This window comes from Schistocerca americana, chromosome 5, assembly GCF_021461395.2.
Source record: "Schistocerca americana isolate TAMUIC-IGC-003095 chromosome 5, iqSchAmer2.1, whole genome shotgun sequence".
Lineage (NCBI taxonomy): Eukaryota > Metazoa > Arthropoda > Insecta > Orthoptera > Acrididae > Schistocerca > Schistocerca americana.
Window position 1 is genome coordinate 458769567 of NC_060123.1, and position 72089 is coordinate 458841655.

Here is a 72089-nt window from a genome sequence, read left to right on the forward strand (position 1 = left end):
CTCACCTGAAACTCAGGTAAAAGATTTCGAGTCAGAACTATCCATAGCACTCACGGGGTGGGTAAAGGAGGTGAGCGATAGGTAGAGCTTGACATCCCTGCTTGCACTCTGCCGTGGGACCAGTCATAAGTTGCCATGCGTTCCAGCACCACCTTGCGACAGTAGCTCTGGTAGCAGAGCTGCCGCACACATGTACATGTCAGGTGTGGGCGGCTCCATTGAATCCCTTGCGTTGCGTCTGGTGTCTCTACCCGCATAGCTGCCATGGCATCCCAATATGGTAGGGCCCTAAGTTGACCGAAGAAAAACAAGGTATGTTGCAGCGGTCGTAGTAGCCTCGCTCAGCAAGACACAGCAGCTTGGCAACCTTGTTTGGTAACTGTGACTTCGAGTTGTTATGTCAGATGATGCAGCACTGATGCCTTAGCACTGAATGTATTACCGGCAGTGTTAATCACCGATGGGCATAGCCCATGGCACGCAGTGGCATCATGGAAATAAGGTGTGCCACAACCTAACCTAGCACCATGGGGCAGGATGCAGGTAGCACCTGAGTTTGGTCTGTGAACCAAAGAACCACAGAAGGCGCCCTGGACGTTATTGATGTCAGACGCCAGTAGGGCACAACCACCAGTTCAGCTCCCAGAGTAGGATAACAAGGAGAGTTCTGACACACTGTGTGTCACGAATGACATCATCGACGAATCATGGATTTTCTTCACCCCAATCTGACAAAGGTCAACTGCTCTATGTATAAAATGGTGGGAATTCAAATTTTGGAGAGAAATTCCAAATTTTGGCGGGAAATTCAAAAATAGCCCAATTGTGCTAATGTGGAGGTGGGGTTGTTATAAACTGGTGGGAAATTCAACATAGTGCATTGTCATTGTGGTTGACTTGGAATACTAGGACAGGGAAACTGAGACTTAGAATACTGGCACAGTCTTGCTGTGACATCACAATACAAGATGGTAATGCAAGATGGCCAACCTGGAATACTGATGAAATAAATCCAAGACTGAATACTGGGACAGACTGTATGATGCCAGAATCCAAATTCCACAATGTTAGCACTATGACATCTGATTAAGGATGTTTGTGCAGATCCAGCCCTGTGATATGTTTCATGCATTGGGCAAATGATCTTTGTCAGATACGATCAAGATGAGGAAAACCCAAGACTCATCAATGACAGCATCAGTGACACACAGTGCGCCAGACCTCCACTCATTATCCTACTCCTGGCATCATTAGGGCTAGACATGGCCCTTATACCAGCAGGCAGAGGAGGCAAAGACTAGTTGCAGTTATGACTGAATGATCCACATCAGACCAACGGCTGCAGTGGAATACTCCTTAGTGTAGGTGATGGTCAACGGCAGGTACTGCATGGCTGGACCAGCCTTTACTTATGGTAGACGCAGGCATCAAGGGAACAAGCTAACCCAGCATTCCAATGTGGCAGACTGCTTGCACCATTTCATATCAGTAGTAGTGTGGCACTGCCAGCAAGATTTGAAGGCTCTCCTTGTTAGAGGTTTGAGGCCGGCTAGAGAAAGATGCTGGCACACCCATACTAATTTCGTCCACAGAGAGTACTTGAAGTAGCATCTAAATTGACATCATTACAATATAAACTCAAAGGCAGAAATACACGAGGAGAATTGTCCCATTTAAAGATTTTTCATGTATGACACTCTTATGTTGCTGTAAGATGCTGAATGTGGGATCACAATTGGTGCAAGACAGACAGGACATTGCACAAGAGTTCGCATTTCCAGAGTCAACAGAGTCTAGAATGAATCTTCCAATATCTATAAATCCCCACACAGGATGAGCAGAAATGTTTGACAGACAGTCATCATGTCTCTCCTACAGAGCGATACTGGACGATCGCCGTAGATTTGAATGTGGAGCGTCAGGAATACACAGGACCAAATGCACCATTTAGGTTCCAGTAGCTGACAACCAGTGGCTCACTTAACTTTTGGCCACTTGGTGTAGAATCCACAGAACAAATGGAGACACAAAAAGCACAGAATCCACTCCTGTACCACCAGTGAGTGTGTCAACAATAGATTAGTTCTCGACAGCAGCAGAGGACATTACTCTCCTCCATCTAACATTTACGTCGAAAATTTCTTCCTGAGAGTACTTGACATTGTAAGGGACTGATGACACTGTTGTTTGGTCCGTTTCTCTCCAAACCAACCAAATTGACATTGTCGTCCTGTTCCACTAACGATCTGTGTGAATATCACCATTTGAAATGCATTGTAGAATGTTCTGGTGTTCCAGCCCATGACATCCGGTGTGAATCGACCTTTACTCACACTAGTTTGTCCATTGTACATTCTCTGGCCAATGGCATGTGGCTTTACAAGATTCATGGATTGCTAAAAGCTGCTTGGTACCACCTTTTGTATCCATCAAACAACATTAACACATTGCCATCTGGATTTCCACGTTTGGTTGCCAGGTGCAGGTTCCCATCGACTAGTGTCCACCCAGCTGCTGTTTTTGTATAGGGATGGACGTTTCCTGTGTCCAAGAGTAAAGAGTGCAAAAAACAGCTTAGCCCCTATCTGCACAGACAGCTCAGTATGAGGGGGGACAACAGTAGTGGTGTGGGCTCCGCTGCAGGCGATCACTGTGCTGCAGGGGAGGTGCCGTTCGACAGCTGAAGCCTGTGCACAAATGTATATGTCCCACTAGCGAGTCTGCAGGCAATGGTATTAATGTGTTATGTAAGTAACACCAACAATTCGACGAATATGAAAGTTCAAAGTAAATAGTTTTTCACTAGAAAAAAAGGAGTCAACTGAATCATAAGAAGACTGACGACACCTTTCCAAAAGAACATCACATATAACAAAACAGGGGGGGGGGGAGGCGGGGGGGGGGGGGGGGGGGGAATGCAGTGTAGCTGACAATGTCATGTGTCACAACACTGACGGTGTAAATTAAGGAACTTATGTCACTTATGTGTCAGTTGCCCGTTGATCTCATCGGCAATACAGCCTAAAAATAAAATTTTCTTCCTTTTCCTCTGCGTCCTTCTGAAGTAGTGAAGTACTTGTAGCAACGTTTTATTCTTTCTATTGTGCGACTGTAATAGGTATTGGTTCCTGCAAGCACAGTTTTTAATGAGGCTTTTGCTTCCTCGTTTGTCCCTTCTGACAAAAATTGAATGGCATTGTATGTAATCAACCACACATGCCAGGTTATGAAGAACTTCCGCGGCACCTATGGTGCGTGAAGGCTCTGATGCCATGCTATGCAGCAAAGAAATAGCAACGAGAACGCTCAAGGTGCACAGGTCGGTAGGCGATAGCCAACGGAGGCGGTCGCGCCTTCGGGTCAACGGGTAGGACTTGCCCAGAGCTCATGATGAAAAAGCCGGCCGGAGTGGCCGAGCGGTTAAAGGCGCTACAGTCTGGAACCGCACGACCGCTACGGTCGCAGGTTCGAATCCTGCCTCGGGCATGGATGTGTGTGATGTCCTTAGGTTAGTTAGGTTTAAGTAGTTCTAAGTTCTAGGGGAGTTATGACCACAGCAGTTGAGTCCCATAGTGCTCCGAGCCATTTGAACCATTTCATGATGAGAAAACGTTTCTGTGTCAGTGAGACACTAATCGAATTTCGTGCGAACTGTAAGAACTTAAAAGTCCCCTGTTGAGTCGCCTACCAAAAAGAAATAACGGCAAGTGCTGGGAAAGACCTCTTCTTCACTTAGTTTTTTGTCTTCTGCCGTTGTCGGATGTCGTTGTGAAACTGAATCACATACTGTCCCTATACCTGTGACTGGAATCAAATCACACATAAATAGTTCGCATTCCGGTTACGGAAAGTATCGAACAGCTACAGACGACAAAATGCATTCTAGTGAGCATAAGGTGTCTCTTGTTAGTGGCGTATAGAGACACTTGTTTTCGAAATATGTGTTAGTATTTCTGTATTGCATTATGAGTGTAGTGGTGCGATTACATAAGATAACACCAACAGCTCCTTAGTTACACCTTATATTTTAGCACATATACCGACCATTCTACATCTACGGCTACATCTACATGGTTACTCTGCAATTCACTACTTCTTACCATTCCACTCTCGAATGGCGCGTGGGAAACAGGAACACCTAAATCTTTCCGTTCGAGCTCTGATTTCTCTTATTTTATTGTGATGATCATTTCTCCGTACGTAGGTTAGAGTAAGCAAAATATTTTCGCATTCGGAAGAGAAAGCTGGTGATTGAAATTCCGTAAATAGATCTCGCCGCAAAAAAAACTGCCTTTGTTTCAGTGACTGCCACCCAAACTAGCGTATCATATCAGTGACACTCTCACCCCTAATGCGCGATAACACGAAACGAGCTGCCCTTCTTTGCACTTTTTCGATGTCCTCCCTCAATCCTAGCTGGTAAGGATCCCATACCGAGCAGTAGATATTATTGTTCCAAGGTAGATTATCATAACCTCATGACGCGCTAGAGTATGCTAAATGCACGATTACTGTCCAAACTTTCACTCTCTATCTGTATATTTAATGACTGCAAATAATGCATTTGTTTCCCTTCTACCCGCATTATGCTTCAAGTGAGCCTCATAAGACAATTAAGTATCACCATCCACAATATTACGGTATAAATGATGTGTCCACACTCTTCGACAGCCTGGCAACTACAATTTTCGCAGACTGACTCAAATTCCTCACACCTTAAACGCGGCCATAACGTACCTGTTGTGGTGCTTCGAAGAGGTTTTCCCACAGTTAATGGAATACGTGGTAGGGATTATGTGGAGCGAGCGCAGCAGCTAGATGCGACATCGACCCTGTGACCGGTCAGTAGCTCGCCACTGCCTTAACTTACTCTGTTGTCATTGCGTATTTTGCTGTATACAAGGTTGTTCACGTGAGTGTGGGTTTTTATCGTTGATTGACAGTTAATGGAAGAGTTTCGCCACAGCCATCACATCACATCACGAGAACCAAAACTCTCCAACCCAGCTCCATTAGAAGCCATAAGTTCTTACAACAGCAACAGTCAACCTACCGTTACCATGACTGAAAGTATCTTTATTACTAATACCAAAATTAAATACACAGCCTACAAAAACAAAGGATAAGAAAAGACAGAGGTAGAGGCAAATCCTTTCCATTTAGTTTCCTCGAAACCGACACCAGCGCCACTTGTAACTCCAATATTCACAATACTCTTGAAAACCGGCAGTGCCCCTCGACGTATGTAACGTCCTCTCCCGTAGCATGGCATCTCAGTGGCTCCGTTCAATGCAGTTGCCTGTGAAGCAGCCCGATCCAGACTGGCAGTGCGACCGGAATTGGTCGCGCTTATACAGGGTGTTACAAAAAGGTACGGCCAAACTTTCAGGAAACATTCCTCACACACAAATAAAGAAAAGATGTTATGCGGACATGTGTCCGGAAACGCTTAATTTCCATGTTAGAGCTCATTTTAGTTTCGTCAGTATGTACTGTACTTCCTCGATTCACCGCCAGTTGGCCAAATTGAAGAAAGGTAATGTTGACTTCGGTGCTTGTGTTGATATGCGACTCATTGCTCTACAGTATTAGCATCAAGCACATCAGTACGTAGCATCAACAGGTTAGTGTTCATCACGAACGTGGTTTTGCAGTCAGTGCAATGTTTACAAATGCGGAGTTGGCAGATGCCCATTTGATGTATGGATTAGCACGGGGCAATAGCCGTGGCGCGGTACGTTTGTATCGAGACAGATTTCCAGAACGAGGGTGTCCCGACAGGAAGACGTTTGAAGCAATTGATCGGCGTCTTAGGGAGCACGGAACATTCCAGCTTATGACTCGCGACTGGGGAAGACCTATAACGACGAGGACACCTGCAATGGACGAGGCAATTCTTCGTGCAGTTGACGATAACCCTAATGTCAGCGTCAGAGAAGTTGCTGCTGTACAAGGTAACGTCGACCACGTCACTGTATGGAGAGTGCCACGGGAGAACCAGTTGTTTCCGTACCATGTACAGCGTGTGCAGGCACTATCAGCATCTGATTGGCCTCCACGGGTACACTTCTGCGAATGGTTCATCCAACAATGTGGCTCAGTCATCATTTCAGGGCAAATGTTGTCTTTACGGGTGAGGCTTCATTCCAACGTGATCAAATTGTAAATTTTCACAATCAACATGTGTGGGCTGACGAGAATCCCGACGCAATTGTGCAATCACGTCATCAACACAGATTTTCTGTGAACGTTTGGCCAGGCATTGTTGGTGATGTCTTGATTGGGACCCATGTTCTTCCGCCTACGCTCAATGGAGCACGTTATCATGATTTCATATGGGATACTCTACCTGTGCTGCTAGAACATGTGCCTTTACAAGTACGACACAACATGTGGTTCATGCACGATGGAGCTCCTGCACATTTCAGTCGAAGTGTTCGTACGCTTCTCAACAACAGATTCGGTGACCAATGGATTGGTAGAGGCGGACCAATTCCATGGCCTCCACGCTCTCCTGACCTCAACCCTCTTGACTTTCATTTATGGGGGCTTTTAAAAGCTCTTGTCTACGCAACCCCAGTACCAAATGTAGAGACTCTTCGTGCTCGTATTGTGGACGGCTGTGATACAATACGCCATTCTCCAGGGCTGCATCAGCGCATCAGGGATTCCATGCGACGGAGGGTGGATGCATGTATCCTCGCTAACGGAGGACATTTTGAACATTTCCTGTAACAAAGTGTTTGAAGTCACGCTGGTACATTCTGTTGCTGTGTGTTTCCATTCCATGATTAATGTGATTTGAAGAGAAGTAATAAAATGAGCTCTAACATGGAAAGTAAGCGTTTCCGGACACATGTCCACGTAACATATTTTCTTTCTTTGTGTTTGAGGAATGTTTCCTGAAAGTTTGGCCATACCTGTTTGTAACACCCTGTATAAACATTGAGGCTCTACAAAATCACACGAGCAGCTGCACTGAATGTCGTTGTTAGCAGTGATAAGAACTTCTGGTTTCATAAATTTGCCTGACATCCACATTTTGGTGAGGTTGCGATCATTACCTATTGGGCTTAGGTTTTTTTTCATTGCTGGCGATAATATGTTTGACTAGATGTGGCAGGCACATTTACCAAAAAAAATGGTTCAAATGGCTCTGAGCACTATGGGACTTAACTGCTGAGGTCATTAGTCCCCTAGAACTTAGAACTAGTTAAACCTAACTAACCTAAGGACATCACAAACACCCATGCCCGAGGCAGGATTCGAACCTGCGACCGTAGCAGTCTTGCGGTTCCAGACTGCAGCGCCTTTAACCGCACGGCTACTTCGGCCGGCTCACATTTACCAAACTGGAACTTATTATCGCTTCTGATAATGACATCCACTGCAGCTGCTCATGTGATTTTGTAGAACCTCAATGGCTTTAAATAAAATCCTGCTCATATACAAAGTCGTAGACCATCCTATGAAATTGTCTTGTGATTTAGGAGGCTTCCTTTTCAGGGTAGAATCAATATGTTGAATAGATGATGTCTATGATATCGCGCCACCGCATGTAAGGTGTGGAGTCAGTGGGTGGGGATTTCGCTCATAGTTGCTGATCTGTGTCACCTGCCACATCTCTAGTTTTACTAGAGGTGGCAGACAGATATTTCGTTTTTTAGGGTCTGGAACGGGTTTAATACCTGATGCATGTCTACCGATACGTCCCTATAGTGCGTTTAAAATTAGTTCTGACTTTTGACGTTTGTCTGACCAGAGAGGAACGTGACGCCGTTGCCCAGATAACACCAATGGCGAGCCGGTGTTCCCTACCACGCCGACAGCGGTTTGGCTGGTAAAGCGCCCCTGTTGCCACAACATGAATAAACAGTGCCACGTGGCGTAGCGTATTAGATGCGTCAACGTTCGCCAGCTCTCGTTGTAAATTCTTATTTTGTCGCATTTAAGTGGTCTGTAGTCGTCAGGTATTGTGAAGATATGTTTAGTGTTTGCTTTGCATTAGTACGGAATAAGAGATCTGCAATAAAACTGTCGTCCAGGATCACCGTTCACCAGCTGGGAAGATAACGTTGTGCTGCAAAACATTCCTCAGAATTCGACAATAGCAATGGATAAAACGCCACACCTGTCTGTTGTAATGCATAAATCTCCAACAATGTAGTGGAGGAAATCGGATGTTTTGCTCAGGGTACAAAGAAACGTTGCATGAGATAAAAGTTGAACCTAGTATGTATAAGGCGAAGTTAATGGAACTTTTAGTGCTGTATAAGACAAAACTTCACGCTACCAGGTCGACGAACTGGCTAACCATAAAGGGCATAGTTTAATCACGCTTCCCCCGTATCGTGTTCATTTAAATCCGACAGAGTATATGGGCGCAGGTGAAAAGTAATGTGCGAAAAGCAACAAGAAGTCTACGCTCACTAATGAGGGCAAAACAAGCAGCCGAAAATGGATATGTAACTTCTCTTGTTGCCATGTTGAAATCTGCTGACGAATTAAAGTATAAGATGTGCGAGAATAAGGGTTTATTGTAGAACAGTTTTTTTTTTAAATCGTTTGACAAAGATCGCTGATCAGCCGGCTTGCACGACTAGCTGTCCAAGCAGTGAAGCGAGCCTGCCAGGCTCCGCGCCGAGTAGGCCTGGCATCATTCTGTGGCCACCTGCTGACGTGCCCAGCAATCGCTGGCAACTACGCTTCCCTCCACTCGCTCCGTACTGAACTGGCAAAAGTCGCAACACACTTTAAACACTTTGCAAAAACGGACATAATGTCTGATTGGGATAACAGCAATCAGTCATTTTATAATGTTACTTATAATCAGTCTTGATTGCAAAATTTTTTTATTCGTATGACCGGTTTCGGTTCATTCAGAACCATCTTCAGATCTGTAACAATAATGATACTAATTTACTATTTTCCGGAAGCAAATCTTTTTCATCCTATTTAATCAACATCAAATGTACCAGAACGTACCTAATATATCAGTTACAGGAGTAACCCGTCCAAATCCAGCAAATTTCACATGCTGCGTCACATAAAATTGGTTGGCAGAGTGCACGTCATTTATATTAATTATAACACTATTACCGAGAGGTGGCGTCTGGTACATTTGTTACATTCCATTTGCACATACTATATTCAGTAGATTTTTTATTAAAATATACTTAATTAAAATACGTAGATGTCAAGGTTAAAATCTGTACTTGTCAAAATTAAAACACAGTAAAATTATCATTTTTATACGATCTAAAAAACATAGGGCGATTTATATATCTATGGTGCTGGTGTGGACTTGTTTTCCTCTACGGTCTGCTTCCGTGCTCACCGCCATTTCGGTGTTGTGCCGTTATAAATTAGATAAAGAGCTAAATAACAGATTGAAGGCGGCATATACATATCGTCGGACTTTCATCATTAGCAACAGCTACGAATTTGCCGAGCAAATTAAAGACGTACTTATACCTCAGAATGCGTCACTAGCTTCAGTGGATATCACCAATCTGTACACAAACATTCCCGTAAAAGAAACGATTGAGATCATTAAGAACAATCGCCTCGCTCATGGTAAATTGGCACTGGGGGAAGTGATTGAACTAGTGGAAATGTTGGAACAAGTCTTGTCGTTCAATTACTTTACTTTCAATGGTAAAATTTATCAACAGAAAGACGGGCTGGCAATGGGGAACAGTTTAGCTGGGACGGTGGCTGACATTTTTGTAAATCACTTAGAAAACAAATTCTTTCATGAAAATCCTAATATCGCTGAAAACATTGAATATTACAGGAGATATGTTGACGACTCCATTTTATTATACAAAGGAGATAAAAATGATATCGAAAACTTAGCACAAAAAATGAGCTCTCAACACCTGAAAATAGATTCACCATGGAATTTGAAGAAGACAACCGTATAGATTACTTAGATTTAACACTAATAAAGAAAGATGGGAAGCATGAATTTAGCATATTCAGAAAACCTACGTGTACAGATTTAGTTATCAATGAGCGCTCTTGTCACCGATCACGATACAAATGGGCATATTTTACTTCGATGGTATACAGGCTACTAAGATTGCCACTAAGCCACCAGGAAGTAGAAAAGGAGCTAAGTATTTTAAAACAAGTGGCCGTAGCGAATTGATATACGTGTAAGCAGGTGATGAATATTTATAGGAAGATAAAGAAGACGCAAATGAAACAAATAGAAGGAAGTCAAGTCGCAGTTAAGAGGAACAACAAGAAAAAATATGTGGCTCTCACTTACAATGGAAGAATTACAGATAAAATTGAAAGATGCTTTAGTAAATCCGACGTTAAAATAGGGTTCCGAACAAATAACACGTTAAAATTGAAGCTCCGGCACAGAATATGTTATAGTAGGAACAAATTTCAGGATTCAGGTGTATATAAGATCAAATGTAATGACTGCTGTAAACAATATATAGGGCAGACTGGTAGGTACTTTGAAACCAGATTCAGGGAGCACACCTACTCTCAAAACAGAACAGCTTTTGGGGCGCATATGGCTGCGTTAAAGCACTCAGTCACGGACATTGAACACAATTTAGACATCCTGCATAGAGCTCATAAGGGACGGTTTCTTAACATTTCGGAAGAAATTGAAATATACACCCACAAAAATAAAGATCCGGATTTAATCCTCAACGAGCAAATCGAATTCAATCATAACGCCTATTTTAGCATTTATGACGACTTACTAAGATGACAACTGTTGCGTGTGGAGATCCAGGCCGAGGAATGAGAGGTGGTGCGTGGTGGAGAAGCCGGAAGACGCGTGCAGCGCCTGGCGTTGCTGACGGGGCCCTCCTGCGCGGCCCTATTGGCCACGGCGATGGACATAGACGACTGAGCGGATCGCGACACAACACTGAAATGGCGGCAACCACGGAAGCAGACCGTAGAGGAAAACAAGTCCACACCAGCACCATAGATATATAAATCGCCCTATGTTTTTTAGATCGTATAAAAATTATAATTTTACTATTTTTTAATTTTGACAAGTACAGATTTTAACCTTGACATCTACGTATTTTAATTAAGTATTTTTCAATAAAAAAATCTACTGAATATAGTACGTGCAAATGGAATGTAACAGATGTACCAGACGCCACCTCTCGGTAATAGTGTTATAATTAATATAAATGACGTGCACTCTGCCAACCAATTTTATGTGACGCAGCATGTGAAATTTGCTGGATTTGGACGGGTTACTCCTGTAACTGATATATTAGGTACGTTCTGGTACATTTGATGTTGATTAAATAGGATGAAAAAGATTTGCTTCCGGAAAATAGTAAATTAGTATCATTATTGTTACAGATCTGAAGATGGTTCTGAATGAACCGAAACCGGTCATACGAATAAAAAAAATTTTGCAATCAAGACTGATATTTGAAACACGCTATAGTATCGACGTACATCAGAGAGGTTTGCCCGACCGGCTATGAAACCGGCCATAAGGATAACATCCGTGAGTGAAGCGAGCAGTAGTTGGCTAGAGACGGGCAGAGGAAGCAGTCGCCGCGTGCGAGCGACCAGCGGAAAGACCTGCCGATTAGAAGTACAACGCGTTGTCGACTGGAATCTGGTGTGCGAAGCAATAGAGAGGAAGCGGCGGTGGCCGTCACCGGCGTGAAATGCAATTTGGTTGATGCGGCAGGACCATGACGCAATCTGCTACGAGCCGAGGACAGCGCCAGATATAAAGTTATGTATCTTTCACTGTCCAGTTGAAAGCTGGTTTCAAGCTTCAGAGGCTTTTCATGGTTCTTTGTTGCTTTGTCTATTTGATTTTGGTTTAGTGACTGTCAGGGTGTTTAGTGTTGAAAAGTTTTATTTGAACAGCCAGTACAAAACTGTATCGGTTTGTAACTGCCACTGTGTTGCCGCACGTAAATATATTTGAACATTTCTTGCAATTAAAAGAACAGATGTCACAATGTGTTAGTGGCCGAAGATTTCATTTGAGTAGCCAGTATAAGGCTGTATCTATTTTGAGAGTAACTGCCACAGTGTGTTAGCGCACGTCAATACGCTTGAACTTTTGTTTCAAGTTAAAGTATAAATGTCATAGTGTGTTAGTGGCGGAAAAGTTCATTGGAACGGCTAGCACAAACCGTTTCTATTTGTCAGTACTTGTCACTGTGTGTAAGTGCCCTTAAATGCAATTAAATGTGTGTCTCTAGTTACGAAATACGAGCTATCTGTTAGTAGTGGTTAACTTATTTGGTAAGAACTCTATAAAACTGTTACTGCTTTGGTAGTAACTGCCCCAAGCTGTAGCGTTCGTAAACGGAATTGAATTTTGCTTCTTGTCAAAGTATGTCGTACACCGTTAATGGTCGGACAGTTCGCACAAGGCGTATACACCGGATCATTCTGGAAGGCAACTTTTCCAGCGAACTGCTGCCTGAAAGGCTGTTGAAAGTTCAATATATTCTTTTCAAAAAAGAGTAATAGTGCTTTGGGCTAGTGCCCGTAAATTGCATCTTGTGAAAAGTCTTAATATTTTGATGTTTTTAATATTTTAAAGTGTTTAGGCTAATAATCAGCGTATGTTGTTTAACGAAGAGTAATTGCTGCAGTGGGGTAGTCCCTGTATTTCTTACCTGATGTTTAAATAATAATAATAATAATAATAACAACAGCCGGCCGGAGTGGCCGAGTGGTTCTAGGCGCTTCAGTCTGGAACCGCGCGACCGTTACGGTCGCATGCTCGAATCCTGCCTCGGGCATGGATTTGTGTGATGTCCTTAGGTTAGTTAGGTTTAAGTAGTTCTAAGTTCTAGGGGACTCATGACCTCAGCTGTAAGGCCCATAGTGCTCAGAGCCATTTGAACCATTTTTGAATAATAATAATAAGAGTTTGTGGGCTAGTGTCCATAGGTTTATTTATCGTTCAGTATATATTAATTTTAACAAAAGTAATTGCTGCAGTGGACTAGTCCCCGTAAATTTCACTTTAGGTGAAGTTTAAAATAATTGTTGCTCAGAGACAAATTTTTTGTAACTTCGTTTGTTAATAAATTGTTGTTCTAAATTCCAGTGGCTTTCACTCTAAGACATTGCGTCCTAGCTTACCACCTCTAAGAAACGTCGGTCTTTTCATCCTTTGTGCAAATGTGGTGTCAGTACCATTTACTTTCAGACTTAGAATTTTCTTCGCTCCCAAGGTGTACATATTTTATTAGACGTCGCAGGCACATTTACCAAACCGGAAATTCTGATCGCTGCTGATAACGACATCCGGTGCAGTTACGTGTGTGATTTTGGTAATCCTCAATGGAATCAAAGTCCTGCTCTTACACACGGTCGTAGACTATCCCATAAAATTGCCTCGTGCTTGAGGACGCATCCTTATCAGCGTAGCATCAATATGTGAAATAGATCATGTCTATTGTATCACGCTACCACATCGGGCATGGTCAGTGGATGAGAATTTCGCTCGTAGTTACTAATCCATGTCATCCGCCACGTCTCTAGTTTTACTAGACACGGCAGGCGGAGAGGTTCTGAGAGTATGTTTTTAATCGGTTTCGAAGGAAAATAATGGCATGCTATGCCATCATAAATTACTAACCATTTCAGAGAACGAAAAAAGACCACAGTTAAATTTTGACATTTTTTTCTAAGAACAATAAGCCCAAACACCTAGAGCAAAACAGATAAATACTTGTTAACATGGCGTTACGTTCTCCGTTGCTATTTTTGTGTGTGTCCAATATATTTTCCTTTCGGATTATGAAAGGAATTTCAAAAGCCCACTGTCGAATCTTCCTCTGGAAGCCAATTTCCAGAACTACTTAGGTGATGGTAATGAATCTAGAAATTAGAGAAGTTACCTTAAGGAAATGGAAGACATTTTACAGATCAACATACACACACATCAAAAAAAGGTTTTCATCACCCCAGTTCCCAAAGCTCCTGAAGATAGACGTTGACCGTGGATATTCTATCACAGACACAGTCCCTTTGAACCCTCCAGGTTAGCCGAAAGTGCTAATGCACTGCTTCCTGGACTCGGGTAGGTGCGACGGCCTTGGATCGAGGGCCGGGCCGGTCTGCTGGCCAGCCCAGATGTGGTTTTTAGGCGATTTTCCACATCCCACTAGGTAAATACCGGTCTGGTCCCCACATCCCGCAGGAATTTGAAACACATTCGCATTATTTCATGATTTACGCTAGCCACGGACAGCTGGGGTACACTAATTCCATCCTGTGGGGGGAGGGGTGGCGGCAGGAAGGGCATCCGGCCACCACATCAAAATCAACAAGCCAAATCCGACTGTCACAATGCCGGCCATGCGAAAACTTAGCGACAGAGGCGCAAGCAAAAGAAGAAGAAGTCTCTTTGACTGTTCTGAGATGTCACTAAACGCGCCCAAAGATGTAAACAACATGCATGAGCAGCGCCTATTACACAGAGGGGGTCCGACAGCCAATCAGTTCCAGTCATTCCACCAGGAAGGAGGTACACGGGTCGTGTTGTCTGTAGTTCAACCATGCCTAGACAGTCAATACCACGGTTCGATCGCGTCCCCATTGTTACATTGTGCCAGGAAGGGCTCTCAACAAGGGAAGTGTCCAGGCGTCTCGAAGTAAACCAAAGCGATGTTGTTCGGACGTGGAGGAGATACAGAGAGACAGGAACTGTCCATCACATGCCCCGCTCAGGCCGCCCAAGGGCTACTACTGCAGTGGATGACCACTACCTGCGGAATATGGCTCGGAGGTACCCTGACAGCTATGCCACCATGTTGAATAATCTTTTTCGTGCAGCCACACGACATTGTGCTACGACTCGAACTGTGCGCAATAGGCTGCATGATGCGCAACTTCATTACGGACGTCCATGGCGATGTCCATCTTTGCAACTACGACACCTTGCAGCTTTGTACAGATGGGCCCAACATGCCGAATGGCCCTCAGGATTGGCATCACGTTCCCTTCACCGATGAGTGTCGCATATGCCTTGAACCAGACAATCGTCGGAGAAGTGTTTGGAGGCAACCCGGCCAGGCTGATAGCCTTAGTCACGCTGTCCAGCGAGTGCAGCAAGGTGGCGGTTCCCTGCTGTTTTGGGGTGGCATTATGTGGGGCCGACGTACGCCGCTGGTGGCCATGGAAGGCGCTGTAGCTACTCTACCATACATGAATGCCATCCTCCGACCAATAGTACAACCATATCGGCAGCATTTTGGCAAGGCATTCGTCTTAATGGACGACAATTCGCACCCCCATCATGCACATCTTGTATATGACTTCTTTCAGGATAACGACATCGCTCGACTATAATGGCCAGCATGTTCTCCAGACATGAACCCTATCGAACATGCCTGAGGTAGATTGAAAAGGGGTGTGAGGCGTCTGCGGCTCGTGTTCATGCCGTTATTGCTTGACATCTTGACTTGGCCGTACTGCCGTCTCGTTTCTTATTCGATTTACTGGCATCACTAAGTTGTTGGCTTGCCTGCCCATGAGTGGCAGCAGCAGCGCTTACCGATAAGAGCACAGTCGTACTATCTTTGGAGCTACTGCTAGTATTTCTAGGTTGTCGTGTGTCAGGAGTTCAGTGGGGGACGGCGCAGTAGTGAGGTCCGGACAGCCATGACTCGCTCGACCGTTGCCGCACACATGACTTCAGCGGGGACGACCTTGGTTGGTCGTTCGGTCGGCTGTCTCATCGGCCGACCACTTCCCGGTTCTCTGTGTGTGTAGACTTGTGATTCCTCCTAGTTGTTCCACAGTGTCTGGTTTTAGTATTGTTTGAGTTGTTTGTGGTAGTGTTTTCACGGAACCATATGTAGCTTGTGTGGTTTTGACGAGCAGATATTTTAATGCTGTCTGCACACTGGATTGAGGCAGTTAGTCGGTTGGGACATAGCAGCGAGGAAGTCTCCGCAGCGCCAGGTCAGGCGGGGACTGCTGGTGGCGTGCATGCGAAGCTGGATTTTGAGGCGCTGTCCAACGAGTGCAGCAAGGTGGAAGTTCCCTTCTGTTTTGGGGTGGCATTATGTGGGGCCGACGTACATCGCTGGTGGTCATGGAAGGCGCCGCAACGGCTGTAGGATACGTGAATGCCGTCCTCCGACCGATAGTGCAACCATATCGGCAGCATATTGGCCAGGGATTCGCGACCCCATCGTGCACGTCTTGTGAATGACGTTCTTCAGGATAACGACATCGCTCGACTAGAGTGGCCAGCATGTTCTCCAGACATGAACCGTATCGAACATTTCTGGGATAGACTGACAAGGCCCGTTTATGGACGACGTGACCAACCAACCACTCTAAAGGATCTACGCCGAATTACCATTGAGTAGTGGGACAATCTGGACTAACAGTGCCTTGATGAACTTGTGGATAGTATGCCACGACGAACACAGGCATACATCAATGCAAGAGGACGTGCTGCTGGGTATTAGACGTACCAGTGTGTACAGCAATCTGGACCAACACCTCTGAAGGTCTCGCTGTATGGTGGTACAACATACAATGTGTGGTTTTCGTGAGCAGTAAAAAGGGCGGAAATGAAGTTTATGTTGATCTCTATTCCAATTTTCTGTACAGGTTCCGGAATTCTCAGAACCGAGGTGATGCAAAACTTTTTTTGATGCATGTATTACCAGCCAATGAGACACCTACTGGTACAAAAATATTTACTGTGAAAATAAGGCTCCATGTGACAGCGCGTGTTTGTGTTAACAATTAGAAATTGTGAAAAAATAAATAAAATAACTTTGGTGAAAGAATACAGATTTTCAGTATCATATCTCTCAGTGTAATACTGAGTACTTGAAATAAAACGTCTTCAAAAAATGGTTGAGGGTGCTCTTTCTATCAATAAAATATTACGAAGGAGCAGAGTACTAACTGGTCATCTGATGATATTGCAAGGAGAGCGACCATATATTTTATATCTTACAAAGCGTTACGTTTTTAAATAAAGTGAAATTAACTAATATTTTTTATTTAACTAAAATATGATTTAATAGTAATCATTACAATGATAGAAATAAACAAAACACGAAATATTCCTACTGAGTTAAACATGGCAATGGTTCGCACTACAACTTCTATGCAGTGTGTTGAGGCGAGAGTATCATACCCCTCATTGCTCATTTACACATGATGATGATGATTCCCATACTTCTTTACAGAGCGTAGGGAAGCGACGCGGGAGAACCGCGCCGCCTTACTAGGCAAGGTCCTAGTGGAGGTGGTTTGCCATTACCTTCCTCCGACCGTAATGGGGATGAATGATAATGATGAAGACAACACAATAACACCCAGTCATCTCGAGGCAGGAAAAATTCCTGACCCCGCCGGGACCCCGTGCTCGGGAAGCGAGAACGCTACCGTGAGACCACGAGGGGCGGACTTTACACATGATACCAACAGTTTATTCTAGTAACTGTGGGTTTACCTGTCCATTCACTCTGTTCTAGGTCGATATTAATCAGCGACGGTCTGGAAGAAAAAATACACGAATTTACAAAAAGTAAATATACACTGCCTGACAAAAGAAATTAATCACACAAAAGGGGAGGAAGAAATGGAATGTGGTGTTATTTCAGTGAATGCAGTATCGATTCAGATTTACAAAAAAAATTGGCGGTATGAGTCCGCTCATAATAACGATGTTGCATCCCCTGTGGCCTGAATACTTCCACTGATTCGGCTGGGAGGGTTCTCACAAAGCTGTTGCATCCTCTCCTGTTGCAGGCTGGCCCACACTGTTGTAACTCGTTATTTACACTCAGGATACTGGCACTACGATGGAGTCGACATCCGAACCAGTCCCACACATGTTCTGTCGGGGACAGATCTAGGGATCTTGCTGGCCACGGGAGTATCTCAACATCACACAGACAGTCCACAGAGATACCAGCCTTGTGTGGTTGAATACTGCCCCGTCAAAGTGGCGCCACGATACTGTTGTATGAGAGGTAACACGTGAACACATGATGACTCAGGATGACCTTGATGTACCACTGTGTCAACAAAATTCCCTCAGTCTCTACCAGCCATCTGAGGGCTCCCCACCCCATGAGGCCAAGAGTAACACCACTGTGGGATCTCTCCCCGGGCTGCAGCCACACTCTCCGATGACGGTCATCCAGGGAAGTCTATAACTGCAGTTCATAGCTGAAAACAATTCGGTGTCATTAACCAGCATTTTACGCTTCCAGGTCAGGGCACCTCTCCGAACACAGCCATTTATTTTGCTGTGCTAATGATAGCCCAGGCGTGAGACGGCAAATCCCCAGTTTGGCTCTGACCAATGGTGCGGGGCGCAGATGTGAAAACTGTGATGTGTTCGGTGTTCGGTACGGCAGTTCTCCCATGTGGTGGTCAGATATGGTCAGCTGGAACTTTGACGACAATATGCCAGTCCTCAAGTTCACGTACTGTCCAACATCGGCTTACTATCACATCTTAATGCCCAACAAATGTGGATACTGTATGATTCGGTCAGCCGGCCAAATGGAGACACACAATGAGACCCCTTTCAAACTCTTGTTAAGTGCTAATGACGCTGTCTCACACGACTACGAGGCATCTCTGAGTCGTTCACAGTGAGCACTCAGTATCTGATGCTGTTCACACCTGTTATATACTCTACAAGATGTGGTTATAACACTAAATGCTAACAATTTTAATGCACTTTGGTGGCTGTTCTACCTGTCACAAGGAATTGCAACTATGCTTTGACATCCGACCATATCTTCTGGGTAGTAGTTCACTTTTTTTTTTCAGGCAGCGTATGCAACTCACATCCCATCCGAGGATGCTTCTCCTGACAATGTCAGATAGTGTTTGCTGTAATACAATTCCCAATGCGATTAGGTTATTCTAAAAAGAAGCCTTGTTCCAAAGCGCGACAGGCACATGAATTACATGCTTACTGCGAAAGTAACTGTCAGTAAGAAGAGATGTTACAGTGTGATAATGCATAACTTTGCTTTTGACCAGTTCTTATCTGTAATTCATCTGATAGCGTTCACCTGAATTTAGCTTTCACCGTATTACTCTTTGTGCTTGCCTCAATAACCCACCACAGTGTTGGACGTAGCTTCATTTTCTTAAATACCAGAGAACACCGATTCCGTAAAGTATCGAACTCAGATCTAGAAGGGAGCTTAAAATTTCTGATCGCTTTACAATAGTCAGTGTGTTAAATATTTTTCATTAAGTACGTAAGCGAGAAGAGGTTTGGAAAATGTTTGAAGTTATGTTTAAAGTTTGTTGGAAGCGTGGTACGAAACAATCGATGAGTCTAGTTTGGTTAATTTGCGCTCCGTTTTAAGCAAAGTTAGTTTTTCACGCATCTCATTGTTTATGGCGGCGTATCTCCTGAACTATGGCTCGCACACTCACATGATTTTGCACGTACATTCAGCAGTTTATGTGGATATCGTTTGCAAATTTTGTTATGAATAGAGTTAATAGTAGAGAAGTAACAAATGAAATCATTATTACCGATGCGATTGTTTTACTGCATGAACAGAAAAAACGTAGTCAGCGATAATTTACTTTTCTCTTCAACTTTTTGTGGGGAGTGTGAGAGAGAAAAAGTTTCGTTGAGGTTTCAAATAATGTTTAAGGTTTGTTGCAGCTCACTAAGTGGTCTCATTCTTAAATATTGTATGAATATAATCTGGGTGTTTGCGCGCATTGAGTTATATTGCCTCAAGATACCTACACACAGTTTCTAACTGTGATACTTCCCTTACTGTGATGAACTTTTAACATAAAATTATACTGCTTAATGCGTTGATTATGACAGCACTTTAAATTTTTAAATTCAGCCAATAATTACGTGAAATAATAGAAACCAAATTTTTGATGCCCGCTACAGCAGTTACATTGACAACCTGCAACTAGGACAGCCGTTTAATAATGTAGGTGCCGTACAATACAGACTCCCTCGGTGAGTTGTGTCACATATGTTAGATAAGTTAATATAAATTACAATTCTTCATTACATTCCTATCTTTTCTCTCATTGTAGACATGTAGTCCATTCTACTTCTCACAAACCGGAAACCCACTTAGTCGTTCCTTATTCTTTGTCACCATATTTTTCTATCTGTTACCGATAGTATCTTACATATAATGATTAGTAATGGAAAGCCTCTGTATTTATCACAGTCCCTTTGCTTGCTTACCTTGTTTAAAGGGATTGTTACCGCTGTCTTCCTTTCCATTGGTATATTCGTATGTTCTTCTCTCCTTATAATCTGATGATGTATATTTCATCACGCAATTTTTTCTGCGTCCTTTATCAACTTCTGCTGATATCTGATACTTTCCTGCTGATTTGTGCCTCCTCACTTCTCTTTTCGCTATTTGCATCCCTATTTCTAGCTGAAGCCTATTTTTCCGGAAGTTGTTTCCTGGGTCTTCACAGTTCCGAAATTACTCCTAATTTACGACATTTCTTTCATCAACTATAAATTTCCGTTTTGCATCATTGGGAAATACTGTTTTCCATGGTTTACGAAATCTATTAAGACTAGTATCAGGATGACTGCTTTGAAAATAACGCAGCTCATGTCCTTCGCTGTCGTTGTTCAGATTGAATTTGTGCTCCGCCATTGCAGATGGGGTGATAAGCAATCTTCATTCCTCATGTACGATTTTCCCGACCAATTGATTGCCCATACCTGTCGCACAACTCTCACTTCACGCACTTGTAACAGCACACAAGTACACGCCTAGCGGTTTCATTTATTTCACACATCCTACTACATATATCTTAGCTGACATTGGACAACAGAATCTAAAGTTCCCCTTTCCGTTCGGCTTGTTATATGCAAATATTTTCCTTAGTTTCAAATACAAATAAATGTGACAAGCACATCGTAACAACTATTGAACTCACCCGTTTTGTTTACATTTTAAAAAGGGCCAGATGGAATGATACATTCCTCTGGCACAGGCTCTTCTGAAACCTTACTTCTAATAAAAAGTTTTGAAACAAAATGGTGTTTGGTGCATTTGGTGCAACAGTTCCCGATAAGCAGAATCGAGAAAATTGACTGGCGTCTATCTATGTAAATAAGTGCACGTAGGTTCACGATGTCAAATACTTGCGTATTAACTATGCAGTGCAACCACATACCATGATGTTGATAAAGCAGAGTGCATTTGCATTAAAGCAACTTTTATAAGCAGTACTGACGACTTAAAAATATCTTAACGATACAACAAACGTATATTAATCAGTTCTTTTTCAGCTCTCATGAAATATTTATATCTCCAAAGAGGATTATTTGATTTAGACGTATTTTATCGTTCTTTTTTTTGTTTTCTTTATTTGTCTCGTCATTTTTTTCATCTGCAGAATATGAAATGCGTGGCTGCGAGAATGTTGTGCACATATTGACAATACTACAGAGGCAGATGTTACCTCTGTCGTGTGCGCCTGGCTCCATCACTGCCAGTTCTCTTGTTTATCTTTCACGAAATGCTAAATTGTAATATGGCGCCTGCCATGCCGAAATCCTTACGGGATTAATAAATTACATTTCTTTATATTGAATGAAGTACCGTTCTACTTAAAACAAACATGAATTTGTAACGAAAAAGTTTTGAAAGAAGTATAGAATCTAAAAATAATTAAATATATCTGGCCAACTCAGAATACTTTGGAAAACGAGCAAACAAATATACACAATTTTAAAAAATCGGGCACCCACCAAATAAACATACTACCACTCTCAGATTCAGTGTAAGCGTGTGAGCCGCGTCGATTTTAACGAGTTTTCTCACAAGCAATACTGACGCTGCTTACAACTTGTCAGCAGTTTGGCCTTCCCTCTTGCATGTTAGACCTTTCTTCGATTTCGCCAATGGTAATGGTAAATACGCTGCTGGATCGATTAATGGTAGACTCAATAATATGCAGAAACAAAAAGATTTCATTATTTATTAATTTTAGATGTGTACATCTACATGATTACTCTGCAATTCACGATGAGTGCCTGAAAGAGGGTTAATCGTACCACCTTCAAACTGCTTTCCTATCGTTCCACACTCGAATGACGCGAGGGAAAAACGAGCACTTTAATCTTCCAGTGCGAGTTCGATTTCTCTTCTTTTATCATGATTATCAATTCACCCTAAGTAGATGGGCGCTAACAGAAGATTTTCGCATTCGTATGACAAAACTTGTTAATTGGAATTTTGATGAGAAGATCCTGTCGCAACGTAAAACGCCAATGTTTTAATGACTGTCACCCCAATTCAGGTACCATGTCCGTGACACTCTCTCCCCTGTTTCGCGACGAGACAAAACGAGCTGCCCTTCTTTGAACTTCATTCGATATCCTCCGTCAGTCCCAACTGATGCGAATCCCACGCCGCACAGCAGTACTCCAGAAGAGGGCGGACCAGCGTGGTGTAAGCAGTTTCTAAGTCTTCTGCCAATAAATCGCAGTCTTTGGTTAGCTTTACCCCAACATTATGTATATGATCGTTCTAATTTAAATTATTCGTGATTGTAACCCTGAGTATTCAGTTGAATTTACAGATTTGTGATTTACAGTGTAACCGAAATTTCGAGGATTTCTTTTAGAACTCATGTGGATGACTTCACACTTATTATTATTTAGAGTCAATTGCAATTTTTCGCACTATACATATATCTTGTTTCAATCATTTTGCAATTGATTTTGATCATCTGATGACTTTACAAGGCGGGAAATGGCTGCATCATCAGCAAACAGTGTAAGAGGGCTGCTCAGATTGTTTCCTGTGTCATTCATATAGGTCAGAAACAGCAGAGGGCCCATAACACTTCCTTGGGGAACATCAGATATAACTTCTGTTTCACTCTATGACTTTCCGTCTGTTACTACGATCTGTGACCTGTCTGACAGGAAATCACGAATCCAGTCACACAACCGAGACGATACTCCATAGCCATGCACTTTTATTAGAGAACGCGTTTGAGTAAAGGTGTCAAAGGCATTCCGGAAATCTACAAATATGGAATCAGTTTGACATCTCCTGTCGATAGCCTCATTACCTCATGAGAATAAAGGCCTAGTTGTGTTTCACAAGGACGACATTTTCTGTATCCGAGCTATTTGCCAATAAATCGTTTTCTTCGAAGTAAAACATAATGTTCGAGCCCAGGATATGTCCAAAATCGTACTGCAAATCGACTTTAGTGATATTGGTCAGTAATTCAGCGCTTATTTTTATTTGCTTTCTTGGGTATAGTTGGCTCCAGTCTTTACGTTCGGATATTTCAAAGACAGGGTGGTTGTATGTGATGGCTAAGTATGGAGATATTGTATCTGCAAACACTGAAAGGAACTTGAAGGAACCTGTTTGGTATACAGTCTGGACCGAAGGCCTTACCTGTATTGATTTAAGCTGCTTCGCCACAACGAGGATATCTGCTCCTAAGTTACTCATGTTGGCAGTTGGTCTAGATTCCGTTTCTGAAATATTTACTTCGTCTCCTTAGATAAAGGAGTTTCAGAACGCCGTGTTCAGTACATCTGCTTTAGCGGCACTGTCATCAGAGACATCACCTTTGCTATCGCACGGTGAAGGTATTTATTACTTTTTGCTGCTGGTTTACCTTATATATGACCAGAGTCTCTCTGAAATTTCTGTCAGAGTGCGAGACAAAGTTTCCTTACGGAAACTGTTAAAAATATCTCGCATTGAAGCTCCCGCTAAATTTCGAGCTTCTGTGAAACATGTCCAATCTTGAGGGTTTTGTTTTCTTTTAAATTTGCCACGCAGTTTTCGTTGCTTCTGCAACCGTGTTCTGAGCCGTTTTGTGTACCATGAGGGATCAGAATCATCTCTTATTAATTTTTGTAGTATATACACTGAAAAGAAACTGGTACACCTGCCCAATATCGCGAGCACACAGAAGTGCCGCAACACGACGTGGCATGGACTCGACTAATGTCTGAAATACTACTGAAACTTCCACGGTTGTCCATGAATCCATAAGTGTACGAGGGAGTGGAGATCTCTTGTGAACAGTACATTGCAAGCCATACAGGTATACTCAATAATGTTCATATCTGAGGAATCTGGTGGCCAGCGGAAGTGTTTAAACTCAGAAGAGTATTCCTAGAGCCAATCTGTAACAATTCCGGACGTGTGGAGAGTCGCATTGTCCTGGTGGAATTACCCAAGTCCGGCGGGATGCACAATGGAAATGAATGGCTGCAGGTGACCAGACAGGATGCTTACGTACGTGTCGCCTGCAGATTCGTATCTAGACGTATCAGGGTTCCCATATCACTCCAACTGCATATGCCCCACACCATTACAGAGCCTCCACCAGCTTGAACAGTCCCCTACTGACGTACACGATCCATGGATTCATGAGGTCGTCTCCATCCCTGTACACGTCCATCCGCTCGATACAATTTGAAACGAGCCTCGTCCGACCAAGCAACATGTTTCCAGTCATCAACAGTCCAATGCCGATGTTGACGGGACCAGGCGAGGCGTAAAGCTTTGTGTCGTGCAATCATCAAGGGCACACGAGTGGACCTTCGGCTCCGAAAGCCCATGTCGATGACGTTTCGTTGAATGGTTCGCACACTGACACTTGTTGATGACCCAGTACTGAAAACTGCAGCAATTTGTGGATGGGTTGCACTTCTGTCACGTTGAACGATTCTCTTCAGTCGTCGTTGATCAGTTTCTTGCAGGATCTTTTTCTGGTCACCGCAGTGTCGGAGATTTGATGTTTTACCGGATTCCTGATATTCACAATACACTCGTGAAATGGTCGTATGGGAAAATCCCCACTTCATCGCTCCCTCGGAGATGCTGTGTTCCATCGCTCGTGTGCCGTCTATAACACCACGTTCAAAGTCACTTAAATCTCGATAACCACTTGTTGTCTTACATAGGCGTTCCCGGCCGCAGCGCCGTATTCTGCCTGTTTACATGTCTCTGTATTTGAACCGGCCGGTGGGGCCGTGCGGTTCTAGGCGCTGCAGTCTGGAGCCGAACGACCGCTACGGTCGCAGGTTAGAATCCTGCCTCGGGCACGGATGTGTGTGATGTCCTTAAGTTAGTTAGGTTTAATTAGTTCTAAGTTCTAGGCGATTGATGACCTCAGAAATTGAGTCGCATAGTGCGCAGAGCCATTTGAACCATTTTTTTCTGTATTTGAATACGCATGCCTTCACCAGTTTCTTTGTCTCTTCAGTGTATATATCCCACATTCATATGCAGAGAAAGTTCCAAATAAGATCAGTAACTTTAAATATCTGACTATTATTTACATTCACTACACATATTTTCCAAATTTAGTTCTGTTAGGGGCTTATAAATTGGCACTGTCGGAGTTCTATACTTCGTTGTATTTGGCTTTTGCCGGCCGAAGTGGCCGTGCGGTTAAAGGCGCTGCAGTCTGGAACCGCAAGACCGCTACGGTCGCAGGTTCGAATCCTATTTGTGATGTCCTTAGGTTAGTTAGGTTTAACTAGTTCTAAGTTCTAGGGGACTAATGACCTCAGCAGTTGAGTCCCATAGTGCTCAGAGCCATTTGAACCATATTTGGCTTTTGTTTCGTGTATCTTCTTGCTTCTTCTAAATACCTTATGTCACTTCCCTGTACGGCTTTCGTTGGTTATCTCAAATGATTCACTTTTTCCTTACGTACTCGTCCTCTCTTGATGAAGTTTCGGCTCGCTCCTCCTTCTATTCTCATTCGGTTTTCGGCAAGGATACCAACCTGTCTTTATTTGGTACAAGCAGAAATAATACATTCTGAGCCGTTGTACTGCAAGCCGATGTTTTTAGTTATAGAGGTAGTTTAAAGAATTCTTCTAAATAATGTAAATGAGTCTGCAATTTCGCATTAACTTATAAATATTCAACAGATTATTCTCAGTGCTGAAATGCAGTCTGATTCTTTAACCATAATGAACTGATTGCTGTCCATTGTCTTCCTTTCCGCCTTTCGATGACAAGTGAAACTGAGGCGTTAGCTGTGGTATACACTGTGGTGACACAAGTCATGGGATAGCAACATATACATATACACTTGGCGGTAGTATCGCGTACACAAAGCATAAAAGGGCAGTACAATGGCGGAGCTGTCATCTGTACTCAGGTGATTCACGTGAAAAGGTTTTCAGCATGATTAGGCCCGCGCGAAGGGAATTAACGGACTTTGAATAGTAGTTGAAGCTAGACACATGGGACATTCCTTTTCGGAAATCGTTAGGGAATTCAGTATTCTGAGCTCCACGTGCCAAGAACGTGCGGAGAATACTAAATTTTAGACATTACTTCTCACCACGGGCTACGCAGTGGCCGACGGCCTTCACTTAACGACCGAGAGTAACGGCGTTATCCGTTAGGACAGCGCGGCGAAATGTGACGTTAATGGTCTACGGCAGCACCCTCTCCTGAGCTCATTACTATATTAGTTGGACCCTAGAGGACTGGAAAACCGTGGCCTGGTCATTTGAGTCCCGATTTCAGTTCGTCGGTTGGTAAGAGATGATGGTAGGGTTCAAGTGTGACGCAGGACCCACGAAGCCACGGTTATCAACAAGGCAAGTTATCAACAAGGCATTGTGCAAGCTGATGGTGGTTTCATAATGGCGTGGACTGTGTTTGTATGGAACGAACAGTGTCCCACATTGACTGCCACGGTGTAGTTGGGTTACTGACCACTAGGGGCCATTTACTTTTTTTCAATATCCTGCTTTAGTTTGCTCCAAGTAAACTAGTTAGTGCAAATAAAGTGAAAATATGGCATTTTAGTACCTTTTTTAAATTTTTTGTGTGAGTTACGTATGATTCACATGGCCCCATAGTAAAGGTACCAGGTGTGTCATTTGCCATGTCGCTAATAATTTTAGGTTTGTAGTCCTGTCAGTTTTTCATTATACAGCATTATTTGTGTACAGTTCCATTATTGCTTTCCTGAATTGTTGCTACAGTCTTTATTCAGTGTTGTTTGCTCCGTAACAAAGTGATATTGTGATATTGTGGCAGAAGAAAATGTCTCGTAGAAGTTTTGAAGATGAACAAAGGCATGTACAGCAGCTTTTAGATGAAGTTATGGACATAAGTGATGACGATTCTGTGTCTTTATTTGGTGGTAGCTCAGACGAATTTTTACCAGAGGAGGCCGGAAGCGAAACCGGAAATTCTGATGATGGAATCACATCTGTGAAGGTAGGAAGAAGAGTTTTATGTCCACATTCAGTCAAAAACCAAGTCTTCACAGCTGTAAAAACCAGGCAACAAAGCACCTCTAACCGTGTAAGTGCCATAACTACTGCAGTTGATTCAAGTTCAATTTAAGTAAGTATAATATTAGAAAGTTCTGAAGATGAAGATGACACACTTAGAACATATTCTTATGAGATTGTCTGGGGCCAGTTACGGGTAAAAATATGAAAAACTTTTCATTTATTCATTCCATTTCTGGTGTAAATGCTTCTGTTGCACTAACTCTCAAAGGCAAGACACCATACGATTTCTTCAAATATTGTGTAACTGATGAAGTTTTAGAATATGTGACTCAACAAACTAATTTGTAAGAAAAAAAGTCTTAGAAAGTCATTCAGTAACTGTTAATTCACGACTGAAAAAGTGGGCTGATGTCGCAATCGTTCTGGACTGCTTTTACGTATGTGGCATTTTTCCGATAACAACAAGTGCCCACTGGGAAACCGCTTATTCAAAATTCAACCTCTTATTGATAAATTACTGCAGATATTTCAAAGTTCAGTTGTGCCGGAGAAAGAAGTTTGCATTGACGAAACACTTGTGCCATTTCGAGGAGGACTAAAGTTTCATTCAGTGTATAAAGAATAAGCGCCATAAATCAGAATTAAATTGTTCAAACTTTGTCTAAAGGGCGGCTACACCTGGAATATGAAAGTTTACTGTAGGAAGAATCCGAATCCTGGTGTTCCTCTTGCCACTTCTGTTGTGATGAGCCTTATGAGTGGATTACTAAATGAGGGCAAAATCTTATATACAGACAATTTTTACACGAGTGTTCACCTAGCACACCAGCTTCTTGAACAATCAACACATTTAGTTGTTGTACAGGCAAAACTAAAGAGGGGGGAACACAAAGCAAAGGAAAGTACCACAGGTGTAGTAGTACTGAAATGGAAAGATAAGAGGGATGTTCTGATGCTGAGTACTGTTCGTGGAGATGAAGAAGCAGAAGTTCAAACCAGGAAGGGCACAAAGAGAAAACCAGCAATGATAATTGACTATAATGAATCAAAGTCTTTTATAGATCTTTCTGGCCAAATGAAGTAGTACGCGCATTGTCCAAGGCGGGGTGTGAAATGGTACAGGAAGCTTGTAGTTGAGTTGTTGACAGGGTCAGCACTGGTAAATGCTCATGTGATTTACCAATACATCAACAACAAGAAGATCTCAATCACAGAATTCAAAGAGGAAGTGACTTTGAGACTGCACCATACACAAGATGCCGACGAGCCTGAGACATCTCTCACCTGAGCCACCGCGTTACCTGCAGATTGTGCACTTGTGAACACGGGAGCAGCCAGACGTGCGTGTACAGTGTGCTTCGAAAAAATGAAGAATGAATTTGGACGAGAGCAAGCTGTCAAGAAATGCAAACAAACTGCATGGAAATGTAAGAATTGTGACACATATTTTTGCGTAGAGTGATTTTTCATAAAGCACAGTGCATACAGGTCTTAGAGAAACAAAGTGGAATGACCCAGATTTTTCAGTTTCATTGTTGTTGCAATTAGAGTTGAAAAATGTAAATAAAACTATATGTGATTTTCAATCTGCTGTGTAAGTAATATGTCAAACTAAATAATAAATAAATAATAAAAAGAAGAAAAGTCCAATACGGCTGAACCATGTGAGTTATATATAACTCACGAATTCATATGTCAATAATGACTCTTGAGCTCTTGAAAACCGTAGGCCACGAACATGATTTGTTACTGGGGCCATAACCTACTATAACACCGAGTTACAGCATGCTCCTGTGAGTTACAACTGCAGCACGAAGCTTTAAATGGAAAAATGTCCGTGAGTTGTATCTACTTCGCTTAGCCCGAAGAGAACACTTCCTGTGAGTTATATTTAACTCACGTGGCAGTCAATGTATTATATGGAATGAACTGGGTCCTCTGTTCCAAATGAACATATCATTGACTGGGAATGGTTACGTTCTGCTACTTGGAGACCATTTGCAGTCATTCATGGTCTTCACGTTCCCAAACGACGAGGGAATTTTTATGGACGACAAAGCGCTATGTCACCGGGCCATAATTACTAGCGACTGGTTTGAAGAACACTGAACGATTCGAGCGAATTATTTGGCCACCCAGATCACCCTACTACATGAACCCCACCAAACGTTTGTTGGAGGTAATAGAGAGATCAGTTCGTGCACAGAATCATGCACCGGCAACACTTTCGCAGTTACGGACGGCTATAGAGACAGCATGGCTCAATATTTGTGCAGGGGCTTCCAACGACTTGTTGAGACCATGACACGTTGAGCAGCTGTACTACCCCAGGCAAAAGGAGCTCCGGCCTGATGTTAGGAGGTATCCAATGACTTTTGTCACTTCAGTTTACATGTTCAGCAGTATCCCTAATCGGTCGCAAAATGCACCAACGTGAAAAATTCGAAAGCTATTGCGAATCGAGATACGAAATGGATTCATTCAGATCGACAGTGAATCTCAAATTGATTCCCAATTCTTAGATTTCGAAAAGGCTTTTGATACCGTTTCTCACAAGCGGCTTCTGATCAAGTTGCATGTCTATGGAGTACCATCTCATTTGTGCGCCTAGATTAGTGATTTCCTGTCGGAATGGTCACAGTTCGTAGAAATTGACAGAAAGTCATCGAGTAGAACAGAAGTAATATCCGGTGTTCCCCGACGAAGTGTTGTAGGTCGTCTACTGTTCTTAATTTATATAAACGGTTTAGGAGAGAATTCGAACAGCCCTCTTAGACTCCAGAATGAGATTTTCACTCTCCAGCGGAGTGTGCGCTGATATGAAACTTCCTGGCAGATTAAAACTGTGTGCCCGACCGAGACTCGAACTCGGGACCTTTGCCTTTCGCGGGCAAGTGCTCTACCATCTGAGCTACCGAAGCACGACTCACGCCCGGTCCTCACAGCTTCAATTCTGCCAGTATCTCGTCTCCTACCTTACAACCTTTACAGAAGCTCTCCTGCAGCCTACCTACATACGGAGAAATGATCATTGTGATAAAAAAAACTCAGAGCTCGCACGGAAATATTTAAGTGTTTGTTTTTCACTCGTGCCTTTTGAGAGTGGAACGGTAGAGGAATAATCTGAAGGTAGTTCATTGAATCCTCTACTTCTACTCTGTGAATAGCAGCGTACTCACGTAGATGGAGACGTAGGTCCCAACGGAATGAGGCAACTTTTCGTCGTGGGGTAAGTCATGAAACAGAGTAGGCTGCAGTTTTGCATTCGTACATGCTTTCTTAGAGATTTTTTGTTTAGAGAGAACTGCACACATATTTATTACCACATTTTTCTTGAAGTGTTTGCTTGCTGTAACATTCTAATTGTGCATATCAGTAAATTGTAGAGAATTCTCGCAATTATAGTGGCTTTCTCTGTCAACTTTTCTCCCTTGTGTTGCACAATTCTCTATAAGTTCTCTGATGAGAGACAGATGAAACTCTGTTAACGACATTTTCGCCCAGTTGAGAGCTTGAGAAATTAAAACACACAGGTTCAGAATCTCACTCTCCCTTCCACATTCTTCGGAGTCCGATGGACTGTCAATTACATCTGTTGTAGGACAAACAGACTGATGTGCTACACCTCATGTTGTATACCGTTCATGAGTGTTGCTTCACGATTAAGCGGGAGAGATCAGACAATTTTCAACACAGAAAAATTATTCTCACCGTCAACCTTCCGCCTCTTTGCCGATGCGACGATGTGTCATTTTCTTATAAAAACAGAAATGTACTACACCTGTATAGAAAAAGACAGTGAAGGGAACTATACAGTAATATCAATACAGAAAACAAGCCGTAAACTCAAAAAGAAGCTGGAAATATCAACAAGACGCCCCAATATCAAACACCCACAAATACTCCATCCAGTCAACAGACCTTTAAAGAATTGGTGGATGAACGAGACAACAATATAGGTACCTGATCACCACCGCGTCTACATACGTTCACAGCAATCAGCAGCCGGACAGGTAGCGTAAGAGGGGCGTTCATGACGTTCAAATGGTTCAAATGGCTCTAAGCACTATGAGACTTAACATCTGAGGTCATCAGTCCCCTAGACTTAGAACTACGTAAACCTAACTAACCTAAGGACATCGCACATATCCATGCCCGAGGCAGGATTCGAACCTGCGACTGTGGAGTTCATTAAGTAATACAACACATTTTTTGTCTGAAAGCTGCTTGGTTTTGTTCAAGATTCCAATAAATCTTTATTCCTCACTGTTTGCGCTGCAAACCTTATATTTCAACATGACCTCCGTTCAATGCGACGACCTACGTCACCTTACTGGGAAGGTTTGTATGCCCGCTACGTACCACCCTATGGGTCAATGTCGGAGTTATGGTCTTGCTGCATCAATAATCTCCCCTTCATCCACATGCGGCTTCCCATGGAGTGCATCCGTCATTGGGATAAATAGATGGAAGACGGAAGGTGCGAGATCGGGCTGTAGGGTGGAGTAGGCAGAACAGTCCAATGAAGTTTTCTGAGCTCCTATCGAGACCATAGACTTCGTGATGTCCTGCTGAAAGCGTATGGTTATATCGCTGGCTTGGTTACGGAGTATCTTCGCGAGCGGCTGCATTGCAGAGTCGAGCACGGGACACGTAGATGCTATGTGGGTAGGTCTTCATTGGAAAGGCATTATAATGGAAGTTCAAACGTTGCTGCAACTACTGCTATTGTGAAGCAATGAGATATAGAAGTGGATTCAGTGAACAGTGCGTAAAGAAGTAATTAAGTATAAACAATGCTGCCGACAACGTATTTGAGTATCCGCCCGTTTGCGTGTCACACCGTACATCAATCAACCGCGTCGTGTTCGGCCCCCCAGAATGAAACAAACGTGAATCGGTAAAATAGTTTACCATAAAGGAGAGCAATCAAGTGGCAGTGTCTTGTAGCGAACGTGAGAACATGCGTTCGGTCATCGCGTTTCCGCATCATCAACAATCAGCCGCGTCGCGACGGTTACGCGCACGCACGTGCAAGTGCGATTTGTGAACTGTAAATTAACTTTTATGAACAGTGTTATATTATTACAAGTGTCAAGAAGGACTGGTACCAGATATCTGTGTGTACGTGACGAGCGTAAGAACTTTCGTCCGACCATTCGGCTTCCGCATCATCAACAATCACCCGCGTCGTGTCGGTTACGCGTACGTTTGTCCAAGTGATAACTGTGGACAGCTAATCATCATCATTGCCTGTGTATCTATCACCGAAGGTTCGGCCAGAGTAAGGCTGTGAAATACGTGTGATGGCGTGAAGTACAACAGTGACAGGCATTAACATCGTCAAGAATACTGCACAATAATAAGGGAATGATAATTATGACTCTTACCAAATTAGCAAAAATGTTAATTGGAATCAACACTTACGACTTAGTGTGTAAACAGTGCAACCTGCGGTTTTTTCTTATAGTCTCAGGATATAATTGTTCATACCAGACGTAGGACAGTGTTGTATTTAGCGTTGAGTAGCTCCCCGAAAACCGCTTGCATATTTACACTCCTGGAAACTGAAATAAGAACACCGTGAATTCATTGTCCCAGGAAGGGGAAACTTTATTGACACATTCCTGGGGTCAGATACATCACATGATCACACTGACAGAACCACAGGCACATAGACACAGGCAACAGAGCATGCACAATGTCGGCACTAGTACAGTGTATATCCACCTTTCGCAGCAATGCAGGCTGCTATTCTCCCATGGAGACGATCGTAGAGATGCTGGATGTAGTCCTGTGGAACGGCTTGCCATGTCATTTCCACCTGGCGCCTCAGTTGGACCAGCGTTCGTGCTGGACGTGCAGACCGCGTGAGACGACGCTTCATCCAGTCCCAAACATGCTCAATGGGGGACAGATCCGGAGATCTTGCTGGCCAGGTTAGTTGACTTACACCTTCTAGAGCACGTTGGGTGGCACGGGATACATGCGGACGTGCATTGTCCTGTTGGAACAGCAAGTTCCCTTGCCGGTCTAGGAATGGTAGAACGATGGGTTCGATGACGGTTTGGATGTACCGTGCACTATTCAGTGTCCCCTCGACGATCACCAGTGGTGTACGGCCAGTGTAGGAGATCGTTCCCCACACCATGATGCCGGGTGTTGGCCCTGTGTGCCTCGGTCGTATGCAGTCCTGATTGTGGCGCTCACCTGCACGGCGCCAAACACGCATACGACCATCATTGGCACCAAGGCAGAAGCGACTCTCATTGCTGAAGACGACACGTCTCCATTCGTCCCTCCATTCACGCCTGTCGCGACACCACTGGAGGCGGGCTGCACGATGTTGGGGCGTGAGCGGAAGACGGCCTCACAGTGTGCGGGACCGTAGCCCAGCTTCATGGAGACGGTTGCGAATGGTCCTCGCCGATACCCCAGGAGCAACAGTGTCCCTAATTTGCTGGGAAGTGGCGGTGCGGTCCCCTACGGCACTGCGTAGGATCCTACGGTCTTGGCGTGCATCCGTGCGTCGCTGCGGTCCGGTCCCAGGTCGACGGGCACGTGCACCTTCCGCCGACCACTGGCGACAACATCGATGTACTGTGGAGACCTCACGCCCCACGTGTTGAGCAATTCGGCGGTACGTCCACCCGGCCTCCCGCATGCCCACTATACGCCCTCGCTCAAAGTCCGTCAACTGCACATACGGTTCACGTCCACGCTGTCGCAGCATGCTACCAGTGTTAAAGACTGCGATGGAGCTCCGTATGCCACGGCAAACTGGCAGACTCTGACGGCGGCGGTGCACAAATGCTGCGCAGCTAGCGCCATTTGACGGCCAACACCGCGGTTCCTGGTGTGTCCGCTGTGCCGTGCGTGTGATCATTGCAAGTATGGTGGGTCTGACACACCGGTGTCAATGTGTTCTTTTTTCCATTTCCAGGAGTGTATATAGATAATTTCAGGCAAGCCAGCACCGGTGTGGAGCAGAAATAATACGACAGCCGTGGGAGTACCAGGTACGTGGCGTGGACAGGGCGCACAGTCAAAGGGAGAACAGTTTAGGATCCCCCACCAGTTGTACCCCCAAATGTATCACATTGCGTTGTCATGGAATAGGAGAAATTCGGACGGTTTTTTGCGGCGACGAACGTGCTGAAGTCGTTTCTTCAATTTCCTGAGGGCAGCACAATACACTTCAGAGCTGATCGTTGCATCATCGGGAGGACATCAAACAGGATTACGCCTTCAGAGTCCCAGAAGATGGTCGCCATGACTTTACCAGCTGAGGGTGCAGCTTTGAACTTTTTCCTCGGAGGAGAGGTGTTGTGGCACCACTCGATGGATTGCCGTGTTGTTACCGATTCGAAGTGATGAACCCATGTTTCATTGCCCCTGATATTGATGTTTGATAAAAAATTGTTACCATAAGCTTCGTAACATGAAAGAAATTGCGCTCTTCATAGTCTTCTGTTAAGCGGCGAGAAAACCAGTGGGCATTCAACTTTGAATACCCCAGCTGGTGGGCAAGTTTGTCAGCACCACCAACACAGACGTCCAGTTGAGCAGCAAGGTGTTTGATTGTGATCTGTCAACCACCGCGAATACGTTCCAACATTGCAGGAGTCATAGCTTTGTGTGGCCGGCCTACATGCGCGATATCGGGCGGGTTTGCGCAACCTTGTTGTGGTGATGATAGACGCCTCTGTCAACAACTTACTGAGCTTTTGTTCCCTGCCAGATCTCCGTAGACAATCAGAGAACGTCTATGTGAATATCTGCGATACGCTCGCTTTCTGCCAAAGGAAACTAAGTGAATCTCTCTGCTTGGAACACACTTCCGTTACAGACGCCGTTTTGAAGGCTATATATAGCGCTGCCACATATTGAAACTTCCGAAACTATATGGGCTAAAACGGAAATACTCCATGATGTCCCACAACAAATACCGAATTTTTTAACCGAAATTGGACGAGAAAAAAATGTGTTGCATTACTTATTGAACGGCCGTCGTATAAGCACCACCGGAAAAAAATTAGGCGCCACCAGGAGACATCACACTAACACTAAGTAACGCCTCCAGCCTTGATAACTACCTTAATTTAGCGAGGAAGAAAGTGTACAAGTTTCTTCAGGTATGCTACATCCTGCTGAAGATACTCATACAAGACTAGATCACGTAGAGCTGTCAGTTTGTAGGACTGTTGATTATTACATTTCACCTACTGTTCCAAATGGCACTCTTTGTTTCCTATTCGATAAAAATCGCGTCAGTCGAGCTGCGGTCGAGTGACGGAGTAAACATCAAACGTAGCATACAGAAATGTGAACATCGTTTAGTTGGGAGTGTGGAAAAAATGGCAGCACCTACTCACCGAGAATGTTGAAATAAACATCCTGGTTCATGCTAACGGTATCTTGGATGAGTGGACGCAAGTCGAGGTGCGAAAAACGCCCTCAAGACATAATGGAGCCACCTCCAGCCTGAACTGCACCCTCCACATGCTGCGAGTTAAACGTCTCAAAACTGCAATTCCAGCTACTATCCAGTTTCTGTGTTGTGTAGCTTAATGTGTTTAATTTAATATGTTGCTGTGAACAATGGCTTTTTGCCAGCTACCCAACAACCAATGTTCACTGCATGCAGTATTCTTCGAAACTTTCGCTCTGAAAGTGATTGAGATCGACCTTGTAATATCTATAATCCATGTGATATATGTAGTATAAGATTAAACGTGACGCCCAGGTGATAGTGTGTGTGTCTCATTGGCTGAGAGGAGCAATCCGCAAATGGAAGCGAACCGAATCGAGACGCTGATTGGTCGACAGGATTTTTTCCGGCTAGCAGCTTCCGCGCGCTCACAGCCGACTAGAAAGGGCACTCTCCTCTGATACATGTGAAAGCTGCATTGTTCTTCTCATGTATGCCGCAGGCGTCTCGGGTCTGGACCTGCCTTCATGTCTATTGTCAGAATAACCCATAGCTCGTTGACACACACGATTAACGCCGCCTCGAAAACAGTTACTACTCGCCTGTTCACTAAAAAAACAGCCAAGTCGACCTCTTCGAAATTGTGTCGTCTACCACAAATAGGTAACGCTCCCTTTCTACATGTCTCATCTTCTGCGTGCATGGAAATTCACCCCATAAGATAACCTCTTTACCAACATAACGCCTCATCCCAACCCCTCCCCCCCCCCCCTCCAACGTTTCAGCCTTCATGCTCTCAACATATGCAGATGACCCATCCTATATCCCACCACACAGTCAATCAAGAATTCTTATTTTCTCTTATCTAATCTAACCGCTGAATTAGTGATCACTCCCATTTCGAAGTACTATCCAGCTTTTTCTTTTATTTCCGATGCTTTCTCTTGTTATTTTACAGAGATCGCTAAATTGCACCCACAGTCCCCCCCAATCTATACCTCCCTCACGATATGACACACACAGTCATCATCTCTACTCATCCCATAACATAAGCAATATATTCAAAGGCAACACATTGTAACCTGCATTAACTTTACAATACAATATATATACACATTTGACAGAAAAAATTGCACTTATCGTGTATATCTCTACAGCACCCGAAAAAAATTACCCTATTCCTACACCGCTTATAAGCCCCAATGCTCTCCATTCCTAGGGAAGCACCGTCAACCTGCTCTTTCTCTCTACAGACTCGACACTCAGCGCTAATATCCCCTTTTACATCAGCGGACCAAACACACTCTCAGAACTGTTCCACAAAATTGGGGATGGCTTCCCCCTCAGCACAAACGCGTTACTGTCTCTCCATCCTTGTGTGTTCGTTTTTCTACAAACATCCCCAGACTCATAGACGACAAGAACACATGTACTTTCTCTATAATATTACACCATTTTAGGTGTACTTCTCAATATCAGCCACTAGGCTACACCCTACCAATCACTTGTTCATCAAAATTCCCAAGATATATATTTCAGATTAATTCTCTACAAACTCTGAACTTTATCCATGTGCAGCAAGCTGTAAACCACTCACTAACTATAAACAAACATCCGAAAAATGATATTTCCAATCTCTAATTCTGTTACCAGTCATATGACATATTCCAGATATTCGCTATAATTTACAGGTCAACTAAGGTCCTTCCCAGGTCTAGAAAACAGACAAGCGTATATCCAACACATCACAATCGATCTTCACTCAACTAAATAAAGGCAGCAAATGTGCAGAAGGAGTCAACCGAACAATCTACATCCCATCGAATAACACTCCAACACAAATCGATCATCTTCTCAAATTCTGACTTGATCACCAAAGCAGCCCAACACATATTAACTATTACTTAGTTATTCGGTCGTCTAGAGGAATGCAAAGTTAACTCTTTACACATCACTACACTCCAACAGGTCTCTGCATTCGGACAGCTGCTCCAGTTATTTATTATTATTATTATTTATTGTCATTATCGTTTGTTATTATTTATAATTATTTATATCATACAAGTATGAACCATGGACCTTGCCGTTGGTGGGGAGGCTTGCGTGCCTCAGCGATACAGATAGCCGTACCGTAGGTGCAACCACAACGGAGGGGTATCTGTTGAGAGGCCAGACAAACGTGTTGTTCCTGAAGAGGGGCAGCAGCCTTTTCAGTAGTTGCAAGGGCAACAGTCTGGATGATTGACTGATCTGGCCTTGTAACAATAACCAAAACGGCCTTGCTGTGCTGGTACTGCGGACGGCTGAAAGCAAGGGGAAACTACAGCCGTAATTTCTCCCGAGGGCATGCAGCTTTACTGTATGATTACATGATGATGGCGTCCTCTTGGGTAAAATATTCCGGAGGTAAAATAGTCCCCCATTCGGATCTCCGGGCGGGGACTACTCAAGAGGATGTCGTTATCAGGAGAAAGAAAACTGGCGTTCTACGGATCGGAGCGTGGAATGTCAGATCCCTTAATCGGGCAGGTAGGTTAGAAAATTTAAAAAGGGAAATGGATAGGTTGAAGTTAGATATAGTGGGAATTAGTGAAGTTCGGTGGCAGGAGGAACAAGACTTCTGGTCAGGTGACTACAGGGTTATAAACACAAAATCAAATAGGGGTAATGCAGGAGTAGGTTTAATAATGAATAGGAAAATAGGAATGCGGGTAAGCTACTACAAACAGCATAGTGAACGCATTATTGTGGCCAAGATAGATACGAAGCCCACACCTACTACAGTAGTACAAGTTTATATGCCAACTAGCTCTGCAGATGACGAAGAAATTGAAGAAATGTATGATGAAATAAAAGAAATTATTCAGATTGTGAAGGGAGACGAAAATTTAATAGTCATGGGTGACTGGAATTCGAGTGTAGGAAAAGGGAGAGAAGGAAACATAGTAGGTGAATATGGATTGGGGGACAGAAATGAAAGAGGAAGCCGCCTGGTAGAATTTTGCACAGAGCACAACATAATCATAACTAACACTTGGTTTAAGAATCATGAAAGAAGGTTGTATACATGGAAGAACCCTGGAGATACTAAAAGGTATCAGATAGATTATATAATGGTAAGACAGAGATTTAGGAACCAGGTTTTAAATTGTAAGACATTTCCAGGGGCAGATGTGGGCTCTGACCACAATCTATTGGTTATGACCTGTAGATTAAAACTGAAGAAACTGCAAAAAGGTGGGAATTTAAGGAGATGGGACCTGGATAAACTAAAAGAACCAGAGGTTGTACAGAGATCCAGGGAGAGCATAAGGGAGCAATTGACAGGAATGGGGGAAATAAATACAGTAGAAGAAGAATGGGTGGCTTTGAGGGATGAAGTAGTGAAGGCAGCAGAGGATCAAGTAGGTAAAAAGACGAGGGCTAGTAGAAATCCTTGGGTAACAGAAGAAATATTGAATTTAATTGATGAAAGGAGAAAATATAAAAATGCAGTAAGTGAAACAGGCAAAAAGGAATACAAACGTCTCAAAAATGAGATCGACAGGAAGTGCAAAATGGCTAAGCAGGGATGGCTAGAGGACAAATGTAAGGATGTAGAGGCCTATCTCACTAGGGGTAAGATAGATACCGCCTACAGGAAAATTAAAGAGACCTTTGGAGATAAGAGAACGACTTGTATGAATATCAAGAGCTCAGATGGAAACCCAGTTCTAAGCAAAGAAGGGAAAGCAGAAAGGTGGAAGGAGTATATAGAGGGTCTATACAAGGGCAATGTACTTGAGGACAATATTATGGAAATGGAAGAGGATGTAGATGAAGATGAAATGGGAGATATGATACTGCGTGAAGAGTTTGACAGAGCACTGAAAGACCTGAGTCGAAACAAGGCCCCCGGAGTAGACAATATTCCATTGGAACTACTGACGGCCGTGGGAGAGCCAGTCCTGACAAAACTCTACCATCTGGTGAGCAAGATGTATGAAACAGGCGAAATACCCACAGACTTCAAGAAGAATATAATAATTCCAATCCCAAAGAAAGCAGGTGTTGACAGATGTGAAAATTACCGAACTATCAGCTTAATAAGTCACAGCTGCAAAATACTAACACGAATTCTTTACAGACGAATGGAAAAACTAGTAGAAGCCAACCTCGGGGAAGATCAGTTTGGATTCCGTAGAAACACTGGAACACGTGAGGCAATACTGACCTTACGACTTATCTTAGAAGAAAGATTAAGGAAAGGCAAACCTACGTTTCTAGCATTTGTAGACTTAGAGAAAGCTTTTGACAATGTTGACTGGAATACTCTCTTTCAAATTCTAAAGGTGGCAGGGGTGAAATACAGGGAGCGAAAGGCTATTTACAATTTGTACAGAAACCAGATGGTAGTTATAAGAGTCGAGGGACATGAAAGGGAAGCAGTGGTTGGGAAAGGAGTAAGACAGGGTTGTAGCCTCTCCCCGATGTTGTTCAATCTGTATATTGAGCAAGCAGTAAAGGAAACAAAAGAAAAATTCGGAGTAGGTATTAAAATTCATGGAGAAGAAATAAAAACTTTGAGGTTCGCCGATGACATTGTAATTCTGCCAGAGACAGCAAAGGACTTGGAAGAGCAGTTGAATGGAATGGACAGTGTCTTGAAAGGAGGATATAAGATGAACATCAACAAAAGCAAAACAAGGATAATGGAATGTAGTCTAATTAAGTAGGGTGATGCTTGGGGAATTAGATTAGGAAATGAGGCACTTAAAGTAGTAAAGGAGTTTTGCTATTTGGGGAGCAAAATAACTGATGATGGTCGAAGTAGACAGGATATAAAATGTAGGCTGGCAATGGCAAGGAAAGCGTTTCTGAAGAAGAGAAATTTGTTAACATCCAGTATTGATTTAAGTGTCAGGAAGTCATTTCTGAAAGTATTCGTATGGAGTGTAGCCATGTATGGAAGTGAAACATGGACGATAAATAGTTTGGACAAGAAGAGAATAGAAGCTTTCGAAATTTGGTGCTACAGAAGAATGCTGAAGATTAGATGGGTAGATCACATAACTAATGAGGAAGTATTGAATAGGATTGGGGAGAAGAGAAGTTTGTGGCACAACTTGACCAGAAGAAGGGATCGGTTGGTAGGACATGTTCTGAGGCATCAAGGGATCACCAATTTAGTATTGGAGGGTAGCGTGGAGGGTAAAAATCGTAGAGGGAGACAAAGAGATGAATACACTAAGCAGATTCAGAAAGATGTAGGTTGCAGTAGGTACTGGGAGATGAAAAAGCTTGCACAGGATAGAGTAGCATGGAGAGCTGCATCAAACCAGTCTCAGGACTGAAGACCACAACAACAACAAACAACAAGTGTGTTCGCCATGAGGTCCGGAGTCCAACTGGCTTAGTACTCATCACCAGCAGCAGAGGGCGTCATTCAAGATTTTGGCCGAACGTTTGAATTTTGGCGGAAGATAATGCAGTTGGGTCACCTAACAAAAAATGGCAGGAACTTCAAATGTATTTAGTTCTTATCGCAGTCACCAGAGGGCTCTGTCATCACGTCAGTTGATTACACAAGTACAGTTATTCAAGATGGCTGCACCCAGTGTAGCCACCATGTCATGCATGTCTAGTTCCTGTAGTCGCCACCAGAGGGCTCTGTAATGACGTCAGCTGATTACGTTGTGGGATGAGGGAAATGGTAGGAACCAATACAAACCCTTAATCAAGTCATGTGTTCGACTTCTGCCAATACGATTCAAGTATCCTTTCATGTCATTGTAGGAGACATAGGTTAAGCTCAGCAGCTCCCGGGCCTCAGCCTTGATCAGTCTGTCAGCGGGAGAATAAGAAGAACAACAATGAAACGCCAACAGCAGCAGCAGCAGTCGACCTCCAGGGCAGTCACTCAGAACAGGATCAAACAGAAAAGCAAGTATCATAGTTCACATTATTCTATATCGCGTGTTACTCATATTATTCCCTAAAGTTTTCATGTATCCGCTCATATGTAATGCTCCGTCATCAAGTTCAACAGAGTCGTTCACCACCAAGTCGAGCTCCACAGACACGTCCGGATCTGCATCATCAGCCTCGTCAGCTATCTCAGCGAGACCTACAGCAACGACACCTGTCTCACCTGATCCAGTGGCGACCATGTCAGCTCCTGTAGCCCACCTAGCCCGCATGCTGGAGCAGGACAAGGAGTTGCTGCTCTCTGTCCCAGTCAGCAACTTGTGTGATGAGAACATGCAACATGCACACGACATAATGGATGCAATCACAGGTGGTGTTCAACAGTAACTACATGAAGGTCAGTACTGGGTGCCAACATGTGACTCATCCCAGTCGAACATTCCTGTGATGATTCAGAGTTTAGATACTGTAGATAAAAAGAATACGTCAAGTGCAACTACGCTTTTCACGACGACAAACAATTTAACCCCCAGTGGCTCCAAACGTGTTAACATTTCTATAGAAGTGCATCATGTCTGGGGGATCCAATCTATAATGGAAATTGAAAATGTCTCCAAATGCGTTAAAATGCGAATTTCTGAGTTCGACTGGGATGAAATGTGCGGTGCAGAGTGCTACATCAACCAGCAAATGATCACCGAATATAATCCATCTCATTCCCCACCATGTATTCGTCTTACTCATGCTACAGTTTCTATTACTACTGTGTATGATGACTGCGCCTTATGCATTAAATCAGGCGTCAACTGCCGGTATATAAGACATCCATCAGTTATGAAATTATTCAATCTACACTCCACCATATGGCTTGCCCTCGAGAGACTGAGTTGTTGGGTGCCTAGCATAGAGGCAGCATACAGTGATGTCATAAACTCTCTGCGTCTGAGCAGTATACACATGGACGATTTTGAGCAGCACCTTCGTACGTATATCACCATTAAAGCTACAGACTTCCATTTGACATGTGTGTGTCAAAAACCAGAGCACTCTAAGTCCCCTATTGGACTGTGTGAGATATGTGCAGAATTTATTGCCAACCAAAAAGAATTATTTGGTAGATGTTGCACAGGTGCTAAGAAGGAACGTGCAGATTATGATAATAGCCCAGAAATACTACATCCAATGTACGATTTTTAAATATATAATTTATGTCTAAACTCAACTCGTGTTTTGTGTTTTGTTTCATACCACTTTCCCACTATAATCAAATTATTCCAATAATTTTCCTAAATGCTACTCAAATTATGATCATCTTACTTTTCATTCTTGTTTTCTCTGTGTAGTCAATATAGCTCAACCAATTAAGTGATCGAGCTATACTCCCTACACACAAATATTATTGTTATCCTACCAGGCGTATTTTTCCGCTCATTCATTCACTATCACGGTAGGTTGGGTGAAGCATCCTCGCCACAAGGACTTTGTTGTCGGTGAATGGTCATGCGAAGATTCAGGTGAAGAGCAGAAGAAGAAGAAGAAGAACCGAATTCTCACAATGAATTTGTAAAGATATGACATTGACCGACATGCCGCGCAGCACCGCTACTGAATGAATCTCTAACCGAGCAGGAGAAGATCGCTACACTCCACGTCTCCTGACTGAATAGAATCCACCAAGTCCTAACCCATCCAAGTGCACAAGATTTTTCTAGATATAACCAAGTCGATGTATAGTAACATATTTCAAACTGCCCTTATGTAATAGCATACAGTTAATAAGAACAAGAAACGACTCGTTTTTTATATCCAGTGGAGTTCCAGACGAATCAAGTTCGACACATTCTCACGTAAATCATTCAAGCTATCATCTCTAAAGTACAGTTATAGAGTCTAGGATCCACGCCTGGAAGGTATTCGTTAGAGAGAGAACATAAAAGCACGCACTCCTAAGACTGCAACGTTCTGCACCTAAAAACAGGCTATAATGTTAGATCACATAAGTTTGAGAGATACATCCCTCTTCCCGGTCCCCCTAGCTCAACTGTCTTACCGAATTGCAAAGCATCTGCTTTTCATGATACGAGCACAATATATAGCTTTGCCAAGACGTATAGCGTCCACTGATCACATCGAATCGCCATTCAGAAAGTATACAATACATGCATCAGGTCTATATAAAATGACAGTTAATAGGGTTGGGTAGATCGTACAAGGAGACAGATAAACGCAGCGCAGCAGTAGCGTCCAACACGTTAAAATTTTAAGTCATTCCGTCACTAAATCGGCAAACAGCACATCCGTCGGGTAAAAGTGTACATATGGATTGCAGCACCTCACCAACACCTACCGCTAACTTAGCTATGACACCCAAGCCCCCATTCTACATGCAAGATGCGACAAGGTGCCGATAGCATAAATCAAAGTTCGCTTAAAAGCAATGTGTTAAGTTTCATGAAATATGAGATCGAAGTCCTCTGGTGACCAACAGGTTTTTCGTGTGCAATGTTGGAAGCTGTGTTCGAATGCAGATCCACAATATACCATACCCAAGTTAGCGTTCGAGTGTGGATCTGCTGCGTACTATATATCCGGAGCTATGTTCGGGTGGCGGATCCATCACACACCGCATCCACGATATAGTTCGCGGGTGGACCAACCATGCGTTACGTCCAAACATGTACTCTATGTTCGAAGTTTAGTCCACCATCGGGTGGGACTGGGTCCTGGGAGCCTTCTGCGAATCGTGCATATACACAGACATACAGAAAAGAGAGCAAACGCTCCCTGAATCTGGGGGTCACTGGATACGGCCCAGTACAGTCCTATATTACACCACCCAGTCAGTGCATTTGAGTTAGGTGTCGTTAGCTGTGCTACATTTACAAGTAGTTTTAGATCATAGAACGAAACGTTATGTCGTGATCGCATGGGTAGCTGTTAGATAAAATGCAAAGAATTGCGAACAATGATTAGGGAATAGGTATAAATTGACAGACCAATTTTTTTCCAAGTCTTCTATCTGGGTGCATGAGTATACAGCTACGTGTTCTGTATATGCTTTAAAGCAGTCTTTACTTGCGATCGGATATATAGTACACAGCAGATTCACACTCGAACACTAACTCGGGTATGGTATATTGTGGATCTGCATTCGAACACAGCTCCCAACATTGCACACGAAAAATCTGTTGGTCACCAGAGCACTTCGATCTCATATTCATGAAACTTAACACATTGCTTTTAAGCGAACTTTGATTTATGCTATCGGCACCTCGTCGCATCCTGCATGTAGAATGGGGGCTTGGGTGTCATAGCTAAGTTAGCGGTAGATGTTGGTGAGGTGCTGCAATCCATATGTACACTTTTACCCGACGGATGTGCTGTTTGCCGAGTTAGTGACGGAATGACAAAATTTTAACGTGTTGGACGCTACTGCTGCGCTGTGTTTATCTGTCTTCTTGTACGATCTACCCAGCCCTATTAACTGTCATTTTATATAGACCTGATGCATGTATTGTATACTTTCTGAATGGCGATTCGATGTGATCAGTGGACGCTATACGTCTTGACAAAGCTATATATTGCGCTCGTATCATGAAACATTGCACACGGCGGATCCAACTTCAAACTCTACACCATGCATGGCATATTGCAGATCCACACCTGAACACCGTTCTGAATACTACACGCGGTGGATCCGCATTCGAATGCTAACCTTGCTCAGCTGCGGTGGTTGCATTCATAGTGTTGTGTGCATGTCGCACGTTCTCATCACACAAGTTGCTGAGTGGGACAGAGAGGAGGAACTCCTTGTCCTGCCCCCGCATGCGGGCTAGGTGGGCTACAGGAGCTGACATGGTCGCCACTGGATCAGGTGAGACAGGTGTCGTTGCTGTAGGTCTCGCTGAGATAGCTGACGAGGCTGATGATGCAGATCTGAGCGTGTCTGTGGAGCTCGACGTGGTGGTGAACGACTCTGTTGGACTTGATGACGGAGCATTAGATATGAACCGATACATGAAAACTTTAGGGAATAATATGAGTAACACGCGATATAGAATAATGTGAACTATGATACTTGCTTTTCCGTTTGATCTTTTTCTGAGTGACTGCCCTGGAGGTCGACTGCTGCTGCTGCTGTTGGCGTTTCATTGCTGTTCTTCTTATTCTCCCGCTGACAGACTGATCAAGGCTGAGGCCTGGGAGCTGCTGAGCTTAACCTATGTCTCCTACAATGACATGAAAGGATACTTGAATCGTATTGACAGAAGTCGAACACATGACCTGATTAACGGTTTGTATTGGTTCCTACTATATTGACAGAAGTCGAACACATGACCTGATTAACGGTTTGTATTGGTTCCTACTATTTCCCTCATCCCACAACGTAATCAGCTGACGTCATTACAGAGCCCTCTGGTGGCGACTACAGGAACTAGACATGCATGACATGGTGGATACACTGGGTGCAGCCATCTTGAATAACTGTACTGTGTAATCAACTGACGTGATGACAGAGCCCTCTGGTGACTGCGATAAGAACTAAATACATTTGAAGTTCCTGCCATTTTTTGTTAGGTGACCCAACTGCATTATCTTCCGCCAAAATTCAAACTTTCGGCCAAAATCTTGAATGACGCCCTCTGCTGGTGGTGATGAGTACTAAGCCAGTTGGACTCCGGACCTCATGGCGAACACACTTGTATGATATGAATAATTATAAATAATAACAAACGATAATGACAATAAATAATAATAATAATAAATAACTGGAGCAGCTGTCCGAATGCAGAGACCTGTTGGAGTGTAGTGATGTGTAAAGAGTTAACTTTGCATTCCTCTAGACGTCCGAATAACTAAGTAATAGTTAATATGTGTTGGGCTGCTTTGGTGATCAAGTCAGAATTTGAGAAGATGATCGATTTGTGTTGGAGTGTTATTCGATGGGATGTAGATTGTTCGGTTGACTCCTTCTGCACATTTGCTGCCTTTATTTAGTTGAGTGAAGATCGATTGTGATGTGTTGGATATACGCTTGTCTGTTTTCTAGACCTGGGAAGGACCTTAGTTGACCTGTAAATTATAGCGAATATCTGGAATATGTCATATGACTGGTAACAGAATTAGAGATTGGAAATATCATTTTTCGGATGTTTGTTTATAGTTAGTGAGTGGTTTACAGCTTGCTGCACATGGATAAAGTTCAGAGTTTGTAGAGAATTAATCTGAAATATATATCTTGGGAATTTTGATGAACAAGTGATTGGTAGGGTGTAGCCTAGTGGCTGATATTGAGAAGTACACCTAAAATGGTGTAATATTATAGAGAAAGTACATGTGTTCTTGTCGTCTATGAGTCTGGGGATGTTTGTAGAAAAACGAACACACAAGGATGGAGAGACAGTAACGCGTTTGTGCTGAGGGGGAAGCCATCCCCAATTTTGTGGAACAGTTCTGAGAGTGTGTTTGGTCCGCTGATGTAAAAGGGGATATTAGCGCTGAGTGTCGAGTCTGTAGAGAGAAAGAGCAGGTTGACGGTGCTTCCCTAGGAATGGAGAGCATTGGGGCTTATAAGCGGTGTAGGAATAGGGTAATTTTTTTCGGGTGCTGTAGAGATATACACGATAAGTGCAATTTTTTCTGTCAAATGTGTATATATATTGTATTGTAAAGTTAATGCAGGTTACAATGTGTTGCCTTTGAATATATTGCTTTGTAAAGTTAATATTGCTTATGTTATGGGATGAGTAGAGATGATGACTGTGTGTGTCGTATCGTGGGGGAGGTATAGATTGGGGGGACTGTGGGTGCAATTTAGCGATCTCTGTAAAATAACAAGAGAAAGCATCAGAAATAAAAGAAAAAGCTGGATAGTACTTCGAAATGGGAGTGATCACTAATTCAGTGGTTAGATTAGATAAGAGAAAATAAGAATTCTTGATTGACTGTGTGGTGGGATATAGGATGGGTCATCTGCATATGTTGAGAGCATGAAGGCTGAAACGTTGGGGGGGGGGGGGGGGGGATGTGGCGTTATGTTGGTAAAGAGGTTATGTTATGGGGTGAATTTCCATGCACGCAGAAGATGAGACATGTAGAAAGGGAGCGTTACCTATTTGTGATAGACGACACAATTTCGAAGAGGTCGACTTGGCTGTTTTTTTAGTGAACAGGCGAGTAGTAACTGTTTTCGAGACGATGTTAATCGTGTGTGTCAACGAGCTATGGGTTATTCTGACAATAGACATGAAGGCAGGTCCAGACCCGAGACGCCTGCGGTATACATGAGAGGAACAATGCAGCTTTCACATGTGTCAGAGGAGAGTGTCCTTTCTAGTCAGGTGCCATGAGCGCGCGGAAGCTGAACTTGGCTGGAGGCTCTGGACCCCCCTTCCGCCGACTGCACCCGCGCGTGGCCTGCCTTGGAGCGTAATCTTCGGTGCATAGGTGATATGAATTTCTTTGATGTTAGGCGCGAATGCGACTGTGAGGAGGTCATGTTTGGCGGAGGTCGAGCAGAGACTTTTGCTCGGTTTGGCAGCTGGGGGCAGGGTATTGGGTGAGGATGTTTGGGCACGTCTGTTGCACTATTTTGCGAGCAGGTCTGTAGACTGTGCTGTGCGTTATTTGGAGAGTTGAAGAGTACAGAGTTCGTCTGCGAATATTGTGTATTGCATTATTTAAGAGCAGTTCGCTATTGTGTGGTGAAATTAGGAGTTGTTTACATTTTTGTGGGCTGTGTCACATGACCACAGGCAGATCAGTGCTGGTGTTTTGTGACTGTGTGACAAATATACTCCATGCCTAAATAAAAGGGCTCAAAATAAATAGAGTGCAGTCCTTCTATACTTCCCCGAGCAGCACAGTGCAGTCTGAGCGTTTTTTGCGCTATTTTAAAGCAGAGGATCTTGGTTTATGTCAAGAAAAGGATGAAAGAGTAGTCTGGTGGAGCGACTGAGTGCTAGACCTAGTGGAGAACACGCTGTTTGTCGACGTCAAGGATAACTGTACTTGGGTAATGATCTGATGTCAGGGGGGTGTCCTGCGTCGATGGTTCTGTGTACTAAGTCAGTTGGACCGTGGAATGAGTGGCGAATACAGAGGGTGGTGGTGATGTCTCTCTGTAATTGTTTAAATAAAGGCTGGTGTATGATTTTGAAAAGTTGACGATTAGTGAGCAGGGTATTTTAGATGGATTATTATTCAGACAAATTAAAAGTTGTTCAGTTCTATGGGCGTAAATGTTTTGAATTATTTAGGTGTGCTTCATATATCTGTAGGCTGTGCAGTGACTTTTTTGGCGGTTTACAATTAGTAAGCGTGTGTGTAGAGCCTTATACATGAGTTATATAGGACTAGTTTGCAAGTCTGTATGCTGTGGGACATGTCAGAGCGTGTATTCTGTGATAAATATAATTAATCGGTAAATAAAGTGCTGGAAAATAAAATAAAGTCCTTCTTCTCTTGATCAGTCTAGTGCAGGCTGAGTCCTTTTACCACCAGCCCCTAGGAGGAGATGGCGGTCGGGTGACAGGTTAGTGGAGATGAGCTTTGTTTGCCACAATTTTCTTATGTTGGTAGCAAAACACAAAGTGACCGCCAAAATTCAGAGATCACTTATTTCTATAGAGAAAAGTCATATAAGTTAATGTATGTTAGTAAACGTTAATACAGCTCAGTGCATGAACATGGGTTGGTAAGGGAATGTGGGGGTCGGTTGACGATCATGGTAGAGACTTTAACTATTTGCTTCGAAGTCCAGGTGGGTGTGGCACTCACAAAAATTCATTCCAAGTCCATGTGGACGTGGCACTTTCCACAGCAATGAGGTTAATTAATTGATCAATTTAATTAAGTAGTTATGTGAACTTTGTGTTAGGTGAAATTGCAGAAGTATGTAGGTTGGGAAGAGCGATGGTTCACGCATACGCGCGTGTGTTTTCGGGACGAATTTGGATTAGGTAATAGCACTATGTTGATTGAATAATGAGACTCGTGTGATCTGTTAACTTAGAGACGGACTTCATGGCAAACAAAAGCGCTGGACCGCCTGTTGTGACGTAGTCATCGGCTGGTTCCAGCGTGTCCAGCAAAAACATGTTTACAGGGTCCAGCGGCTAGCGCAGGCCGACGCCTGCGGACCGGGGAGCTGTGATGTGGACCAGGGGAGTGCGCACCGGCTGGCACATGAACAAGTTGACCGGAGCCGACCAGGGGCAGCCTCCTCTGCTGGTGATGATTTGAACTAAGTCAGTTGGAGTCTAGACCTAGTGGCGAGTGCACTGGGTGGTCCCATCTCAAAGATGTGTACTAAGTCTGCTGGAGAACCAGTAATGGCGGTACTGCTTGAAACTTCAGTCCTTTCTCCCTGCAAAGTCAGAGGATGTGAATTATGTTAGTACAAGTGCAGTTTATTATTTGACACGATTTTGATAGGTTAGCAGTGAAAAACGATAAGTGACAGTCAAAGTTCATAGGATGTGGACTATTTTCTACATGTGATCGATTATGGTATTGGAATTTGATCTTGTGACAGATTTTTTTATGGATATAAGGCAAATGGCTTTCTTCCCGCTGATATAGGACATCTTGAATAAATAATAAATGATAATAATAATAAATAGAAGTACAGTTTTCGGGACATTATCATGTTGGAATTTGAATTTGCCGCAATTTTCTAGTGGAGGTAGGCCAATAATAATAATAAATAATAATAATAATAAATGATAATGAATGATAGTAAATGATAATGAATAAAAATAAAGACAAGTATGGTTTTTGCAACCATTATCATGTTGGAATTTGAATTTGGTGCCAATTTTTTCTGGACGGTTTGGTTAGTGGACATAGCACAATTGACCTATTTCCCCACCAAAATTCAAATTTCGAGCCAATTTTCTGGGGGTTAGGTTAGTGGAGGTAGCCCAATTGGCTTTCTTCCTGCCAAAATCAGCCATCTTGAATGACGTCACAGTGGCGCTCTCTGGTGGCAGGGCTATGAACTAACACAGTTTGACTCCGGACCTCGTAGTGAACACACATGCATCATATAAATAATAATAATAATAAGTAATAATAAATGATAATAAATGATAATGAATAATAATAAAGACAAGTACGGTTTTGCAGTCATTATAGTGTTGCAAATTTGAATTTTTTCTGGAGTGCTAGGTTAGTGGATGTAGTCCAATAGACCATTTTTCGCGTCAAAATTCAAATTTGCCGCCATTTTTCTGGAGGATTAGGTTAGTGGACGTAGCCCAATTGGCCTATTTTCCCGCCAAAATCTGCCATCTTGGATGACGTCATGCACTGTTGCCAGGCCTACACGCCGCCATCTTGGATGACGTCATTGCCGCCCTCTTGAATAAATTTGGCAACAATGGAATGTGGGGTGACACATAGGTTGTCCCACTACTGTCACCTCTTCACTGCTGTGACTTACTTCGGCAGTGGAGGATAACACGACCACCTGATACCAGATCTAAACTACCCTCTAAGACAAAATAAGAAGCACCATGAACAAATTATCCGAGTGAGACGGAAATCGGTTGATATGATGTACTTGTACAGACAAACAAATGATTACCATTTTAGAAAAACGAGCGTCTCCAGACACGTCTTTGGCCTGGAATCGCAATGGCTGGAGTAACACTGTCCTCAGTAATGAGTCCCATTTCTAACTGATCACCAATGAGCAGCGAAAGACGTGTGTGGAGATGACCTGAACAACAGTGGGATGTCAACGTGACTGTCGCCCGCTATATGGGTCAACAACCTGCAGTGATGGTCTGGTGTGCCATTTCATTTCATAGTAGGCGTCCCTTGGTTGCCATCCACGACAGCAAAGCAGTATGTCGACCATATTGTACTACATGTTTTGTTGCTCTTCACCCTTCATGACAAGCCATCTTGGCCTTACATTTCAGCAAGATAAAGCTCGCCCGCAGTTGGCGAGAGTTTCTCCTTCTTGTCTTTGTGCTTGCTAAACCCCACCTTGACCACCAAGGTCGCTAGATCTCTTATCAACTGAGAACATCTGGAGCATCATGGGCAGGGGCCTCCTACTGTCTCAGAATTTTCACGATCTAATACGCCAATTGGACAGAACTTAGCACGATATCCCTCAGAAAGACATCCAACAACTCTGTAGAATGCCAAGCCAAATAACCGATTGCTTAAGGGCCAGAAGTGAACCAACGCATTATTAACTTGCTTAATTTGTAAAGCTCTTTCTCTTGAATAAATCATCCAATTTTTCTTAAATTGTAGTCGTTGGTTTTCCTTACAGGTATATGACATTTATTGACTTCTGTCCCATTCAGATAACTCCTTCATGATTCATCGTCTTTTTTTCTGTTTTTTTCTTAGTATCAACAGCACTCAAAAGCTACCAGGGCGCTCTGTTAATGAAGTGTATGTTAAGACGTTGACAGCACCTGAGGAAAAATACTGCACTGTGTCTTCGCATATCCATAGAATTCGGTGAATTAAGAACATACTAGGAACAAATAACATCGAAAGTTTTGCAGAAAACATCAGCGATTGAAGAAAACGTTAGCGTTCCATGGTTAACATTACACAAATTGAGCAATTCCTGTATATTTTGCCCCCTAACAGACTCAATACGCTAGCACTCCATAAGGAAGCTCTCATCCACAAGGCATTAATTCTACATTGGTCTGCAAAACTTAAGGACAAAAGTAACTTCCGCATTATGTGTCACTGCCAAGTAACATAGCTCGATGAAATTTGGGCCGTATATAGAAAGAACTGCTACAGACAGTGCAGAATGTAACTGACAGAAATGGGCAATGAGACAAACAGAAATGACATTTTTATTCAAATAAAATAATTAAGCTGAAGTCACTGCAAATCATGATTATCCTCTGTACATTACAACCAGTAGGACATGTTTCTTAATAATGTCCTCTCGTTCCAAGAGTTCTTCCACCTGCACTGTTCGATGCAGACATAAACGAAATCAGAGCTGACTGCATCCCTGAAAAGACACACGTCAGGAAGGAGTACAGTGTCACAATAGCATTGACCAGTCCGTGTGCCTTGTTTAAAAGTTTGGAGGTCAGTGTGCCCTGGGTGGTTTCTTGACCAGAATCTGACCCATTAATTCAGTATGATGCTCTATCAATCCAGTAACCCCCAATTCGATGTTTAACACATCCAGAAATTCCCCACACATGGCCTTGATCTTAACTTTAATAAATTCATCTAAATCAAGTAAGTGATCCTCTAATGAATCTGACTCCTCACATCTCCTACTTTCACACTGCGTTCATCACACACCATCACCATCATGCCTCCATACCCATGATGGCAAACCGGGAAAATGGAAAAATTCTTCATGGCCTATAGTTAAAATGAAATTGCTGCCTCTACCAGTCGGGAATCAGAACAACTTTTGAATTAAAATCAGCCCCCACAATACAGTCAGTGGCTAAATTTTCAATAGCATTCATCGCCACCTCCCAAGAAAATTCACCAATCTTGCTCTGTAAACATCCCTTCATGATTAAATTCGACCAATCAGTTGTCAAATATTGTCCAGTATCTCCTATGATTTCCCCACACTTACAGATTCACTTATGCTCCAAAAGCTATTTATGATCGACTGCCTAGGTTGTACTGCTAAAATCCAGCAAAGTGCAAATTGGTTCACTATTCAGTACTGTGCATACAGGTGCCCAGTGTGGAATCTGTTTATTCTTTATGGCACTAACCATTTTGCTTTCCCCTTGCAGTAATTGTCACAGTTTGTGTTCCGGACTTTCCTTCCTCTGGATTCACTTCTTACATGTTCCTGCTTGCTACACTCACAGATTATCTCTACCCATCTTTGTGAACCACTGTTTCCATGGTGTGCCTTTCTACTGAAACCTCACTCCTTCTGTCTCCACTTTAACTCATTTCTGACCCAAGCTCTTCCTTTCATCTGGTGACTACCCCTGTGTGTATCTACCTGTGGCGTGCATGTGTCTTACTACTTCATGTAACTGAGCCATTGTCATAGAAACTTCAGAAAGAAACCAAGTACTGCCTACTCTCATCAACGTATGTCAGTTCCAAGGTCACCATGCTTCTTTTAACTCATTCTATACGCTTTATTAGTAACTTGTGAGTCCCCTGTTCACATCCATAGTGACAATAATTATTAGTTCTTCCAAGGCCATGGGCGAAAATAACCTGCAAATTCTAGTCCTAAACTGTTTTCATGTACAGCTTTCTTGTATGGCATGCAAAACTTCATCATACAAAGTATCTTTCACATTAGCAACCAACAAACTCCAAGCATCAAAATCACTCTTTTACATGGTCTGAACTTTATTTTGACACTTCATCATAAAATATAAAAAAAACACTAAATGATCAACTGAATTCAACTAAAAATAAGAATATTCATTTAAAATTTCCTGTAACAGATTCTACAGTTTCACAGAGTATAAAGCATCATTTTCTCTACCTCACTGCTGTGCTCTCTCAAATTAACTTCATCATCAAAGACCCATGCTCTTCTATTACTGCTCTGGAACTATTCTACATCAGCATCTCCATCTATACTGTGCAAACCACTGTGAGGTGTACAGCAGAGGGTACATTCCATTGCATCAGTCATTAGGGTTTCTTCCTGTTCCATTCACATGTGGAGTGCAGGAAGAATGATTGTTTGAACATCTCTGTGCATGCAATAATTATTCTAATCTTATCGTCACTATCCTTATGTGAGTGATATTTAGGGGATTGTAGTATATTCCTAGAGTAACCATTTAAATCCAGTTCTTGAAACTTTGTTAATAGACTTTCTCCGGATAGTTTATGTCTATCTTCTTGTTCAGTTCCTTCAATCTGCCCTTCTGTGTATACATTTGATATCCCCTGTTAGTCCTATCAGGCATCGGTCCCACTCACTTGATCAATATTATAGAACCAGCCACATGAATGATTTGTAAACAATATCCTTTGTAGACTGATTACACTTCCCCAGTATTGTACATATAAATTGAAGTCTACCACCTGCTTTATCCACAACTAAGCCTATGTACCCAGTTCCATTGAATATACCAACAAAGTGTTGCACCCAGGTATTTGAATCAGTTGACCAATTCCATCAGTGACTCATTTATATTTGTTTTGTGAAGTGCAAAATTTTGTATTTCTGAACATTTAAACCAATTTGCAAATCTCTGCCAAGCTCTGAAAGCTTATCAAGATATGACTGAATATTTATGCCGCTTCTTTTAGTTAATACTTCATTATAGATAACTGCATTGTCATCAAAAAGCACGATTTTGCTATTAATATTGTGTACAAGGTCATTCCAACACACTTCCCTGGGGGAGGGGGGCACACCTGAAGTTACTTCTACATCTGATGATGACTCTCCATCAAAGATAACATGCTGCATCCTCCTTATCAAAAAATCTTGAATCCAGTCACAAATTTTACTTGACATCCCATATGAGCATACTTTTGACAAGAAGCACAGGTGTGGTACTGAGTCAAATGCTTTTTTGAAATAAAGAAATACAGCATTTACCTGGTTGTCTTACTCCAAAGCTTTCAGTATGTCATGTGAGAAAAGTGCGATTTGGGTTTCACGTGATCGATGTTTTCGAAATCCTCATTGATGGGCTTTGAGGAGGTAGTTCTGTTCAAGACACCTCATTACATTTGAGCTCAGAATATGTTCTAAGATTCTACAACAGATCGATGCGAAGGACATCGTACAGTAGTTTTGTGGATCACTTCTGCTACCCTTCTTGTAGATACATGTGACCTGTGTCTTTTTCCAAGAACTTGGTGAGGTTTTTTGTTTGTGGCATCTACATTAGATTATATGATAAGAGGGTCTAACTCAGCCACAAATGCAGTATAGAAGCTGGCAGGGATTCCATCAGTCATGCAGCTTTGTTCAATTTTAACAATTTCAGCTACTTCTCAACACCACTGACACTAATACTTATTTCATTCATCTTTTCAGTGACAAGAGGGTTAAACTGGGGCAATTCTCTTGGTTTTTCTTTGTAAAGGAATATTTGAAAATGGAGTTAAGCATTCCAGATTTTGCTTTGCTATCCTCAGTTTTAATTCCTGTCTCATTCACTATGGACTGGACACTAACTTAGGTGCCACTAACAGCCTTTACATATTACCAGAATTTCTTTGGGTTCTGTGAGAGATCGCTCAATAGTACTCAACTACAGTAGTCACTGAAGGCATTACACATTGCTCTCATGACAGTCAAACACATTTCATTTAGCATCTCTTTATCTATAGCCCTACACTTTGTTTTACACCTGTTATTCAGTAATCTCTGTTTCTTTAGATTTTTCTTTACAGTGACTGTATACCAAGGAGATTCCCTCCCATTATGAACTGTTCTACTGGGTACATATCTAATCGGTGCATGCTCAACTACTCTTTTAATCCTGAGCCAGAGTTCCTCTACATGTTCCTGTCCTGGGCTGAAAGTTTCAAGTTCATCATTGAGAAATGTTACTACTGATTTTTTATCTAGTTTACTGAACATATATATCTTTCTGCTTGTTTTATTTGTCCTCTGTACTTTGATAATCACTGTTGCCACAACGGTGTCATGGTCACTGATACCAGTTTTGATGTGGACAGCCTCAAAGAGAACAGGTCTTTATGTTGCCATTAAATCAAATATTTTTCCATCATGAGTAGGGTTCTTAACTATTTGTTCCAGGTAGTTTCAGACAAGGCATCTAGTAAAGTTTCACAGGATGTCTTATCATGCCCACCATTTACAAAATTAATTGTTGCATGATTAAAGTCTCTGCCAATACTTCCAGTATGACTGGGAAACTTTCATACAAGTCAAATGAGGTTTTTGGTTACATCAGGAGATGAGTTTGGTGGGCAATAGAAGGAGCCAGTTATTATTTTACTCCCTCCCCCTGATACTGAGTCTTACCCAAACAATCTCACATGCAGCTTCAATTTTAGTTTCTTGTCTACTGGGACAAATACATCACCTCCATTTCCCATTTGCCTGTCCTTTCGATATACACTTAAATTTTCCCCAAAAATCTCACGCCCATCAATTTCAGGTTTCAACCATCATTCTGTACCCAGTATTATGTGAGCTTCATTGCTTTTCATGAGTGCTTCAAACTTTGGAGCTTTGTTGCGAATGCTTCAGCAGTTTAAGAGTGCGTAGTTTCACGGTGATATGTACTAATAAAGGTTTCTCGGGCTTCCAGCCCTGTCAAGTGGTTTAAAATCCATGAGCTTTCAGCTGAGTACTCCTCAGCCATTGTCGACTCAAAATGACTGAGGAGTACATGACCAAAAGCTCATGGATTTTAAACTACTTGACGCGGCTGGAAGCCTAAGAAACCTTCATTACTTCAACAGTTAACCATCAAGATTTAAATACTCTTACCTGTGGGAGGCATTTCTTTCAATCTTACACTGATACTTCCTGATTTCCTTCAGTTATCATTATCTGGATTGAATGGAGAGGCACCTAGCCTAAAAAACTCTTGGGTGTACCCCACACACAGTCAGCTATCTGAATAGCAGCCTCTGATGTATAGTGCACACCTAACCCATTTCGGGTGACCCAACAGTTCTCAACTCTTTGGCACAAGTCTAGAAAGTCATATCCTAACTAGTCACAGAACCTTTGAAGTCCCTGGTTCAGTCCTACCACTCGACTCAGAACCAAAGGGTCACAAAAATTCTTGGAACAATGCTGCAAATTGTGAGCTTCATTGAAGCTTCGAACAAAACTGGTTATGTAATTACAATGATGATTATGGACTTCTTAAAAAGATAAGCAGTGATAAACAACAATTTGTCCTTTTTGTAAATGTGAAATGAAATGACTGAAAATATTACTATTCAACAACAGAAAGTCAGACCATCAGAAATTCCATGCACAATGCTGGTCTTCTCAGCCAATTTGTATTTTTTGTAAATGTGAAGTGAAATGACTGAAAATATTACTATTCAACAACAGAAAGTCAGACCATCAGAAATTCCATACACAACGCTGGTCTTCTCAGCCATCTCTGCCGGTCATCAGGATGATGACTTCTCAGAGCCCAGATGACAGGCATCATTTGTTCCAACATGTGCCAGTCTGCAGCTGGTTGCATCCTGTTCCCTCAATGGTTGCTGAAATAGCCTCTACAACATGTTGAATGAGGCCCCCAGGCATACACACTAAGTGCTCCTGATATCCTTTCCTGCCCTTTGCTGCCATTTCTCTAAGGGGTACCATCATTTGCACTACATTTGAACTGTTGATGGAAATGCCGTGTGACTAGGGCCTCCCGTCAGGTAGACTGTTCGCCTGGTGCAAGTCTTTCGAGTTGACGCCACTTCGGCGACTTACGTGTCGATGGAGATGAAATGACACTGGACAGAACAGGTTTCCCCAAAAACAGATTAAGTGAGTCTCACCACCTGTTCAAGTTTCAGTGAAAGAGCCTCAAAATTGTTGGTTCTTGAATAGTATTACTACATGATGTGAAACTCTGAGTCTATTCTTTGTCCATTCCTGCTGGATCATTCATTTGGTCCAGGTAGTGATTAAAATGTGCCAGCAACCTCCACATTTGATTAGGCATCCAAGCATTCTCACTCTGTACGACCCTTATCATTTCATCAAACGCTGCACTAATTTCAGCACCAATCAAACTTCACCCATTCAATTCAGTAATTTTTTGCACCACTGACAAATAACTATTTTGACATAATTGTTCAACTGGCTCATAGGGAGTGCCTTCAGTCTCTAACTTTTGTTGTTGTAGTTCATAAATTAACTTTCTTTGTCTCTGATAAATTAGATCCCTTAAATCATCAGGAATTTTGAAAAATAGCAGTAGTGTAAGTAAACTGAAAAATAACTTAATGCAGCAAAAGGCCTCCATCCTCACTCAATCAATTGATCTTGCTCTGCTACCAAAATGAAATTCAATGAAATTGGAGACATTCAGCAGCAAACAGACATGGAGAAAAAGAGACAGGACAAACTCATGAAAGAAATTAAGGAAATTCAAAGGAGGGCTGATGAGCTAGTTGAAAACGTAAATCAAGTCAGTAAAAAAGTTAAGGTTATAAAAGCAGAGGTTGAAGACATTAGTTACGAAAATGTAGTTTATTTATTTTATTTTATTTATTTATTTAGCATCTGTGTCATTGTGCAAACGATATTGGACTTGTCATACACAGAAATTAACAATATAGAATATACAAAATGAAATTCTCTACAATTGGATTTGTCATACACAGAAATTAAACTACAGAATGTACAAAATGAAACTGTCTATAATAAATGGCAGCAAACTTACAGTTTCTTTCCACATAAATGGTTTATAGTAATTTATTTCTCAGTAACAATATATAACTAGTACTATAGATGGTAAAGTATAATAAAAGCTGAAACAAACAAAGATAAAAAAATTTGGAGGTTAGTTTGTAAAGTCATTTTCTTGGTCTTCAAGATATTCATATACTGAGTAGCAACATTTATCAATTAAAAAATTTCTAAGTTTCAATTTAAAATTTGTATTGTCCTTTAAATCTTTAATGTACTGAGGCAGTGCATTATAGAGCTTAATGCCCATGTGGCTTACATGCTTCTGAGTTCATGTTCTTCTTACTTGTTCTATGTGGAGATCATTCTTGTTCCTTGTGTTATAGTTGTGATAGTCTGCATTTGTGTGGAGATTGCTTAGATTCGCTTTGTTTAAGAGTACACATTTAAGTATATAGACTGATGGCAGAGTAAGTATTCCTAACTTTTTGAAAAGAGGTCTGCAGTGAGCTTGGTCAGATTGTGGGTAATTATTTGAACAGCCGTGTTTGTAAAATAAAAATGTCTTTCAAATTAGATTTTGAGCTGGCCCAGAACACTATTCCAAATGAGGCAACAGAATTAAAGTATCCAAAGTATGCCACATTCTGATGCCTTCTAGAGTGCAAACATTTGCAATAACTCTCAGTGCAAAGCAGGCTGAGTTAAGTCTGTGTGTAAGAAATTTTACATGGTGTATCCAATTCATAGCTTCATATATATGCATTCCTAACACTTTTGCAAAATGCACTCTCTCTGTTAGTCTGTCATCCAGTTCTAGATTAATGTCTTCACCCTGAATCATTTTACCAAACTGTATGTAATTTGTTTTCTTTGCATTGAGTGTAAGTTTATTTGCACTGAACCAAGTCTCAATACTTTTTAGGATTTTGTCAGTAGTTGACTGTAACGAGTTTTTAAAGTCGCTCACTATCAGACTTGTGTCATCTGCACGTAGTACAATTTTGGCTGTATCATATTGTAACTGTAAATAATTGACATATAATAGAAAGAGTTGTGGTCCTAAGATGCTGCCCTGGGGTACTCCTAAAGGAACTTCTTTTGCTTCTGGAACTAACCTTATTTTTTGATTTGAATTTACAGTGGTGATCTCTACAATCTGAGATCTGTTTTTGAGATATGACTCAAACCACATTTTAACTCTTCCTCTAGTACCTACTGCTTCCAGCTTATCAAGGAGGATTTCATGGCAGACCGTATCAAAAGCTTTAAATAGATCCAAATTGATTCCTACTACACTTTTATTTTTCTCCAAATTTTTAATTATTTCTTGGGTGTAGTCTATGACTGCAGTTTCTTTGCTTCATTTTGCACAAAAACCATGTTGATTACTATTCCAAATTTTATTATTGTCTAGGTAACTAGTGACTCTCAATTTCATCAGTTTCTCTAATATTTTGGAATAAGCAGGAAGAAGTGATATAGGATGGTAGTTTTCTATTTTATGTCTGTCACCATTTTTAAATAGTGGCCTCACTTTTGAGATCTTCAGTTGCTGAGGAAACACACCTTCACTAAGGGATAAATTTGCAATATGTGCTAAAGGTTTTGCAATCTGCACTGCAGTCCTTATTATGATTGAAACTGGTGGGGACAGGATAAAATGATGGAATTGATTGACTGAGTTCAGAAAAACATTCAGACATTCATTTATTTACAAACTTGAGTCAAGGTCAATATAAAAGTGCAATTTTATTTGAACAATTAATCTGTCCTAATAACTGAAATCGAACAGAAGACACCAAAGCATTTTAAACACTCTGACTCAATAAAATTCTAAAGCCTTTAGTATCATAAGAAATTAAGCATAATCATAATGACCAGTGAAACTGTTAGGTACCTCCAGTTTATATTCAATCTTAAAAATGAAATGTTTACAAAAAGCCTCTCTAATCGAAATCCTTAAAATGGCAACCACTAGTTTGCTTCAAAATCCAATAAAATTTCAATGTAACTGTATTTTAGAAAAACTCCTATTCATTTTAACAATTTACAAACAGATTGGTACCAAATCTGAATTTACAGAGAAACATGAGGACAATGGTAACTTCCCAGGCATAGTCCACTGGATCACATGCACTCATTCTTTCATAAGATGTACTACAGCCTACGAAAATCAGCTTTCTCCAGTTCATACAAATATATAAGGAAATGTCTCAGACTAGGCTGATACAACTACAGGAAACCGTGGCTTCTTAACAGAGCCAGACAATATAGCAGTACTATCCACATGTCTGAAAGGCTTGCTGTGCACTACGATGTACACTCATACAAAGTCTTTCACTACAGAACAACATTAAAATGAAGTCACCAGTCACATTCATACAAGCAGTATAAAGTAATCAGACAACTGCCTATTAACAGCGCACATTGATACAAGGTCAGTTCCTATATGATACGAACACAATGTATGGCCAAATTCATGAACACAGTTTAAATAGAATCTTTCAGTACACAATTTCTGAGCGTGCAAAGTAGCAGATTAGGAGAACACGTAACAAAATCTGCGATTTCTAGCCAGCTGAAGTGTGCGATACCATCTTTCGAAGTTTACACAAAGTTAGGTAATTGAATGAACATATATTGTAGCAACATTAGTGGACTGTACTGATGAAAGTCAGTCACCTGAAATGTATTTGAGATTAAATATAATTAATATGTCATGATATTTAATCATTAACTGAAATATGTAAAAATCACTGAAACGGATGTTGAAACTGGTCCTTCCACTCAGAAAAGTGACAGTAATTTTCAGTCAGCTAATCATAGAAACACAGGAATCATGTTAGTATCAAAATAAAATCTGTATTTATAAAGTTATTAAGTTTATAATTCAAACATTATTGTTGAAAGATATTTCATGTAATTTGGCCATAATAATCATAATATTTTGGCATGTTAATTAATTTACAAATTTTGTAAAAAATAGTGGAACCAAATTCTGTAACCTGTTTTAGAAAAATAGTCAAATTTTAATTGTAAACGTTAAAAAAATTTGTTTAAAACACTGCACATTCTCACATTTCGATGTTAAAACATATATAAGAACTAGTGGCAGTAGTGCAGTATGCCTAGTATCCTCGCAGATTTTGTAGGGTCCATGTTATGACATCTATTTGGCGCAATAAACAAGCTTTTTTAAGAGCATTTAAGTGTTTCAGTCACCTAATTTTGATTTAATTAATCTGGCTAGTAGATTAGTAGATCCTAACACACAAAGAGACCAGACATTCTTACAGGTCGATATTAATGCAGCAAAGAGATACTCACCCCTTTTCAACATAAACAATAATCAATAAGTTAAGTAAACAGATTCATAGCTATAAAACCTGGTTATGCTTTAATTTGGTGGAAGAGCTGGGATAAAATAGATGCATTTTAATCTTGTAGATTAAACTTGGATGCGTTGAAAATTGTCAGGACAGTCTTGTTAACCATTTATAAATTTCAGGTACCAACACACCACAAAAACAAAATTCTAAATTTAAAAACTCTAAGTTGAAGTTATTAACAGCACTAAAAAATGACATGGACCAAAAGTGACATTGAAGGCCAGAAAAAGAAGAAGAAACATCAATTAAGTTGCAGCGATAGTGGAAAATTATCTTTCTGTAAAGTGTTGTTTGTCAAAGAAGTTTATGAAACATTATGTAGTTGCTTGTTCTCTGTTTTTACTTTTGGGCGCTTTGTGTAACCAGTGATGTATTTTATGCATTCTCTCTGTAGTTGCACTTCATAAATGTTGGAATAAACCTTGTCAAATACCCAACATTTAGTGGTGACCCTGATGTGATCGTGCTGCCTAATGAGATAAACAACCGTATCAGCTACAGCTTAACTTAAATCTCCCATGCTGTGACATACATGTGTAACAACCATGCCACGTACTTCTCACATAACTTACAGAGTAGCCTAAACTATACTCATGTCAGAACATGCAGCCAGAAGTGAGATGCCAGCAATACCAGCAGTCAGCTGCATATCTGTGACTCTCCCTGCCTTTTGGCAACAAAGCCCAGTGCTTTGGTTTGCTCTACTCTGCAAGCCACCCAATGGTGTGTGGCGGAGGGCACTTTAGGTGCCACTGTCATTACCTCCCTTTTCTGTTACAGTTGCGTATGGTTCGCAGGAAGAACGACTGCCAGAAAGCCTCCGTGCATGCTCAAATTTCTGTAATTTTACATTCATGATCTCCTCAGGAGGTATAAGTAGGGGGAAGCAATATATTTGATACCTCATCCAGAAATGCACCCTCTCGAAACCTGGACAGCAAGCTACAATGGGATGAAGAGCGCCTCTCTTGCAGAGTCTGCCACTTGAGTTTGCTAAACATCTCCATAATGCTATCACGCTTACCAAATAACTCTGTGATGAAATATGCCACTCTTCTTTGGATCTTCTCTATCTCCTCTGTCAACCCAACCTGGTACGGATCCCACACTGATGAGCAATACTCAAGTATAGGTCGAACAAGTGTTTTGTAAGCCACCTCCTTTGTTGATGGACTACATTTTCTAAGGACTCTCCCAATGAATCTCAACCTGGCACTTGCCTTACCAACAATTAATTTTATTTGATCATTCCACTTCAAATCGTTCCGTACTCATACTCCCAGATATTTTACAGAAGTAACTGCTACTAGTGTTTGTTCCGCTATCATATAATCATACAATAAAGGATTCTTCTTTCTATGTATTCGCAATACGTTACATTTGTCTATGTTAAGGGTCAGTTGCCACTCCCTGCACCAAGTGTCTATCTGCTGCAGATCTTCCTGCATTTTACTGCAATTTTCTAATGCTGCAACTTCTCTGTATACTACAGTATCATCCGCAAAAAGCCGCATGGAACTTCCAACACTATCTACTAGGTCATTTATATATATTGTGAAAAGCAATGGTCCCATAACACTCCCCTGTGGCATGCCAGAGGTTACTTTAACGTCTGTAGATGTCTCTTCATTGAGAACAACATGCTGTGTTCTGTTTGCTATAAACTCTTCAATCCAGCCACACAGCTGGTCTGATATTCCGTAGGCTCTTACTTTGTTTATCAGACAACAGTGCGGAACTGTACTGAACGCCTTCTGGAAGTCAAGGAAAATGTAATCTACCAGGGAGCCTGTATCTAATATTTTCTGGGTCTCATGAACAAATAAAGCGAGTTGGGTCTCACACGATCGCTGTTTCCAGAAACCATGTTGATTCCTACAGAGTAGATTCTGGGTTTCCGGAAATGACATGATACGCGAGCAAAAAACACGTTCTAAAATTCTACAACAGATCAATGTCAGAGATATAGGCCTATAATTTTGCGCATCTGCTCGACGACCCTTCTTGAAAACTGGAACTACCTGTGCTCTTTTCCAATCATTCGGAACCTTCCATTCTTCTAGAGACTTGCGGTACACGGATGTTAGAAGGGGGGCAAGTTCTTTCGTGTACTCTGTGTAGAATTGAATTGGTATCCCCTCAGGTCCAGTGGACTTTACTCTGTTGATTGATTTCAGTTGCTTTTCTATTCCTCGGACACAGTGTGTGCAGGAGATTTAGATGCGCTCACACAGATGGCTGACCATATAGTGGAAATGTATCAGTCTGCAAATATGGCAGCTATCACACAACAACCAGACAGTCCTGCCACAGTAACATTTCCATCGCTATAGGCCCAACTGGCAGAGCTTACAGCACAGGTCACAATTCTGCATCCAAGTAGCAACTGAAGTTGGCAGCGTAACACAACACGCCGCTCACCATCAACCATGAGAATACATTGGTACCATGGATGATTCGGTATGGAGGCCAGGAAGTGTAACACGCAATGTGAAATCATAAGCAATGAAAAGGATTCTGCGATGACAGAAACTGACTCAACAGATAACAGCCATCACCTTTTTGTCACCAAGTAGTACACAAAGCAGCCATTCTTGGTAGATGCCAGAGTAGATGTATCAGTTTACCTGGTTGTGGGCAGTATGGAATGTGGGTCTCACAGGAGGCATGCAAGGGATAAGTCCCTGCAGTCATATTATTCATCTGTGTCCTTGAGGCTCAGAAGGATAGAGCATCTGCCATGTAAGCAGGAGATCCCGGGTTCGAGTCCCGGTCGGGGCACACATTTTCAGCTGTCCCCATCGAGGTATATCAACAACACCTGTTGGCTGCTGAGGGTTTCAATTGCACTCCGTCTTCAGGCCACAAGTGGCCCATTGGGACCATCCGACCACCATGTCATCCTCATCTGAGGGTGCGGATAGGAGGGGCATGTGGTCAGCACACCACTCTCCCAGTCGTTATCATGGTTTTCTTTGACCGGAGCTGCTACTATTCGGTCAAGTAGCTCCTCAATTGGCATCAAAAGGCTGAGTGCACCCCGAAAAATGGCAACAGCACATGGCGGCTGGATGGTCACCTATCTAAGTGCTGGCCATGCCCAACAGCGCTTAACTTCGGTGATCTCATGGGAACTGGTGTATCCACTGCAGCAAATTGTATTGTGGGGTGGGTGTAGCCGATACAATATAAGAAGGGTATTTGTATTGCAGAAAAGAATAATAAGAACTATGGCAAAAGTAAGACCCAGGACTTCATGCAAAACCTGTTTATTAATTTTAATATTATGACTATCTATGCAGTATACATGTTTCAATCAATATTATTAGTGAAAAAAGACAAAAAAGTGACAAACAGGAAAATAGAAATCCATGATTACGATACAAGACACAAATCAGACTTTCTTATGGTGAGCAGAAGATTGAATCAACAACAGATACCCCATTCATTAAGGGAGCAATATTTTATAATTCTCTGCCAAACAACCTGAAACAGCTTTTTCTGGAAGAATTTTTAAAAATGAGTTAAAAAAATGGGTTATATTGAAGTGCCCATACAGTATGGTGCTGACATGATTTGACCTCAGGAATGCTATGTTAAATATACTTAAATGATCTTTTACTTAACAGCATGTAATCTATATATATTATGTATCAATAATCTACATTTAATTACTGTAACATTCCCAATGCATGTTAAATACATGTTTTGAGCTGTAAGATAAATAAATAAAGAAGATCAGAGAAAGGCATCTCATGGTATGGAAATAGAAGCAGATGCAAAATCTCGATCAAAACTTTACAGTTTATCAAGTAATGAAGTTGTAGTGGGAGAGGAGGAAAACAATTATGATTTTGATGAATTAGGTTTATATAAGCTAGTAACTGAAGATGTAGCAGATATAGACTGAGAATTGACTGTTTTTAATGCTGACGCTGTTGAACTAGACAATCATGTACGTAGTGGAGAAGAAATTATTTTAGATATTATTAGTAAGAAGAGTGAAGGATGTGTTATAGATAATTATGATGAGATCAATGAGGAAGATGCAACTGATGCTTGTAATGAGGAAAATGAAGATGTTGAAGAGAAAACAGAAAGTGAGAGAGATTTGCAAAAAGAATTACATGGCATGGTTTATGTAGAAGCCAAAGACAAAGTTTTAGAAGAAGATAGTTATGGGGACAGTAATGATTATACCTAGAGAGGCCAGAATTATGATATGGATGAACATGAGAGTGAGATTTTACAGTTGGTAATAGTAAAGCAAGTGAATTGTTATAAGGATGAGAGGGAACCCAAAAAATGCATAAATAATGAAGTCTTACAAGTAGTTTGAGACCATTATGCTAATGAAAGTAGTGATAGTAAAATAACAGATACACTGTGAAAGGTATGTGAAAGTTTGCATTGAGAGCGGTGAGAAGAGAAGGGAATAATTCACAGCACTTGTACTATGCAATCAAGAACAGAAACACACATAAATAAAGAGAAAATAAAAGATACAAGGTTAAAAGAAAGTGATAGGGAGTTTTCATATGAGACAGAAAATATAGATGTTAATGATACACAAAGTAGTCCGTATATTTATATTGTAACTGGTAAGTGGGAAGGTAATCGTCTGATTGATACCAGGAGTCAAATTTCACAGTTGCATAAGTTCCAAAAGAAGACAGCATCAAATCTGTTGAGGCTTCTATTCGTCGTCCACCACAAGCTGAGGCAGAGAAGATTAGACAAGAAACGGCACAGCCTCGGAAACAAAATATAAGCAAGGAGCACCGTCATGCTATTGTGGAGCTGAAGAACAGCTCTCATTTAGTAATAACATGAGCAGACAAGGGAAATGTGACCATTGTGTTGCACACAGAAGATTATAATAAACGAATAGAAGATCTGGGAGAACCCATTTGTAAGAAGCTTAAGGCAGATCTGATGGCCAACATAATCAAATTGATGCAAGCACTGCCAAAGCAAACTAGAATGAATTTTGATACAGCAAGAAGACTCATTCCACAAATGCCACAGTCACCAAGGACATATGGTGTACCAAAGGTCCATAAAGAGGCCTTTCCTTTGCGACCAATTTTGAGTACCACTAATTCACCGACATACAGTCTAGCAAAGGAACTGGCTTCAAAGCTCTGACATTTGGTGAGCCACAGAAATTTGTACGTTAAGGACTCCACCCATTTTGTAGAAATTCTAAAAGGGAAGTGTATCTCAGCCACAGACCCGATGGTTAGCTTCACAAATGCATCAGCACAAGACACCATGAACATCTTAGAGGAAGACATGGTGCCCAATATCTGTGAGCTAGTGTGCCACTGTTTAATGACCACCTACTTCAGGTGTAAAGGGGAAATATATGAACAGTCAGATGGTATAGCTATGGCCTGTCCTCTCTCGCCTACTGCAGCAGACATCTTTATAGAAGCATTTGAAGAAACAATGCTCCAGTCCACACCATTATGCCCAGAATGTTGGCTGTGATATGTCGATGATACCTTCATTATCTGGCCACACAGGGAGGAAGAGCTGTTGAAATTTCTGCCAACAGTTGATCCAGCAGCACAGCAGAATCCAATTCACTATGAAGATAGAAAAGAACCCTTGCTGCCTTTCCTCGACATGGAAGTTTACAGAAAGCCTGATGATAAACCAGGCCATAGAGTATGTAGCAAGCCAATCAGTACTGGCAGATATCTACATGTCTCCTCTTATCATCGCCATATGCAGAAGAAATCTGCCCTGCACACTTTAACTAAGAGGGCTCACATGAACAGCGATAAGGAACATCTGAAGCGTGAACTACAAAACCTCAAGTCCATTTTTGGTACTAATAGTTATGGGATGAAACTAATAGATACAACTATGGTGATAAAGAATGAAGGAAATAGAGGAGAGCAGAAGGAAGCACAAAACGTTACTCTATTACCATATGTTCAAGATGTGACTGAATGGGTGGACAAAATTCTGCGCCGAGCAGACATCAGCTGATTTTCTGAAGCAGCAACACAATAAAAGATGTTCTTCGCACAAAAAAAAAGATGCAGTTGTCAAACTACACGCTACTAGAGTTTACAAAATCAGTTGCGAATGTGAATAGGTGTATGTAGGCAAGACAGGATGACCCATCAGCACACGGATATCTGAACATGAAAGATATATCCAACTAAGACACACCAAGTCAGTGGTGGCAGAAACACCAGGATGAGTGTGGCAAACAGTTTGATTTTGGTGAAGCTCACGAAATAGTCTCTTACTTTCAGGAGGAAGATTAAAGAGGCAATAGAAATAGCCAAGTGACCCACCAACATGAACAAACAAGACAGGTATCGATTTCTGACATCTTGGCTGCCAGCAATAACAGCATTAAGGGATGACATCTCAAGCGAACCAATGCACAAAGGTGCATGGAAGACCACAGCAGCCTCAGGTACATAGAGTACTGGCATGCATCAGCCGGCACTAAAAAGCAGGAAAACAGTGCCACGTCATAATTGCCACCAGGTTTTTCCATTCACCGATTTCCACCAATCACAAGCAGTAATACAAACACCAATCAAAACATCAGGATTCCACCAATGAAAAGAAATGATAAGAATACCAATAAAGAACTTCTAACATCCCTCTCCTTCATCCTTAACAGCCTATCAGAATTAGATAATAGCCACTTCTGCAGGTATATAAGAAACAAAGTTTTCTCATTCAGCAGTAAGAGAAAACCATCCTGATGAAAGTTACTTTCGATAGTGACTGAAACATTGGTAGTTTTACATATTAACAGTGTGGTCACAAATCCAGGAAAATGTTATTGTTTGAAATGTTACTGTCATTAGAATTTATAACATACCACTTACCCAGAAATGCTTTATGACGCATGATCTGAGTGAGGAAATTATTTTAGGCTTGAATTGGATAGTAAAGGCTAAAGCATGGGACAACTAAGGAATTAAGTTTCTTCTCAAACCAAATTGATCATTGTAATTGGGAATAGCAGCAATCAAACTGAGGAGGTTGTAACATTCTCCTTGGATCATTAACACTTAACTTAAATTTCTTTTGCCTGTGATTAACAGATGATTGAAAACAAAAGTTTCAAGCTTCACAAAATTTATTGACAATCAAACTACATACTCCACACGTAAACAAAATACTGAATGACTGACCATTTTGCAGCATCGCTGTGTCACTTTATATAGAATTTTAACAATAAATTTCAAAATAACCCATTATTAATTCTACATCTACATCTACATTGATACTCCGCAAGCCACCCAACGGTGTGTGGCGGAGGGCACTTTACGTGCCACTGTCATTACCTCCCTTTCCTGTTCCAGTCGCGTATGGTTCGCAGGAAGAACGACTGTCTGAAAGCCTCCTTGCGCGCTCTAATCTCTCTAATTTTACATTCGTGATCTCCTCGGGAGGTATAAGTAGGGGGAAGCAATATATTCGATACCTCATCCAGAAACGCACCCTCTCGAAACCTGGCGAGCAAGCTACAACGCGATGCAGAGCGCCTCTCTTGCAGAGTCTGCCACTTGAGTTTATTAAACATCTCCGTAACGCTATCACGGTTACCAAATAACCCGGTGACAAAACGCGCCGCTCTTCTTTGGATCTTCTCTATCTCCTCCGTCAACCTGACCTGGTACGGATCCCACACTGATGAGCAATACTCAAGTATAGGTCGAACGAGTGTTTTGTAAGCCACCTCCTTTGTTGATGGACTACATTTTCTAAGCACTCTCCCAATGAATCTCAACCTGGTACCCGCCTTACCAACAATTAATTTTATATGATCATTCCACTTCAAATCGTTCCGTACGCACACTCCCAGATATTTTACAGAAGTAACTGCTACCAGTGTTTGTCCCGCTATCATATAATCATACAATAAAGGATCCTTCTTTCTATGTATTCGCAATACATTACATTTGTCTATGTTAAGGGTCAGTTGCCACTCCCTGCACCAAGTGCCTATCCGCTGCAGATCTTCCTGTATTTCGCTACAATTTTCTAATGCAGCAACTTCTCTGTATACTACAGCATCATCCGCGAAAAGCTGCATGGAACTTCCGACACTATCTACTAGGTCATTTATATATATTGTGAAAAGCAATGGTCCCATAACACTCCCCTGTGGCACGCCAGAGGTTACTTTAACGTCTGTAGACGTCTCTCCATTGATAACAACATGCTACGTTCTGTTTGCTAAAAACTCTTCAATCCAGCCACACAGCTGGTCTGATATTCCGTAGGCTCTTACTTTGTTTATCAGGCGACAGTGCGGAACTGTATCGAACGCCTTCCGGAAGTCAAGAAAAATAGCATCTACCTGGGAGCCTGTATCTAATATTTTCTGGGTCTCATGAACAAATAAGGCGAGTTGGGTCTCACACGATCGCTGTTTCCGGAATCCATGTTGATTCCTACATAGTAGATTCTGGGTTTCCAGAAATAACATGATACGCGAGCAAAAAACATGTTCTAAAATTCTACAACAGATCGACGTCAGAGATATAGGTCTATAGTTTTGCGCATCTGCTCGACGACCCTTCTTGAAGACTGGGACTATCTGTGCTCTTTTCCAATCATTTGGAACCCTCCGTTCCTCTAGAGACTTGCGGTACACGGCTGTTAGAAGGGGGGCAAGTTCTTTCGCGTACTCTGTGTAGAATCGAATTGGTATCCCGTCAGGTCCAGTGGACTTTCCTCTATTGAGTGATTCCAGTTGCTTTTCTATTCCTTGGACCCTTATTTCGATGTCAGCCATTTTTTCGTTTGTGCGAGGATTTAGAGAAGGAACTGCAGTGCGGTCTTCCTCTGTGAAACAGCTTTGGAAAAAGGTGTTTAGTATTTCAGCTTTACGCGTGTCATCCTCTGTTTCAATGCCATCATCATCCCGTAGTGTCTAGATATGCTGTTTCGAGCCACTTACTGATTTAACGTAAGACCATTTTGTGCATTTTTGATGTTACAATTAAAATTTACAAAATGTAAAGAAACTGATGTTACAGCCGAATAAGGTATAAAATACAATATCAAATGACATAATTTTTTGTAGTAATATCTGTACTTTTCCATAAGAAAATCAATCTGATATTTAATTACAATAATGTCTCTTGCATTATTTTAGTTACTTAATTAATTACAGTTTAGATTTGGTTGCTAACATTCAATGGCAGTACAGAACTCGTGCTTTATCTGATTACATACATAAAATGCACAAATAAGGCCTCAAATTCTGGCAATCGAAAAGTTGTGTAATGTAAACAATTGGGGGGTTAATTAGAAATGTAATTACAAAGAATATTAATTACTGAGGAAGACATGAAAATAGATAACAAATGAAAATAATTGCTTGGTAATAACTTTTAAGCTGTTTCTCAAGATAATGAGGTTTTCTGTGTTAACTCATTAATCAAGTGCAATTGTGGTTATTAGAGGTGTTAGTTATTTATGCCAACATTTCCACAGCCTCTTAACATTTGTTGTTATACATATATTAGTTCAATTTCTCAATTAGGTATTTGATTTAGCATTCATACATAATTTTGTTAATGACAACAATCTATTGACATAGTATGAAGGCTTTCACGACCGGATGACATATCTTCTGGTAAACCTTCCGGGATGTAAGGTCGTGGTCCATGAAGGAGCTGAAGAGTTTCATGGACCACGACCTTACATCCCGGAAGGTTTACCAGAATCTATTGACAATTATGACAATATGCATCCTTCCAGAATATTCTGTATGTTTTCACAAAAATATTTGGTGTTTTAGCAAATTGGATAGGTCGATACCTA